At 40.5% G+C, this 72,089-nt stretch overlaps 2 protein-coding genes, 1 non-coding gene and 1 pseudogene across 3 annotated transcripts; 2 read left to right on the top strand and 2 right to left on the bottom strand.

Annotated features, from left to right (window-relative positions):
* Positions 1-3,105: 3,105 nt before the first annotated feature.
* Positions 3,106-5,615, bottom strand: LOC130247902 (uncharacterized). Its single transcript, XM_056481406.1, has 6 exons — positions 5,433-5,615; positions 5,217-5,352; positions 4,829-5,147; positions 4,562-4,688; positions 4,334-4,390; positions 3,106-3,170 (listed from the first exon to the last, which is right to left on the bottom strand). Exons 1-6 carry the CDS (start codon positions 5,593-5,595, stop codon positions 3,106-3,108), a joined length of 867 nt encoding a protein of 288 aa, XP_056337381.1. The 5' UTR covers positions 5,596-5,615.
* Positions 5,616-31,705: 26,090 nt separating this feature from the next.
* On the top strand, positions 31,706-31,869 carry LOC130213883 (U1 spliceosomal RNA). The gene has a single exon (XR_008835535.1). It is a non-coding gene; the product is annotated as a U1 spliceosomal RNA (small nuclear RNA).
* An 818-nt stretch (positions 31,870-32,687) lies between these two features.
* On the top strand, positions 32,688-32,838 carry LOC130213895 (U1 spliceosomal RNA; annotated as a pseudogene).
* A 6,657-nt stretch (positions 32,839-39,495) lies between these two features.
* Positions 39,496-42,861, bottom strand: LOC130247900 (uncharacterized). Its single transcript, XM_056481403.1, has 6 exons — positions 42,680-42,861; positions 42,464-42,599; positions 42,032-42,395; positions 41,810-41,936; positions 41,582-41,638; positions 39,496-39,605 (listed from the first exon to the last, which is right to left on the bottom strand). The coding sequence occupies exons 1-6, from the start codon at positions 42,840-42,842 to the stop codon at positions 39,496-39,498; spliced, it is 957 nt and encodes a 318-aa protein (XP_056337378.1). The 5' UTR covers positions 42,843-42,861.
* Between the last annotated feature and the right edge of the window lie 29,228 nt (positions 42,862-72,089).

Genomic DNA, 72,089 nt, shown 5'->3' with positions numbered 1-72,089 from the left:
GCAGCACAGTGGGGTCCCGGGATCATGTCAGGCAGAAAGGAATGAAAGCCCTCCAGACTGTTGCTTCCTCTCACCGTACTGTACCGCGCAAGACGAACACCGTTACGGGTCACATACTTGGTGATGGTGTACATGTTCCTCCCTGGTGGATCCTGGATGCATTCAAGGTGCTTCTGCTGGTTCTCCCAGACGTGGTCGATGGCTGCAGAGTCCTTAAACAGATGCACCTGGTTCTCATCCATCCCTGCGGCTCCCTTCAGGAGATCAATGGCGCACTGCACGCGCGCACATGTTTCCTGGGCACCAACTGTGATCCTCCTGACATAATGGCTGAGGTCATATTTACTGACACGCAGCTCGATGATCTGGCTGTCAGCCAGGGAGGCATAGTTGGTTGGGTGACCGGCACGTATCGCCTGTACCAGAAGAGCCATGTCGTCTTTGTTGTAGGCAAAGACGGCAGCAGAGAGGGCAGACTTGAACAGGGCATACTTTGGATGATGATCTGTCCGAAGAGCTGCATCGAATCGATGGATCCAATGAAAGATGTCCAGCCGTACCAACATACCCCTGTCCGTCCAGTCACTGAAGAGCTGCTCAACTGAGGACACGGCGTGGACGCGACAGCAGCCACGATCCACATACATGAGCTCGGGCGGTGCCTCATCAGCTCTCCTGTACCTCTCCATGAGGCCTTCAGCCATCGGCCTCATCTTCTCCAATGACTCCTCACAGGTGAGAACAGATATAAGGATCTGCCCCTGCTCGTTGGCCACATTGGTACACCACTCTGCAGTGCCTTTTCCATCGCCGGAGAGTTTCTTGCAGATCTGATAACAAATGCAACACAAATAGATTCAAACATTTGTATTTTGTAGTTTTTTTTTTCTGCACCAGATCAAGAAAGTAAGAGTCACTAATATTCAGATATGAATTAATAATGTGTTTTTGCATTACAGCTCATTAGATTTCGGATGCAGAGCATGCAGGAGGAAACCTGAAGTGAAGAAAACGACACACGAAGACGTAGGTAAGTATGAATAATAATCAGGTGCGTGTGATGGTGACAAACACGATTTTAAAGCACCAGTAACCCATATTAGTTATTAATTTATTGATAATTATTTATTATTAAACAATTAATAATACTTTACTCATCAGTTGTCGTTAATAATTAAAATGTCCCATGATGCAAAAGTGGACAATAATATTTTAAGGATAAAATCTCTCTGATAAAGGATTTCCTGAAAGAACAACAGTAAAAAGGTTTTGCAATACGTTTACAAACTGACTTATTTTCCATTGTGTTAAATTTACCTTCTTGGTGGAGTCGTACTTCAGGACTTTGCCAAATGTGGACATAATCTGAGTACGGTAGTCCTCGATGTTATCTGCCTCTGAAATAAGAAACGCCTTTCTCATCAGTCTGGCAGATGGCGGCTCTCTCCGTGCTGGTGGTCGCTGGAACTGCTGGCACAAACTCCCTAAAAGCAGAGAAAACGGACACTTTGCTACTTAATCTTTGAATAAATGCTCAAAAGGTTAGGAATTTAAAATGTCAGAAACCTGTAACCATTGACTTCCATAGTATCTGTCTGTTTTTTTACAATGGATTACAATGGTTACAGGATTTCGGCTTTCTTCAGAATATCTTCTTTTGTGTTTAACAAGTTTAAAACTACTCACTTCTGGGTGAACTATCCCTTTAAGAAAACAATTAACTCTGACTTACGAGTGATCTTCCCAGGTTTGTTGTACTGGCTGAGAAGAGTGGTGTACATGTCCTTTCTCTGCAGATAGTCCTCGCAGTGGCTCTCCTGCACCTGTCTCCAAACCTTTACCATGGTGTTTCCCTCAGTGCGATCCCTCATCAGGCGGATCACCTGCTTGTCCACGCCACGCCTAGAATCATAGGAGCAACACAATCATTAGATGATGGTAAATCTTAACTTTTTTTAAGACTCTGCATAATTTCACAATGATTTGTATTCTGCTAGAGACTCACCGTAGCGTCAAGACAGCAGGAAACACCGCTCTGTGAGCTGAACTGAGCTGGTTAAGGATGCACTGATCCCATGACAGGAAACGACCAATAGTATGCTCTTCCGACTCCTTTGCAGCCTTTCTACAGGCGTTGCATGCCAGGACCTCAGTCAGCATGGAGTACCAGCCAGACATGTGGCAGATCTGTCTTACCGTGGATGAATACCCACAACGGTAGAGAAAAGCCTTCTGATTGGTGCGTGCTGGGCAGTCAGACCTTGGGCACCGAAGACTGTAACGCCACACACCGACTGGTCTCCAGAAAAAAAACGAGCTGCGAAAAAAGGAGTCTGCTGAGGGGACTTTTCCTTCCACCACTCCAGGAGATTCTAGAGGGTGAAACCACATCCGGTCATTCTTCAGGACTTTCCTCCACTTTCTGTTTCCATGTTTGTCTTTATAAGACATGGCCCTCTGAAAGAGTCCCCTTTCAGCATCCTCCTTAAGCCACAGTATGTCTCCACTGGGCAGCCCATGAAGACCAAACTCCCACATCTTGTGCCAACCCTCAAATGACACCTGGTAATTAGAATAACCGAGACAAAACTGTGTTAAAATCAATTAAAGTTTTAGTATTAAAGTATACATTTTTCTTATCTTCACAACCACAGAGTTCTTTGACAGTTACCTCAGAATGTGCTGGGTCACTGTGTGTTGACCCACCAGATGACCTTCTAGGTTGAACGTCAGAAGCTGACACAGAAGCTGATGCAGGAGCCGATGAAGAAGCCGAGGCAGGAACTGACAAGGCTGATGCAGGAGCCGATGAAGAAGCCGAGGCAGGAACTGACAAGGCTGATGCAGGAGCCGATGAAGAAGCCGAGGCAGGAACTGATGAGGCTGATACAGGAGCCGATGAAGAAGCCAAGGCAGGAACTGACGAGGCTGATGCAGGAGCCGATGAAGAAGAAAAGAGAGGAACTGATGAGGCTAATACAGGAGCCGATGAAGAAGCCAAGGCAGGAACTGATGAGGCTGATGCAGGAGCCTCCAATAAAGAAGTTGACACAGGAGCCTTCAACAAAGTAAGTATAATAGGTAAAACCTTTTTCATTGACATAATCATACGTTTTGCACAGCCTCCCCATCTTTGCTCACAAAACTGTATTCAGGAGTATATGCACCACCTAATTGTGATGTACAAACGATGAACTTACAGCAGACAGTGGAGAGTCTGAGTGGGGCTTCTGTGAAAGATCTTCACAGGAACGTTTTCTTCTCTTTGCTTCCCCGGCTCCTAAATGAGCACAGTTGTGATTATCAGAACACAGTGTCTTAGTGTGACGACTTTTATTTATTAATGCATACAGTGCAAGCCGGAATTATAAGCCCCCCTGTTAAATTTGAGTTTATTTTTCACAATTTATGTGTAATGGAGAGAGGACTTGTTCAGGCACATTTCTAAACATAATAGTTCTAATAACTAATTTCTCATAATTTATCTTTGCCATGATGACAGTATATAATATTGGGTCACACTTTACAATAAGGTTTCATTAGATAATGTATTTACTAACATGTACTAATTATGAACAATGCTTGTACATTTTTCAATCATAGTTAAACATGTACTAATGCTTTTTTAATATAATATTTAATGCTTAGTTGCTGGACTGTGAGTTGGGATGGATGACTGTAACACGAACAAATACTGTATTAAGTGTATTGTTCATTGCTTGTTTATGGTGGTAAATGCTTTGACATTAACTAATACAAACTTATTGTAAAGTGTCACCCTTTAGGGTAACACTTTAGAGTAATAGCTCATTAGTTAATATTAGTTAATGCATTTACTAACATGAACAAGAAATTTAATACATTAATTACAGTATTAATTTATCTTTGTTAACGATTTCATGTTATTTAAGTTAAATAACGTTAGTTCATTAATACACTGTGCATTAAGTAATGTCAACATTAATGTTGCATTAATGCAAATAATAATGCATTAATGTTGAACTGTAATTAATAAATGCTGCACAAGATTGGCGACACTTAGTGTTAGTAAACTGATTAACTAAAGGACTATTATACTGAAGTGTTACCATATTCAGCCTGAGAAAGTAAAGGCTTAACTAGGTTAACACTGTTTGTTCTGTAGCCAATAGAAAAACATAAATAATAAAACAAATAAAACTTTCTTCAGAAGATAATATACTATCCTAAGTACTGTGAACATGTCCTTGCTCCATTACCTTAAATAAATATTTCACAGGAGGGCCCTCAACTGTACTTCATGCTACAACAGTATGAATAAATGTTAATAAGTGACATTCATTATGTGATATACCTTGTCTTTCAGAGGAGCTGAGTGGTTTCTTCGGCAGACCGCCTTTGTCCTCCACTGCTAAAGAAAGAAAAAAACACACAAGATGGGCAAAAGTCAGTGTCAAAGCAGCAAGAAGACAATCTCATCAGCTCAGTGTTTTGATTTTGTGTGTCATTGATTTATTTATTAATAAAAGATTTATGCTATGCTACATGAACAGTTAGAGACAATAATTAAAGGGATATACACCTTGTGCTTCAAAAGCACTGAGGGCTTCCACCAGTAGCGCATCATCCGCCCATCCACCATCACCTCTAGATCCCGACGAGCTGGAGCTGGCCGCCGCTGCAGGAAGAGGCCTGTCTTCTGGGGGTTTCTGTGAGTTACAGGTTGTAGTTTGCATGAAATGTTGCCAGCATGATAGATATTTTTTTTAATAAAGTCACATTTAAAAGAAATAAATAAAGCCTACCTCTTTGTTGAGAATGTACTGCCGGAACCGCTTCAGTGTCTGACGCTGATGTCCTCCTCCTTCATCGTCAGCCACTGCCGCACAGAGCAGAACGCCTCCTGTGCCATCTTCTTTTCTTGGGCACTGCCAGCTTGTGGATCAGCCTGCAGGGTCTTGTGCAGGCTGTACCACTGCCACATCTCCAGGAACGTGAAAGATCTGAAGCGGCCCTGACCGTAGATGGCCCTGTCGACGTTGACCTCGAGGTGGCAGGAAACCTGTGGAAACAGTTGCACATACTGTAACAGAAGATCCTTTATATACTCACCTGGGCCCTCTTTTCTTCCTTGATGGCGACGCTCCTTGATGTGTATATCCAGCACACTGAAATTTCAAAAAGATAAATTAATTTGTGTAAAAACAGCTTATGCAAATGTATAGCAACATACTTACTATTTAATGTAGCCAACGTCGTTCTCCACCAGCCATTTAAAACTTTGGCCATTGTATTTGCCAAAGTTTAAAATGAGCTGGCCGAGATACTGGACCTCCGATGGCGCACAAGTAATGTGCTGGCATCTTTTTTTAGCTAAGACATAAAAATAACATTAATACAAACAACACTCTGCAGTGTACGCATATGACAGAAACACACAAATAAGATATTACCTTCCTCACAAGCAGTTTTTTTGTCCTGGCTAGTGTTCCGCTCGAAGCACCTGTTGCGAGAGGCCAGGGTCTTGGCGTCCTTCGATGCTTTAAGAAAGCACTGTTGTCTGTCCTGTGGCACACTGGTGTCAACGATGCTCAGGGTGGGCAACAGTGGATCCATGTCTAATTCACCTGTAAGAAGTATTCTTATAATCATCACAAATATAGAGAGGGAATATGGTCTTAGCTCTGAGCTCATGATAAAAGTATTAAAAAGACATTTTGTGTGTTAAGTCTTTTTTTCCATTTTTACATGTTTGATAATTAACAAATCAATCAAATATCATCAAAAGAAGTTATCTGACAATGGTTAACAATGCTGACAGAGATGATGCATTTGACAGTGGCAATGAAAACATGAATTTTCATATCAATTGCTCTTACACATTATTTTCAAATGCTTACAGTTGTATATTGTGTTTCTTAGGGGGCAGCTATCAAAATCAACCTCCATATGGCTGATATAAGGTAAGGTAAAATGCATTCTAAGCATGTTAAATACATACTATCATTAATATGATATCATTTACACATATAATACTTGAAATAACATAACAAATCATATTTAATGTATGCACATTTTCATTTTAAAGCTTATAGCAGTAATTGCTGAATATGTTTTTGTCCCAGGCCTTAAGAATCAGTGATATATTATTCAGTCTATGGCAATAACGATTTTACTATATTCTTATGATCACAAATACAGGTATTGATCATATGTTTTGTCCCAGTTAAGATCTTAAGATGTTCTTAGATGTTACAACTAATGATAATAATCGCCATGGTAACATATATTGCTATATATAAAGGGATATTTATTTATTAGCATGTTTGTTGCTATATTTTAATGAAACAACTGTTTACTATGTATACGGAGCTATCAAACCGACGCGAGCGCCGAAAATAATACAAAAGCTAAACTTTTTCAGATTTTGTGCAGCCAAATATGCATTTAAGTAATATCACAGTATAAAAACAACTTACCTCACGAAATATCTAGGACAGGTGAACTTTCTGACGGCACAGCGTCACCAGCACAGACCAAACACTGCACAAAGAGTGAGAGATTTCAAACATGATGTGATCTTAGCATTATTATAACAATAAAAATAGCTTACCACACAAAATCTCTGAAATGGGTGAACGTCTGACGGCGCAGCGTCACACACACAGACAAAATACTGCACACACAGTAAAATATATCAAACGTGATGTGAGCAAAACATACAGTTTATCAGAACAGGATAAAAATAACCTACCTCTATAAATCACCACGACAGGTGTACTTTCTGACGGCGCAGCCTCACGAACAGACAAAATGCTGCATGGAGTGAAATATTTTAAACGTGATGTGTCCAAAACATACTGTGCATCAATATAACCATTTAAAAATAACTTATCACACAAAATCTCTACGACAGGTGTACTTTTTGAAGGCGCAGCCTCACGAATACTGCACGAAGAGTGAGATATTTCAAACGTGCCGTGACCAAAACATACTGTGCATCAATATAACAGTATAAAAATAACTTACCACACGAAATCACTTCAGCATATGAATTTATCTGGACAGCAGATGAACTCTCTGACCCGATAAACTGTGAGCATCCAGAGTGAGAGAAACTTTAGAAAATTCTCAGCGCTGATTGGCCGTGATTTTAAACTTAAGACAATGCAGCCCTCCGATTGGCCCAGGGCCTAATCAAACTTTACACAATCGCGGCTTTTCATTGGACGAGAGTCTAAAGTCTATAGTTGACATTGCACGTTCCTTGGGCAGACGTCTGCGAATTCCCCAAATGTGGGAATCTCGACTGCATAATTTCTGGTAGCGGGGGACTGCGTTCGCGCTCTCCCCTGAGCACAGAGGTTCAAGATAGAGTTCATGCGGTAGTTCCAGACATGGCAGGGGCAGCGCTGCTCTTTTCTCGTTCAGTTTTCCAGTCAAGGAACACGCGTTAAGAGAGCCCCCGGTGGCTATTGTCCGGCAACCAGAGACATCTTCACAGTCAGCCACCTGTGGTTTCCTGTCTCAGGGATGTAAGCTGGTTGCAGCGGGAGGTTGTTTAGTCAACGCTTCCGCTTTTGTTCGTGAAGTTCTCTTCCGGAACGTTTGTAGATCCCGCGTTGTTCTTCAAGCCATGTCATTTGAGCGCTGTGCTGACAGTCTGACGTAAGAAAATGGAACAGAACATATAATAGGCAAGAGTGCAAAGCACGGAGCTCTAGGCAAAGACGGCCCGAACCGCAGCAAAGCAGGAGGCCGACCTGTCAAAATCGACCAACTCAACAACTAACCAGAGAAAAGGAAGGCATCTGTAGAGAAAGAAAGCAGGCAGCGGAAAAGAAAGAACGAACCGAAAACACACTCCCCTCCCCTTATAGTGTCTGCTATTCCCAAATCGAGTGCGTCCCACGGAAACCATGCATTGGCAGTCCCAACTGATGACAAAACACAAAGCCAACATTTGGTGGAAGCTCACGTTCTTTATCGGTTGCCACAGTTACTAGCAAGTGGTTTGCAGGCACAGGCACAGGCACGTCTGCTGCAAGTACAGCGCCGTCAGGAGACTGGGGTTGCTGGCCCATTCCCCATGCTCGGTGGCTGGGCATCACCGTCAGGAAAGATGGCCGATAGAAAACGGCTGCGCCATTTGCTCCATCCAGCAACTCATGGATGACGTGTCAAGAAGGAGCGGTAGGTGGGCGGCGGGCTGGTGTGTACTGTGCGAGTTGCCGTAGGACGTAGATTGCGTGTCAAAGTTGAGGAAGGCGGGTTGTTTGAAGAGCAGGTAATATTTAGTGTTGGATTATGGAAGAAGACTCGGGAGGGTCAATGATGGATGAAAATTCACAGTTTTGGGATATATGTCACAGAGAAAGTTTAACAAAACGAAAAAATTCAGGATCTGCCAAAGAATTGGAGGATAGCGAGGATACGATGATGGCGGCTCAAACTGTGAGTAAAAAGAAAAAGAAAAAGAAAAGAGAAAACTTGAATATCACAGGGGAAGGAAATTATACAAAGGAAGAAATAAACAAAACATTATATAAAGTAATCATGACGTTCGAAAAGTCCTCAGGCAAACATATGAATCCGATAGGATTAACCAAGGAAATAAACAAAATGATTGGTGCTGTAAACATGGCTCAGTGTTTAGGACAGGGAAGAGTCTTAATAACAGTGAAAGATGTAGCACAGCGGAACAAATTGATGAGAGTCAAAGAGCTAAATGGAGAAAGGGTTTCAGTCAAGGAGATTGGCATATCTAGTACAACTAAAGGTGTTATATATGGAATCCCGACTGAGATATCAATGGAAGAGGTTTTAGAAAATATAAAAGGAGGAAAAGTAGTGAATGCAAAAAGATTGATGGCAAACAAGGAGGGTCAGAGACAAGTTAGCATGTCAGTATTACTTACTTTTGAAGGGAGACTTCCAGATAAAGTGCAAATGGGATTTATAAGCTATACAGTACGAGAGTTTGTCCCGAAACCATTAAGATGTTATAAATGCCAACGTATGGGACACGTTGCTGCGATATGTAGGGGTAAGTTGAGATGCCCAAAATGTGGAGAGGAACATGAATATGAAAAATGTCCAGGCAACACTGTAATGAAATGTTGCAATTGTGGAGGCCCGCACAGTGCAGCGTATGGAGGATGCGAAGTGCAAATAAAAGCACGAGAAGTACAAAAATATAAAGTTGAAAATAAAGTAACATATGCAGAAGCAGTAAAGGCCTGTGGAAATAGTGATAACAAACATAAAGAGATAATGAACAAATATAGACAAGAAAGCAATAAGATGACAGACCAGAACAAATCAAACTCTTGGGAAAGACCAGATGAAAGAGAACAGGGAATAGAAACAAGCAGAGATAAACATCAATGCTGCAATAATGAAAACACACTAGTAATGACAAAGGAAAACTTCTTGGTCTTTATTATCAAGATAGTTAATGTCACTGCTATGATGTCAAGCAGGACAGCTAAGATTAAAGTAATTCTGGAAGCAGCGTCAGAATTCCTAGGGATATCTGGACTGTCAGTAGAAAAGGTGTATGATATCTTGACCAAATCATCAAATGATGCTACTCAGATATCTGATTAGTTTGATGGTGATATGTGTTCTGCAATGGAATGCAAGAAGTCTCACAGCAAATGGACAAGAGTTAAAGAAATTCATTTCAAAATTAAAACACAAACCTAGTATAATATGTATTCAGGAGTCATGGCTTAAACCAAATTTGCAATTTAATATAAATGGTTATAGTTCTGTCAGGAAAGACAGGAAGGAAACGCAAGGTGGAGGAGTAGTAACATTTATAGAAGAAGGGATAACATATAGAATAATTTCAGATGTAACAGAATTGGAATGGGTTGGTATAGAGTGAAGGATAGCATTTTTTTTTTATTGTTAGATTTTGCTAAACATTTACTAATAAATGCAGACATAAAGGATTTCTTCCTTTAAAGGTTAGCTGCTTTATTAGGTGCACAAAGTATAGAGAAATGTTAACGGATGCTAGCACATCCTGTTGTTGGGTGGAGAGTGACAAGATGTATGAGCTGTGTGTACGTGCTCTGAAACATCTGCCTTAAAAGGTGAACTGTTAAGAGAAGATACATAGATACTAGGAAGAGGAATATCTGGTTGCTGAATGGTCAAACTCCATATAAGGTTAGAGAGTGTGTGAGAGACAGTATAAAAGCCTGAATACAGGAAGCTCATTTGCCATTATATCCCTTCTGCGCAGAACATGTATTCTCTAACTTCTTGCATTCAAAATAAAACTTCTTAATTTTCAACTCAGATCTCCGTCAATTTTTGAACATGCAATGGACCATTTGAGTCCTACAATTGGTGACCCGACGACGTGATTGACTGGAGATTGTCAAATAGATGGACGTTTGTTTCTGAAGCCAAAACCAGAGAGGCCTCTCTATACAAAGGTAAGCAGAAACCTTTTACTTAAATTCTGCTATTGAATAATCTAAACGAACGGTTTTTGGCATCAGTAAATACAGTGTTCATGTATTTGATGACATTTTGACATGCAAGAAATTATAAAATACGTAAATTAAACTAATTTGAAATTGTGAATGAATATAGATGAATGAGTTGTGAGAGAAAGAATATAGAGAATTAGAGTAGATCACTAGGATCTAGGGGAAGTCCTTTTCTCTAAGGAGGCACTTAGGGTAGACTTTTAGAGTCTAAAGAGAAGTCCTTTTCCCTAAAAAGGCAAAACTAGTTGAAGAAATTTTGTCTTGACGAAGACAATTGACTCTTCAACAATCAGGATGGATAGTGTATGTAAAAGGCCTACATCTATCTAACGGAGAAGTCCTTTTTCCTGAGAAGGCAAAAAACTTGAAGATCCCTCTGGTCTTGACGAGGACTTGATATCTTCAAGACATTTCTCAAGGATAGCAGGTTTAGTGAATTGAGAAATAGGGAGAGTGTAGGGATTAAATAACATTAAAAAAAATGGAACGAGAATTTGATAGAGAACGTGAGGAATATGATTGTCCTCCTTTAAGACAACAATGGGATAAAATGGTAGATATCTTATTGGCACAAACTGATCAAAAAGATAGGAAAAACGGATAAAAGAACTGGGAGAATGTACGCGCGAAATGATTAAACATTATAGTACTGATTGTATGGACAAAAAGGGGTCTCTGTTTCAGAAAGTGGGAATAAAAGAGAAAAGAGCACAAGAAGCTGTTTTCAGACACAGAAAAGAGGAAGTAAGGCTGTTACACAAGCGACCCCATGCAAAGAAAGAAGATGTTCTAGAGTTACACTTGCAGCAACTGTGTTGAAATCAAAGAAAAGGGAAGTGAACAGCAAAGAAGCTGAAGCTAAACTGAGTAAAAAACAGGAAGCTGAGGCTGAGACTAAGACTGATCAGATAGCAACGCCCACTGCCCCACCATACAGAGATTATACCAAGATCACTCCAAAACCTAACTAAAACCCAACTATAAGACAGCAGTTGAAGCAGTTAGTGGTCAATAGAGAACATGAAATTTAAACATTGGGATGGTAAAAATGGAGCAGCATACATAAATAGATACTTTCAAAGACTGAGAAGAAGCATGCGATGAAAACCAAATGTCTAACTCTGTTACTAATAGAATTTTCAGGGCAGCAGTGTTACAAGGAGCTCCTGCTGGTGTGACCCAGCCCATGGAACAGTCTCCTGAGGTACCAGGCAGTGATGATACTAAATGCAAAGGTATGCAGTAGATTTCATAGACAAAGCAGTAGAGAGAGCGGACAAAGAAGGAAGTGAGTTGTTAAAGCTGAAAAAAAAAGAATTTTGAAACTGTAGCTTGAGAAAAGGAAGTTAGCTAAAAACAGACGCTTAAGCAACAGATTAGCAGTTGCTAGAGAGGGCCTAAATGCCTCCCCACTTCCTGAAACAGACAACCTAATCACACTGTCTACAGATTGTAGCTGCCACAGAGCAGATGATAGAACTCTGAAAGCAGGCTTTGCTGTGGTTAAATTACAGAATGATCAATTGGTCACCATACAATCTGGAGTCCCTAATTGGCAAACAATCTGCACAAAAAAGCAGAACTATTGGCCCTAATCAATGCATTGAGACACTCAAAAGGACAGTCTGTCAACTACTCTGATTCTGCATATGCAGTGTCCACAGCCCACGTGGAGCTGCCTGTGTGGATCAGATGTGGATTCACAACTTCTTCTGGCCGGCCTATTACTCATGAGAAAGAAGCAAGAGAGCTCTCTGAAGCCATAATGTTGTTAAACAAAGTGGCTATTATTAAGTGCACTGGTCATTCTCAAGGAACTGACCTAATATCAAAAGGGAATGAAGCAGCAGACTTGGCGGCAAAACGTGCCACAGACTACCTACAGGGTCAGTTTGTGGTGACTTCTGAGCCAGACGTGACATCCCTCCTACCAGAATTCTCGAGAGAATTCATATCTGAGCAGCAAGACATGGCTGCTCCTGAAGAAAAGTCTGTGTGGAAAAACAAAGGGGCAATCAGACACGAGGATGGGCTTTGAACAGTACCTGATGGTAGAGCTTTGCTCCCAGCGTCACTAGTCCCAAGCGTGTTGAAAGAAGCCCACACACATGCACACTGTAGTGATAAGCAAATGACACGAGCATTGCAATCATGGTGGCATCCTTTTATGCCACACCTAATTTCTGGGTACATAAAGACATGTGACATCTGTCAGATGCACAATGTCAAACCAACTATGAAACCATCTCAGGGATCGTTCCCATTGGCAAATGGCCCTGGAGATGAAGTTATAATTGATTTCACTGACATGATTGAAAAGGTAAATGGTAAACGATACTTGCTTGTTAAGATTGATGCATATACTGGATGGCCAGAGGCCTTCCCGGTGGGCAAGGAAGACAGCACTGCTGTCATTAAATGTCTGATAAACCATTACATCCAACGTCATGGTTTTCCAAGCTGAGTAAGATCTGACAACGGCTCACACTTTAAAAATGAACATTTGGCTGATGTGGAAAAGGCATTGGGTTTAGTACACCATTTCGGGGCAGTCTATCACCCACAGTCACAAGGTAAGGTTGAGCGGTTGCATCTAACATTGAAAAACAAATTGGCTAAAATCTGTGCACAGACTAAATTGACATGGTTGGCTGCTCTTCCACTGGCTTTGATGTCAGTAAGGAGCTCTGTGAGTAGGGCAACAGGATACACGCCCTTTGAACTGTTGACTGCTCGCCAATTTCCTGGCCCACTGACCCCACTACAATTGGAACCAGTACAACCGTTATCACACAAAATTTACTATGACAAATTGACTGCTCTAATTGAATCTTTTGACAAAATGTTACCAACTGATTTTAGGGGACACGAATATCCAGCACCCCTACCTGACCAAACTTGGGACTGAGTGATATTGAGAATCTACAGGTGTAAATGGAAAGAGCCTCGCTGGTCTGCTCCAATTAAGTAATGTCCAGCGGACCCACAGTCCAGATAATTAAATGACACCAGAGTGGACCTTGCTTCGCAGGTCCAAGAGAGGGAGGATACCACAGGAGATGCAGGAGGGAGTGAGGGTACCACAAAAGGAGGTGACACACAAACACGTACACACAATAACAATTTTCATCCATCACAAAGTAACCTACAAACTTTGCAGGTGGTCCACAAAACTGGGGATTTATTCACAGCCATAAAGGAGAAGCTATAGCCCATTGTGTCAGTGCAGACTGTGTATTTGGAGCGGGGATAGCGAAAAATTCTGAGAAAGATATGGGGTTGACAAGGTAAAGGCCCAGAGAAAAACGAAAGGTGACTGTGCTATAACTCACGAGGCAGACATAATAGTTTGCCACCTGATCACAAAAACACATGCTAGAGACCTATCCACATATGAGGACTTTGAGAGCAGTCTAATCTGCATGAGAACGTGGTGTGACAAATTACACATCACCAGATTGTCAATACCCCGACTGGGGTGTGGTTTGGACAAGTTGGAATTCTATAGAGTTCTCCACATTATTGAAAAGACGTTTAAAGGCCAGAATATAACTATTTCAGTTTATACGTTAGAATAAGTTTACTGTGCTTGCTATTTTTATTGTAGCTTTGATATTGATTATATATTATTTGCTGTTAACACAATAACACTGTGAAAAATAAGATAAAGGGAGGATCAGAATTGAATAATAAGGAAAACCAGCATCAATAAAACATGAGGGTCAAGCTGTGGGAAAACTGGAAACTACTGGGGATAGTGGGGATATTAACAATGATAATAGTGGGGACAATTCTAGGAGTAGGAAAAAGTCAGAACAGGAATGAAACCTCAACTGTAAAACCAACGAGAGTAAAAGATCCCTAGGGGAAGAAAACAGGTGTTCCAAGTATTATGGAGGGCTGTCCATTGAATATGTAAAGGGAGAGACAACATCTTACACATTTGATCTATGTCAGGTAATTGACTGTGGGGGACACAATAGTTTGTGGCGAGGATATGACATATATGTTTGTTTTGATCAGACTATGAATGCATGGTGTAACACGATGGGTAAGGCAGATCATAAGTGGTGTAGAGGGTGGGATCAAGTAGTGGGGTACACAGGGAAATGGACGCCAAACCCAACATGGTTAGGGAATTTTAAAAACGAGTGGAGAAAACTGAAAATACAAAGGGATTACAGTCCTACCCAGAACCCTATAACTATGTCCATAAGGGAGTGGACAGGATACCCCTTAGATGAGACAAGGGAAACTAGGCTGTTCGTGGAAATTTTTGAATGGAAATAAGTTGCCAGATGACGCATAGTTGGTTCGAGGGATCGTACTCATTATTTGGACGCCACGAACCACTTAAGTGAATGACTACTTGTCACTTTTACTAAAACGGAGGTAAGGCCACCAAATCGGCCCTAGGCTCCGAACGGACGCCTTCGGGGGTGTCCAAGCTCTTCGTGGGTCACTCCCGAAGCCCCCCCCATCCCCCCAAATGCCTAGTCGTCCCCCTGACCACCTTTTTGTCCACAAAGTGCCTAAATGTCCCCCTGAGCTCCTATCGACACCCCTTCACCCTCTTCGTCGCCCGCAGACTGCCTATTGATCCCCCTGACCACCTATTCACCACCCTCCTCTTCCTCACTGTCCGCTGAGAGCCTATTGATCCCCCTGACTGCCTATTCTTCACCTTCCTCTTCCTCACTGCCCGCAGAGTGCCTATTGGTCCCCCTGACTGCCTATTGTCCAAAAAGTGCCTATTGGTCCCCCTGACTGCCTATTGTCCAAAAAGTGCCTATTGGTCCCCCTGACTGCCTATTGTGCAAAAACTGACCTTTGACCCCCAAAATGCCCGCCGATCCCCCGACTGTCTGTTTTTTTTACCCTCTTCTCCCTCATTCTCCGTAGAGTGCCTTTAATGACCCTAAACACCTATTTTTCATCATCGTGCACAAAGAGACCGTCGTGCCCGGGAACCGCCTGGACATGCCCGCCAGGTGCCCTCTGTGCTAACGAGCACTCGTTTTTGGTCACTGGAAAAAAATTGTTTCCAAGATGCCATAGAAAGGCCGCAGTAGTCTTCTCGACCCCCAGAGAGTACCGAAACTTCAAGTCTGGGGCCGAACGGTCCCTTAGGGGCCAAACGGCTGGACGTCCCACGTGCAACTTATCCCATTCATTTTCATAGGTGTTTCGTGGACGGCGCCCGATTGGCCCCAAACTGACATATATGTTGCGTCACGGGGCCCCAGGGCCGCCACCAAAGTTCCACGGTCGCAGGGGCCAATTTGCTCAAAAAAGCCCCCCATGACCGCGAACCACCTACGGAGTTTACATTGAATAAGTTGCACGTGGGACGATGGCTTCCGAGAGGTCAAAAGGTCGCAGGACCCCCAAATTTGGCACAGAGTACCGCCGCCAGCCCCCCAGCCAGGCCCCCAAGTTCCGTGGCCCTAGCTGCTTTCTGAACATTTTAGGCCTGGCCAACAAAACCACCCTTTCAGGCCTCATCCCATAGAGCTCTATGTGAGACAGAGGGACATACGAAAAATCCATAAAAATTTTCAGGGTGTCCCTCGAGCTAGCCCTCTCGGTATGCGCCAGAGGGCTTTGTGACGCAACTTTGTGCGAAATTTGGGGCCCCTCGGGTCCCCGGTGGCCGAACGGCGGCCGCTGACACGTGTAACTTATTCCATTCATTTGGTAGGTGTTTCGTGGACGCCCCCCAAATTGGCCCCCGTGGTCCGAAACGACTCCGAATTAATATGGTCTGACCCTCAGGGGCCCATCAAACGATCCGCAAAGTTTGGGGCCCGCAGGACCTTTGCAAGTGCTTAATTGGCTGGGCGGGGGATGGGCGGATTAGATAATTTTCTCTGAATATTTTTTCAGATTTTTTTTCAAGTGCTTTCCCTGCACCGAGGCGAATGAAATTTGAATAGGTGGTGCAGGGGGCCTTGACGAAACTGTAGTCGAAGCCCCCAACGTTTTGCGCCAAAACAAAGGTCCCTTTGACCACTCAAAGAAAAAGGTCCCACGGGCAACTTATTTTTAGGCTGTCCGCGGACAGGGCTTTTTTAGGCCACAGAAGCCGTTTGGTGAGCTCTGACTTGACACACACTGTCGGATGAGGTCCCTGACCCCTCCTAACTACCCAAATAACCCCTAAACTTTGAGGGTGCAAAGTTCACCTCAAACATGCAAAGTCATTCCTGAGACAGACTTGCAGTGCATAGGTGAAAGAGGCATGTGTGAGAGATTTGCTCTGCCTTGCCAATTAAGAGTTGCGTTTGAGCGAGGCACTTGTGCTCTTAGTATGGTGTGTGGGGGCCCCTAGGCTGCCAGCAGGCCAAACTTGGAGTCCCTCGGACCCTCGGGGGCCGATCCGGGGCCCGTGACACGTGCAACTTATTCCATTCATTTTGTAGGTGTTTCGTGGAAAGTGCCCGATCGGCCCCAAATTGACATATATGTTACGTCACGGGCCCCTGAATCAGGCCCCCAAGTTCCGCGGTCGCACTGGCAAATTTGCTCAAAAAAACCCCCAATGACCGCGAACCACCTATGGACTTTACATTGAAATAAGTTGCACGTGGGACGTTGGCTCCCGAGGGGTCGAAAGGTCAGAGGGCCCCGAAAATCGGCACGGGGGTCGTGTTGGGGCCCCCGACACGAGTCCCAGAGTGTCGAGCCGCAGATGGCTTCCGTGTACATGCAAGTGCCGACGTTGCCCGATCGGCCTTGAACTGACATATATGTTACGTCACGGGCCCCTGAATCAGGCCCCCAAGTTCCACGGTCACACGATCTAATTTGCTCAAAAAAGCCCCCCATGACCGCGAACCACCTATGGAGTTTACATTGAATAAGTTGCACGTGGGACGTTGGCTCCCAAGAGGTCAAAAGGTCAGAGGGCCCCCAAATTCGACGTGGTGGTCGCGCAGGGGCCCCCGACACGGCACCTCGAATTTCAGGGCCCCAGTAGGTCTCATGAACGTTTTATAGCGTGCCAAAAAAAAAATCCCCTAAATACACACAAAGTGACTCAAGACAGTCTTGGGGTCTAAAGGCTAAAGAGGCCTTTATGTGAAAGTTGGGCTGAGGAGCCAATTAAGAGTTGTGTTCGAGCGAGGCACTTGTGCTCTCAGTATGTTGTTCGGGGGCCCCTAGGCTGCCAGCAGGCCAAATTTGGAGTCCCTCGGACCCTCGGGGGCCCATCCGGGGCCCGTGACACGTGCAACTTATTCCATTCATTTTGTAGGTGTTTCGTGGAAAGTGCCCGATCGGCCCCAAATTGACATATATGTTACGTCACGTGCCCCTGAATCAGGCCCCCAAGTTCCGCGGTCGCACTGGCAAATTTGCTCAAAAAAAACCCCCAATGACCGCGAACCACCTATGGAGTTTACATTGAAATAAGTTGCACGTGGGACGTTGGCTCCCGAGGGGTCGAAAGGTCAGAGGGCCCCGAAAATCGGCACGGGGGTCGTGTTGGGGCCCCCGACACGAGACCCAGAGTGTCAGGCCGCAGATGGCTTCCGTGTACATGGGAGCGCTGACGTTGCCCGATCGGCCCCAAACTGACATATATGTTACGTCACAGGCCCCTGAATCAGGCCCCCAAGTTCCGCGGTCACACGGTCTAATTTGCTCAAAAAAGCCCCCCTTGACCGCAAACCACCTATGGAGTTTACATTGAAATAAGTTGCACGTGGGACGTTGGCTCCCGAGAGGTCAAAAGGTCAGAGGGCCCCGAAATTTGGCGTGGTGGTCGTGTAGGGGCCCCCGACGCGGCACCCCGAATTTCAGGGCCCCAGAAGGTTTCATGTATTGTTTATAGCGTGCCAAAAAAATTCCCCTCAAACACACAAAGTGCCTCAAGACAGTCTTGGAGTCCAAAGGCTAAAGAGGCCTTTGTGTGAAAGTTGGGCTGAGGAGCCAATTAAGAGTTGTGTTTGAGCGAGGCACTTGTGCTTTCAGTATGGTGTTCGGGGGCCCCTACGCTGCAGGCAGGCCAAGTTTGGAACCCCTCGGGCCCCCGGGGGCCAAACCGGGGCCCATGACACGTGCAACTTATTCCATTCATTTTGTAGGTGTTTCGTGGAAAGTGCCCGATCGACCCCAAATTGACATATATGTTACGTCACGGGCCCCTGAATCAGGCCCCCAAGTTCCACGGTCGCACTGGCAAATTTGCTCAAAAAAAACCCCAATGACCGCGAACCACCTATGGACTTTACATTGAAATAAGTTACACGTGGGACGTTGGCTCCCGAGGGGTCGAAAGGTCAGAGGGCCCCAAAAATCGGCATGGGGGTCGTGTTGGGGCCCCCGACACGAGTCCCAGAGTGTCGGGCCGCAGATGGCTTCTGTGTACATGGAAGCGCCAACGTTGCCCGATCGGCCCCGAACTGACATATATGTTACGTCACGGGCCCCTGAGTCGGGCCCCCGAGTTCCGCGGTCGCATGCGCTAATTTGCTCAAAAAAGCCCCCCATGACCACGAACCACCTATGAAATTCCATTGAATAAGTTGCAGGTGGGACAAGGCCATACAGGGGGGTCAAAAGGTCGCAGGACCCCCAAATTCGGCACAGAGTACCGCCACCGTCCCCCCAGCCAGGTCCCTAAGTTCCGTGGCCCTAGCTGCTTTCTGAGCGTTTTAGGCCTGGCCGACAAAAACACCCTCTTAGGCCTCATCGTATAGAGCTGTATGAGAGACAGAGGGATGTATGAAGAGCTCAGAAAATTTTGGGGGGCGCCCCTCGAGCTAGCCCTTTCGGTAGGTGACCGAGGGCCTTGTGACGCAACTCTGTGCCAAATCTGGGGTCTCTCGGACCCTCGGTGGCCGAAGGGGGGCCGCTGACACGTGTAACTTATCCCATTCATTTTAATAGGTGGTTAGTGGACGCCCCGCGGAATGGCCCCCGTGGCCCGAAATGGCTCCGAATTGATATGGTCTGACCCTCAGGGGCCCCTTAAAAGATCCTCAAAGTTTAGGGCCCGCACGTCTTTTGAAAATGCTTAATTGGCTGGGCGGGGGATGGGCAGATTGAATAATTTTCACTGAATATTTCTTTCTGATTTTTTTTCAAGTGCTTCCCCTGCACCGAGGGGTACGAAATTTGAATAGGTGGTGCAGGGGGCCTTGACAAAACTGTAGTCGAAGCCCCCACCGTTTTGCGCCAAAATAAAGGTCCCTTTGACCGCTCAAACAACAAGTGCCACGTGTAACTTATTTGAATGGGCCCAGATAGGCTGTTCGCGGACAGTGCTTTTTTAGGCCACAGAAGCCGTTTGGTGAGCTCTGACTTGACAGGCACTGTTGGAGGGGGTCCCTGATCCCCCTTAACTACCAAAATAACCCCTGACCTTTGAGGATGCAAAGTTCACCTCAAACATGCAAAGTCATTCATGAGACAGACTTAGAGTGCATAGGTGAAAGAGGCCTGAGTGAGAGATTTGCTCTGCCTTGCCAATTAAGAGTTGCGTTCGAGCGAGGCACTTGTGGTCTTAGTATGGTGTTTGGGGGCCCTTAGGCTGCCAGCAGACCAAGTTTGGAGCCCCTCGGACCCTCGGGGGCCGATCCAGGGCCCATGACACGTGTAACTTATCCCATTCATTTTTATAGGTGGTTCGTGGACGCCCTGCGGAATGGCCCCCGTGGCCCGAAACGGCTTCGAATTGATATGGTCTGACCCTCAGGGGTCCCTTAAAAGATCCTCAAAGTTTGGGGCCCGCAGGTCCTTTGCAAATGCTTAATTGGCTGGGCGGGGGATGGGCGGATTGAATAATTTTCACTGAATATTTCTTTCTGATTTTTTTTCAAGTGCTTCCCCTGCACCGAGGGGTACGAAATTTGAATAGGTGGTGCAGGGGGCCTTGACGAAACTGTAGTCGAAGCCCCCACCGTTTTGCGCCAAAATAAAGGTCCCTTTGACCGTTTAAACAAGAAGGTCCCACGTGTAACTTATTTGAAAGGGCCCAAATAGGCTGTTCGTGGACAGTGCTTTTTTAGGCCACAGAAGCCTTTTGGTGAGCTCTAATGTGGAAAAAACTGCTGGGTGGGGCTTCCTGACCCCTCTACTTCCCCTAATGAACCCCAAAACTGTTCCTGCTGTGAATAGTGACCTTTTACAGGGGTGTCCACGGACAGCCTACCTCGCTCTGTTCAAATAAGTCACAGGTGGGATGTTTTTTTTTTTATCCATCTGTGAGCTGGAAAACCTCAAAAAGTGCCAAAAAAACCTATTGAGGTGAAAGGGCAAGCCCCCCTGGGCCACCTACAGGTTTCGAAACCTTGAAATTCCACTGTCCACGAACAGCCTATTTCATACAATGGGATAGATTGTACGTGGGATGTCCAGATCTCAGCTTCTGGACACTGTAGAAAGCCCAAACCTGCGTTTCTGTGCTAGTCTGGACATGCCCTGTCCAGGGGGTGAATTTGGGGAAGTTTGGAGAAACTTGAAAATTTGACCAAAAAAAACTCAAAGGGGTACCCCTTTGAGTTTTTTTTGGTCAGATTTTCAACATTCTTCAAACTTCTCCAAATTCACACCCTGGACAGGGCATGTCCAGTTTAGAGCAGGAGGCCAGGTTTCAGCTTGCTAGCCCTTGTAGAAGCTGAGATCTGGACATCCCACGTACAATCTATTCCATTCATAAAAATAGGTGGTTGCTGGACAGTGGAATTTTGAGGTTTTAAAAGCAGGGGGCAACTCAGGGGGAGCTGGGGATCCCCCTTCAAAGGTTTTTTTGGGGATCTGTTGAAGTTTGACCACTTGGGTGGGTGGACCATGTAAAACATCCCACGTGTAACTTATTTGAGTGGGCCCAGATAGGCTGTTCGTGGACAGTGCTTTTTTAGGCCACAGAAGCCTTTTGGTGAGCTCTGATGTGGAAAAAACTGCTGAGTGGGGCTTCCTGACCCCTCTACTCCCCCTAATGAACCCCAAAACTGTTCCTGCTGTGAATAGTGACCTTTTACAGGGGTGTCCACGGACAGCCTACCTCGCTCTGTTCAAATAAGTCACAGGTGGGATGTTTTTTTTTTTATCCATCTGTGAGCTGGAAAACCTCAAAAAGTGCCAAAAAAACCTATTGAGGTGAAAGGGCAAGCCCCCCTGGGCCACCTACAGGTTTCGAAACCTTGAAATTCCACTGTCCACGAACAGCCTATTTCATACAATGGGATAGATTGTACGTGGGATGTCCAGATCTCAGCTTCTGGACACAGCAGAGAGCCCAAACCTGCATTTCTGTGCTAGTCTGGACACATCCTGTCCAGGGGGTGAATTTGGTGAAGTTTGGAGAAACTTGAAAATTTGACCAAAAAAAACTCAAAGGGGTACGTACCCCTTACAGATTTTTTTGGTCAGATTTTCAAGTTTCTCCAATCTTCTTCAAATTCACAGCATGGACAGGACATGCCTAGACTAGCACAGGAATGCAGGTTTGGGCTCTCTGTTGTGTCCAGAAGCAGAGATCTGGACATCCCACCTACAATCTATTCCATTCATAAAAATAGGTGGTTGCTGGACAGTGGAATTTTAAGGTTTTGACAGCAGGGGGCAACTCAGGGGGATGTGGGGATCCACCTCCAAAGGTTTTTTTTTGTGGATCTGTTGAAGTTTGACCACTTGGGTGGGTGGATCATGTAAAACATCCCACGTGTAACTTATTTGAGTGAGCCCAGATAGGCTGTTCGTGGACAGAGCTTTTTTAGGTCACAGAAGTCTTTTGGTGAGCTCTGACATGGAAAAAACTGCTGAGTGGGGCCTCCTGACCCCTCTGCTCCCCCTAATGAACCCCCAAATTGTTCCTGCTGGGAATTATGACCTTTTACTGGGGTGTCCACGGACAGCCTACCTCGGCCTGTTCAAATAAGCTACAGGTGGGATGTCCACAGACAGCCTAGTGGGATGTCCACAGACAGCCTAATAAGCTACAGGTGGGATGTCCACAGACAGCCTAGTGGGATGTCCGTAGACAGCTTAATAAGCTACAGATGGGATGTCCACAGACAACCTAGTGGGATGTCCGTAGACAGCTTAATAAGCTACAGATGGGATGTCCACAGACAACCTAGTGGGATGTCCACAGACAGCCTAATAAGCTACAGGTGGGATGTCCACAGACAGCCTAGTGGGATGTCCGTAGACAGCTTAATAAGCTACAGATGGGATGTCCACAGACAACCTAGTGGGATGTCCGTAGACAGCTTAATAAGGTACAGATGGGATGTCCACAGACAACCTAGTGGGATGTCCACAGACAGCCTAATAAGCTACAGGTGGGATGTCCACAGACAGCCTAGTGGGATGTCCACAGACAGCCTAATAAGCTACAGGTGGGATGTCCACAGACAGCCTAGTGGGATGTCCGTAGACAGCTTAATAAGCTACAGATGGGATGTCCACAGACAACCTAGTGGGATGTCCACAGACAGCCTAATAAGCTACAGGTGGGATGTCCACAGACAGCCTAGTGGGATGTCCGTAGACAGCTTAATAAGCTACAGATGGGATGTCCACAGACAACCTAGTGGGATGTCCGTAGACAGCTTAATAAGCTACAGATGGGATGTCCACAGACAACCTAGTGGGATGTCCACAGACAGCCTAATAAGCTACAGGTGGGATGTCCACAGACGTGGATCATGTAAAACATCCCACATGTAACTTATTTGAGTGAGCCCAGATAGGCTGTTCGTGGACAGAGCTTTTTTAGGTCCCAGAAGTTATTTGGTGAGCTCTGACATGGAAAAAACTGCTGAGTGGGGCCTCCTGACCCCTCTGCTCCCCCAATGAACCCCCAAATTGTTCCTGCTGGGAATTATGACCTTTTACTGGGGTGTCCACGGACAGCCTACCTCGGCCTGTTCAAATAAGCTACAGGTGGGATGTCCACAGACAGCCTAGTGGGATGTCCACAGACAGCCTAATAAGCTACAGATGGGATGTCCACAGACAGCCTAGTGGGATGTCCGTAGACAGCTTAATAAGCTACAGATGGGATGTCCACAGACAACCTAGTGGGATGTCCACAGACAGCCTAAAAAGCTACAGATGGGATGTCCACAGACAGCCTAATAAGCTACAGATGGGCTGTCCACAGACAGCCTAGTGGGATGTCCACAGCCTAGTGGGATGACAGACAGCTTATTTAGCTACAGATGGGATGTCCACAGACAACCTAGTGGGATGTCCACAGACAGCCTAATAAGCTACAGATGGGATGTCCGCAGAGAGCCTAACAAGCTACAGGTGGGATGTCCACAAACAGCCTAGTGGGATGTCCAAAGACAGCCTAATAAGATATTGTTTTATTGAATAATCTACGACTGCATTGTTCCTGGCAACTTTGGCATTCCGAGGGCTTGAGTGGTTGATCGTGGCCACGTTGGCATCCAGGGGGACTTGTAGATCGTTACTTGGCATTTAGGTGTTCATGGGGACAGATAAGTCGTTCCTGGCAACTTAGGTGTTCAGGGGAATAGATAGGCTGTTCGTGGCCACATAAGTGTTCAGGGGGACAGATAGGCTGTTCGTGGCCACATTGGTGTTCAGAGAGATGTATGGGTTGTTCCCACAATTTAGGTGTTCAGGGGGACTGATAGGCTGTTTGTGGCCACATAAGTGTTCAAGGGGACAGATAGGCTGTTCGTGGCCACATTGGTGTTCAGAGAGATGTATGGGTTGTTCCCACAATTTAGGTGTTCAGGGGGACTGATAGGCTGTTTGTGGCCACATAAGTGTTCAGGGGGACAGATAGGCTGTTCGTGGCCACATTGGTGTTCAGAGAGATGTATGGGTTGTTCCCACAATTTAGGTGTTCAGGGGGACTGATAGGCTGTTCGTGGCCACATAAGTGTTCAGGGGGACAGATAGGCTGTTCGTGGCCACATTGGTGTTCAGAGAGATGTATGGGTTGTTCCCAGAATTTAGGTGTTCAGGGGGACTGATAGGCCGTTTGTGGCCACATAAGTGTTCAGGGGGACAGATAGGCTGTTCGTGGCCACATTGGTGTTCAGAGAGATGTATGGGTTGTTCCCAGAATTTAGGTGTTCAGGGGGACTGATAGGCTGTTTGTGGCCACATAAGTGTTCAGGGGGACAGATAGGCTGTTCGTGGCCACATTGGTATTCAGAGAGATGTATGGGTTGTGCCCACAATTTAGGTGTTCAGGGGGACTGATAGGCTGTTCGTGGCCACATAAGTGTTCAGGGGGACAGATAGGCTGTTCGTGGCCACATTGGTGTTCAGAGAGATGTATGGGTTGTTCCCACAATTTAGGTGTTCAGGGGGACTGATAGGCTGTTCGTGGCCACATAAGTGTTCAGGGGGACAGATAGGCTGTTCGTGGCCACATTGGTGTTCAGAGAGATGTATGGGTTGTTCCCACAATTTAGGTGTTCAGGGGGACTGATAGGCTGTTTGTGGCCACATAAGTGTTCAGGGGGACAGATAGGCTGTTCGTGGCCACATTGGTGTTCAGAGAGATGTATGGGTTGTTCCCACAATTTAGGTGTTCAGGGGGACTGATAGGCTGTTTGTGGCCACATAAGTGTTCAGGGGGACAAATAGGCTGTTCCCGGCCACTTAGGTGTTCAGGGGGACGGATAGGCTGTTCGTGGGAGGTGGGAGGGGTCCCGGCAGGGTGGGCGAGCGCTCTTCTGACATATAGGCTGTAAGGGGGAGGTTTAGGCTTTCCCCGGACTCCCAGCCCTCACCTATTCGGCACTCCCACGTAGGGGGTCTCTGTCAGTCCGCTGCCACCCCGTGGCGAACCCCAGATTGCAACAGTATGGGTCGAAAAAGATGACTTGTTCAACGGCGTTCCGCGCTGCCACCGGGGGAGCTAGGGGGGAGGCGTTGCCTCGGAGCGGGTCGGGGGGCCCTCCCCTAGGGGCCTGCGCGGTCGTAGGGGCCGGGAAAAATCATCTAGGGGCCGGCGCGCAGCGTCCGGGAACAGCCGTCCGGAAAGCCCCTATTAAGCGCCCCGTGGGACCCAGTCCTCGGTCGGCGCCCTAAGGCAGACCCATTATGCTGGGAAAAGTAATCCGCCTAAGTTTCTCCATATACTATTAGGAGTCGAGATATCAGGAACTGACCCCCTGGGAATCATAGAAGTTGAGTTTTTAGACAGGGTCAATGTAATAGATAGAAACAAGACAACGACTATATGACCCCAATCAGAGATCATAGTAGAGAAATTAGAGGTCGAAGGGTTGTAATAGAAATGGACTACACCAAATTAACTCCTGAAGATATTTTAGAGAAAGCCACGGGATACGGGGAAAAATAATTTGTGGTTAGAATGGATGATTTACACAGCTAAACAAACAGGAATGACAGATTGTGTTGCATGTGGAAAAGCTAGACCAACCCTTAGAATAGAACCAGCCCCATTGATAATAAATGACCCAGTATAGACCAAATGTGTCACGCTAGCGGAAATATTTCTACCAATAAATAACCAGACAAAAACAGGCCCATTTTCTGCAGACCCGGGAAATTTCACCTGTTTTAATTTTACACCCACCAGAACAGTGCTAATCAGGGTAGGGCATATTAACCCTTTGTGGTGCAAACAGATTATCAACATTGCAGGGGATATAATAGGATCCTGGGCGCGGGGAGGACTATATTATTACTGTGGGGGGAAAAGATAGTTTGTAAGAATAAATAGGAAAACTACGGAAGGTATATGTGCAATGGTTAGTTTGGCAGCACCAGTAACACTGATTGGCAAGAGACAAGAGGGAAGGGGTGAAAGTATAGCTGGGAGAAGAAAAAGGGACGCAACGTTTGACTTAACCACAAATTCCCCAACCTATATAGATTCAATAGGAGTCCAAAGAGGAGTCCCTGATGAATACAAAACTAGTAGACCAAATTGCTGCCAGGTTCGAGAATATCCCAATAATTTCAGCCCTATTCCCGGTCACCCCAAGTAAAAATGTGGATAGAATAAATTATGTGCACTATAATATGATGAGATTGGCAAATCTGACACAAAATGCCGTAGAAGGATTATTAGAACAATTGGCTCCAACCTCATTAATGGCAATACAAAATAGAATAGCACTAGACATGCTATTGGCGGAAAAGGGGTGCCATGTTCCAATATTTTTTGCTGCACTTTTATTACAAATAATACTGCCCAGACGGATCAGTAATGAGGGCTTTAGAAGGGTTAAAAACCCTTTCCAAAACAATGGCAGAACACTCTGGTGTAAATAACCCATTTGATGATTGGCTGACCGGTGTGTTTGGAAAATATAAAACCATGTTTACATCAATTTTGATCTCTATAGCTACATTTGTGGCCATAATAGTGACCTGTGGATGCTGTAGCATGCCGTGTATCAGAACATTGTGTAACAGGGTGATAATAGCAGCAATTGAAAAGAAAGATGGAGCTCCACCCCCTTACACAATGCCTCTGCTGATATCTCCTGTAAATAATGATGAGGAGGAAGAGGATGAGGAATATGACTTATAAATATTGTTTTTTCCCAATAACTGTGCTTCTTTGCAGATGCTGATACATCACAAGCTATGTGTTTTTTAGATATTGATGTTTGAGAAATTTGCTGTTTGAAAATGTGTTAAGATTTAAATTTTGATAACTGAAATGTTTGTAGTTTAGATAATTTCAGTGTGATTGACTCAGCTGACATGTTGTGGTTGCCCAAACGTCTATTAGGGGATCGACTGGGTGCCTTTCCCCACAGGGGTTTTCGGCCCAGTCCAGCCTGAGCACACTGGTTTGTAGGGAATGTTATTTTTTTTTATTATTATTACATTTTAAGTACTTTTCTTTCTAGTAGTCTGATATGATGTGTCAGGTGAACATGTGGTGGCTGCCCACAAGCCAACTAGGGGGCCGCTTGGGTGTCTTTCCTCACAGAGGTTTTCGACCCAAGCTCATCTGGACATATTGGACCAAGACTTCTGAGATTTTTTAAGTGTTATTAAAGTGGTGTGGCCTCTTTTCAGAGGCCAAGAGAGGGATTGAAGGATAGCATTTTTTTTTTATTGTTAGATTTTGCTAAACATTTACTAATAAATGCAGACATAAAGGATTTCTTCCTTTAAAGGTTAGCTGCTTTATTAGGTGCACAAAGTATAGAGAAATGTTAACGGATGCTAGCACATCCTGTTGTTGGGTGGAGAGTGACAAGATGTATGAGCTGTGTGTACGTGCTCTGAAACATCTGCCTTAAAAGGTGAACTGTTAAGAGAAGATACATAGATACTAGGAAGAGGAATATCTGGTTGCTGAATGGTCAAACTCCATATAAGGTTAGAGAGTGTGTGAGAGACAGTATAAAAGCCTGAATACAGGAAGCTCATTTGCCATTATATCCCTTCTGCGCAGAACATGTATTCTCTAACTTCTTGCATTCAAAATAAAACTTCTTAATTTTCAACTCAGATCTCCGTCAATTTTTGAACATGCAATGGACCATTTGAGTCCTACAAGAGGTATATTTTAAAGAAGGATCATTGGTGATACACAATATATATAATCCATGTAATAAAATTTCAAAAGAATTGTTAGATAAGATTGGTGGAAGCACAGGGAAAAGGGAAATGTGGTGTGGGGATTTTAATGCGCACAATCCATTATGGGGTAGCATTAAAATAGATTATAATGGAGATATAGTGGAGCAATTTATGGAAGAGAGATCACTAGTATGTCTAAATACAGGGGAAGGTACCAGATATAATATAAAAGAAAATAATACATCATGTATTGATTTAACGATAATTAATAATGAGATGGCAGGAGTATGTGATTGGCTTGTAATCAAAGAAACCAATATTGGAAGTGATCATTTTCCAATAATTTGCACAATAAGAATTAATAAATGCAAATCAGAGGTCTATTTATATAAAAAATGGCTGTATGAAAAAGCTGACTGGGAATCTTTTAATAATCATTGTGAGAGAAATATAAATATGGTAAATGAGGAAACTGTAGAAGTCTTTTATGAATCAGTAACTAATTTGATAATTGGAGCAGCAATGCAATTTATTCCACAAAGGAAAGCAGGTGTTAAAATTAAGAATATACCTTGGTGGACAGAGGAATGCAACAAGGCAATCAAGGAAAGAAATAAATTATTTAAACAGCTAAGAAATAATATGAATGTAAGCAATCTTATGGAATATAAAAAAACAAGAGCAAACACAAGAAGAATAATCAAAAACGCGAAAAAAATAGGATGGAGGAATTTTTGTTCAACTATAGGAAAAGATACACCTATAGGACAAATATGGAACATGGTAAGGAATATGTGTGGAAAAGGCAAAAAATCATTGCAAATACCAGCTTTAATTGATAATAACACAGTTGCTGTAACGGATGTAGAAAAGGCAAATATATTAGGGAAATCATTAGAAAAATGTCATAAAATAGAATTAGGAGAGAATTATGAAAAATGCAGAAGAGATCTGTTAGAAAATAATTTAGAAGTAATGAATAAGAAAAGTGAAAGTGATTGTTATCTAGATTTAGAGTTTTCAATTAAAGAAATTAAAATTGCATTACAAAATTGTGTTAATACAACACCAGGACAAGATAACTTAAGCTATATAATGTTTAAACATTTATCAGATAAAGTAATAACAATAATACTCAAGTTATATAATAAAATATGGAAGGAGGGAATAATTCCAAAAGCATGGAAACAGGCAATAGTTATACCAATACTAAAACCTAATAAAGATCCACAGTTGCCAGGAAGTTACCGTCCAATTGCATTAACATCAAATTTGTGCAAATTAATGGAAAAAATGATAGTTAGAAGATTGTCTTATGAATTAGAAAAAAAGGAAATATATAGTAAGTTTCAATGTGGGTTTAGGAATGGAAGATCAACTATGGATGCTTTAATAAAAGTAAGTAATGATATAGAAAAAGCTATTAGTATGAAAGAGTATATGGCGGTAGTATATTTCGATATTGAAAAAGCATATGATACAGTATGGAGAGAAGGGCTGTTAATTAAAGCTGATAGATTAGGAATAAGAGGTAATATGTATAACTGGTTATTACAATTTTTATTTGAAAGAACATTTGTAGTACAGGTAGGATCAAAACAATCATCTGAATATAATGCAGAAAATGGTATCCCACAGGGAAGTGTAATCAGCCCTGTATTATTTAATATTATGATTAACGATATATTCGACAATGTGGGATTTGGGATAGGATGTGCATTATATGCAGATGATGGTGCAATATGGAAGAGGGGACGTAATATTACGAAGGTTATTTCATGTATGCAGACAGCTATTAAAAAGGTAGAACAGTGGACTATGGATTGGAGTTTTAAAATGTCAACAAGTAAATCATGTTGGATGTTATTTACTCATAAGAGGAAAATTCTGGGAAATCAAGAACTAACATTGTATAATAATGTATTAGATCGAGTGGAGTCATTTAAATATCTAGGTATGTGGTTTGATAAAAGGTATAACTGGAAAAAACATATAGATGAGATAGAAAATAAATGTAGGAAGGCTTTAAATGTGATGAGAGCAATAGCTGGCAAAGAATGGGGAGCAGAAAGAATGGGATTAATTACAATATATCAAGCCATAATTAGATCTGTATTGGATTATGGATGTATGATTTATGGAGCAGCTTCAACAACTTTATTAAGTAGATTAGATAAATTACAATATAGAGCTCTTAGAATTTGTTTAGGTGCAGTAAGAACAACTTCAATTAATGCGTTATTGGTGGAAGCAAATGAAATGCCATTAAATTTACGTAGAATAAAGTTGTCCATGGTATATTGGAAGTATATTAAAAGTTATGAGGGAGCTCATATTGCTAAGGAAACATTAGAAAATTGTTGGGAGTATGTAAATAAAAAAGGACGGGGATTTGGATGGAATGCAAATCAATTGGCAGAAAAGTATCAAGTAGCAAATATAGAGTGTAGTATGTCTTATAAAAGGGGAGAGATTCCATCATGGATACTTCCTGAGGTTGAAGTTGACCTAGAAATAATAGAAAAGTTAAGGGATTGGGAAGAGATGGGCGGGATCATTCCAAAAATTAAAAATCATGTACAAGAAAGGTTTTATGAAAGTTTACAAATATATACTGATGGATCAAAAGACCCAGTCACAGGAATTTCAGGCATAGGTGTATACATTCCAAAATTTAAGATAAACATTTCAAAAAGATTATCAGATAAGTTATCAATTTACTCAATAGAAACAACTGCATTGATAATAGGATTAACATGGGTGGAAGAAATATGCCCTGAGAGGGTAGTTATTTGTTCGGATTCAGCATCAGCATTATCATCTTTAATTACTCACAGATCAACCAGAGAAGATTTAATTTATGAGGTATTCACAATTTTATATCGAATACAAAGGAAAGGAGGGACAGTAGGGTTTTGCTGGATACCTGCGCATAAAGGAATACATGGAAATGAAATGGCTGATAAACTGGCAAAGGAAGCATTGAAAAGTAATAAGTTAGATATCGGGGTTCTCCTTGGAAAAGGTGAAATTAAATCTATTATTAAAGAAAATATTAAGAAAGAATGGCAAGGAATCTGGGATAGAGACAAGAAGGGACGGCATCTATATAAAATTAAAAGAATTGTAGAGACAAAAAGAAATGTATATGGTAGGAACAGAAAGGAAGAAGTTATATTAACAAGATTGAGGCTTGGTCACACTGAACTAAATTCAACTATGTCAATACTGGGAGTTAAAGAAAATGATTTGTGTGATCATTGTGGAGCCAGAGAAACCGTAGAACATGTTATGTTTGATTGCGGGAAATATATACAAGAGAGAAGGGAATTAATAGAATATTTAAATAATAATGGATGTACAGATAGAAATTTAGAATATATATTAGGGATAAATGTTAATAGGGATAGTTTAGGGTATAGGGTATTAATACAATATCTATATAACACAGGATTGAGCGAAAGAATATAAAATATGTATGTATGTGTATAAATATATATATAGGACCCTGAGGGACTAAGTCTGGAAGCAGGAGGAGCTGAACACGCAGTGCCAGCTGACAGCTGAGTCCTGATGGAGAAAATTGGGCAAGCATAATAGTGTATATATATAGATATAGATATATAATTATATGAACTGTAGGTGGCGGCATGTGCATATGACACCAGCCCGCCAGTAAAACAAAAGAAGAAGAAGAACAGCAACTCATACTTACCTGGCAGGGGAGATACCATGATCAGAAAGGTGGTTCACCCAGGGCGAGGCTTGGCCATTGCACTCCGGTCATGCTGACCTCTGCGAATTCCCCAAATGTGGGAATCTCGACTGCATAATTTCTGGTAGTGGGGGACTGCGTTCGCGCTCTCCCCTGAGCACAGAGGTTCAAGATAGAGTTCATGCGGTAGTTCCAGACATGGCAGGGGCAGCGCTGCTCTTTTCTCGTTCAGTTTTCCAGTCAAGGAACACGCGTTAAGAGAGCCTCCGGTGGCTATTGTCCGGCAACCAGAGACATCTTCACAGTCAGCCACCTGTGGTTTCCTGTCTCAGGGATGTAAGCTGGTTGCAGCGGGAGGTTGTTTAGTCAACGCTTCCGCTTTTGTTCGTGAAGTTCTCTTCCGGAACGTTTGTAGATCCCGCGTTGTTCTTCAAGCCATGTCGTTTGAGCGCTGTGCTGACAGTCTGACGTAAGAAAATGGAACAGAACATATAATAGGCAAGAGTGCAAAGCACGGAGCTCTAGGCAAAGACGGCCCGAACCGCAGCAAAGCAGGAGGCCGACCTGTCAAAATCGACCAACTCAACAACTAACCAGAGAAAAAGAAGGCATCTGTAGAGAAAGAAAGCAGGCAGCGGAAAAGAAAGAACGAACCGAAAACACACTCCCCTCCCCTCCCCTTATAGTGTCTGCTATTCCCAAATCGAGTGCGTCCCACGGAAACCATGCATTGGCAGTCCCAACTGATGACAAAACACAAAGCCAACATTTGGTGGAAGCTCATGTTCTTTATCGGTTGCCACAGTTACTAGCAAGTGGTTTGCAGGCACAGACACAGGCACGTCTGCTGCAAGTACAGCGCCGTCAGGAGACTGGGGTTGCTGGCCCATTCCCCATGCTCGGTGGCTGGGCATCACCGTCAGGAAAGATGGCCGATAGAAAACGGCTGCGCCATTTGCTCCGTCCAGCAACTCATACTTACCTGGCAGGGGAGATACCATGATCAGAAAGGTGGTTCACCCAGGCCATTGCACTCCGGTCATGCTGACCCCCGAATTCCCCAAAAGTGGGAATCTCGATTGCATAATTTCTGGTAGTGGGGGGCTGCGTTCGCGCTCTCCTCTGAGCACAGAGGTTCAAGATAGAGTTCATGCGGTAGTTCCAGACATGGCAGGGGCAGCGCTGCTCTTTTCTCGTTCAGTTTTCCAGTCAAGGAACACGCGTTAAGAGAGCCCCCGGTGGCTATTGTCCGGCAACCAGAGACATCTTCACAGTCAGCCACCTGTGGTTTCCTGTCTCAGGGATGTAAGCTGGTTGCAGCGGGAGGTTGTTTAGTCAACGCTTCCGCTTTTGTTCGTGAAGTTCTCTTCCGGAACGTTTGTAGATCCCGCGTTGTTCTTCAAGCCATGACGTTTGAGCGCTGTGCTTTTTAAATTAAATAACTTTTAATGGTTCACTCAAAATCCCCATAAACCTCAACAGATGGAATATATAAATTAATTCATGTAATATCAGTTCTATAAATAAAATATTCATATGTAATATAATTAATAGTAGTAATTAAAGGTCAAACTTTTTTATAAATGCATAATGTTTAGTAGAATTATTCTTAAATTTGTTTGTATAACAAAAAAAATGCAAATATTTAGCTTCTGTTCTATTATATTATATTATACAGATATACAATCATATTTCTAATAGCAGTAATACAATTACATAAAATGAATAATAATCCCTTACTTTGTTACTGGGTAAGTATTTTAATTATAGTAACTAACTACTTTGTAACAAATTACAACAGTGTAATGTCATAGGATATTTGAATAATGTACAGTTTTTGTATTTGTGTGTTGCAGGTGGAGCTTGATGTTGGAGTGTGGTTTAAGGATGACTCCACTGGCATCCCATCTGACGGCAACAGGATAAGCTGTCATCGACTCCAGAACTGGACTTGGAAAAACACAGAGGAGCAATAGACTTTTCAAAGCGCCTGTACCAGAGGTTACTATTAAAATGGACTGCATATTATTGTCATAGACTCAGATAATGATTCTAAATTAAATTCAAAATCAGAAGATTTAGGCTATTTTTAAAAACCAATGAAGTCCATCCAACACATACAAAAAGAAACACGAGATTGTATTTTATTATCCAAATTTATTAAAAGTGAAAAAGAAAAGTTCTAAACATATTGTTAAATCTGCCTGACATAAAAATGTATACAATAGATATACTTAGTACATAATAAAAAACACATTACTATTAGAATCATTAGTTTTAATATTACTGATAGCAGTTATAGATCTAAGAATATATTTGTATACATAAAAAAATACTGCCAGGTCAAGCATTTAGATATAAAAAAATAAATAAATAAATAAATCCTCTTAAAAAAAAACAAAGCTAACAATTAAAGTATATAAAGCAACATTAGTTATCACAAAATAATAATTAAAGTACTTTAAATAACATAATTATATATATATATATTTTTTTTTATTACAAAAATTTTATAATGAATAAATAATTAAATAAAATAATTATATTAAAGTACTTTAAATAACATTATGATAATATATACTTAATAAACATAAATAAATAAATAAAAACAAGAAAACAATTAAAGAAATACTGTAAACTGTAAAACAATAAACTGTTAACATAACATACATTTCTGGAACAAAACAGTGTTACAACAATCAACAAATTAGTGTAAAACACTGTAAACTTAAACAGTCAAATGTTAATATAACATTTGTTTCTACAACAATCAACAAATTAGTGTAAAACACTGTAAACTTAAACAGTCAAATGTTAATATAACATTTGTTTCTACAACAATCAACAAATTAGTGTAAAACACTGTAAACTTAAACAATCAAATGTTAATATAACATTTGTTTCTACAACAATCAACAAATTAGTGTAAAACACTGTAAACTTAAACAATCAAATGTTAATATAACATTTGTTTCTACAACAATCAACAAATTAGTGTAAAACACTGTAAACTTTCAAACAACCAACTGTTATTATAACATATACATTTTTGCAACAATAACACTGTTACAAGTCAAAAACTATGAGCCGCAATATGGATAGAGGTCCAGTTAGACAGACTCGGAGGCCTGAGACTGAGAGCCCAAGAGAACGTCCACAGCCCTTTTAAAGTCTTCAAAACAGTCAAACGTCTGCCCAGCAAGGTTTGTGGACGTGGAGGCTTTGGAGCTCTCACAGTAGCTCTTCTTTCTGTATTTCTTGTGACCTTGAGTTGGTTGGCCACACAGAGCACAGATGTAAACCTTCACTGAGGTTGGATGTCCAGAGCCACTGAGTCCTGCCTTTTTCCTCTTGTAGATTGTTGATCTTGAGGGCAACAGTGGCAGAGTGGATGCCTGCGGCAAGGAAACAGCAGGAGGTGCAGTCAGCGGAGTGTGTGTGTGCCAGAGTACTGCGGACATCGAATGGGCCGGCGCAGGAACTGGTTGAGCAAGAGCAGAGGGAGGGACAGGTAAGATTTGCCTTTGCTTTAACTTTCGGGTGCCGGCCAGAGAAGTGGTGATCTGATACTGCACTGCAGGCCGGCTGGTATGGGGTCTTTCCTCTGGAAGCTCCTCAGCAGGGGGCTGGCTGGTGCTGGAGACGCTCTGGTGACGACGGAGGACAGACAGACCCTGGTCAGTGACGTTTGTGGCTGACAGCGCCTCCTGCCTCCTGATGAACTCGCTCACGCACTTTGAATTTATTTTCAGGATGGGAATCCCGAGTTTGCTGAGCTGATCATCGTCCACCGTCACTCTCTGCTGCACACGCTGGTACAGTTTAGTGATATGCTGCTTCAGCGGTGACCCTTTAGCTTTTCCTCCAACACCAGGATGAAGCCACAGCTGTTTGACCAGGCAGTACATCAGCCGGTTCTTTCTGGAGTCCACCAAGTGTGCGGCTGAGTAACGCTTGCTGAACTTGAGCTTCTGCACCAGGGACGCCTCAGTCGGATCTCCACTGGTGCGGCCAAACAGAGCATTGCCCCAGCGTGCAGAGTAGAGGCTGTCGAATTGTTGGATGCTGCGGTCATGGAGGTCAAGCTTGTTCCAGGCGCTGATGACCTTTTGCCTGGTCGACTCATTTAAGGCAAGTTTTCCTTCCTCCAGGGCGATCTCAACAAGGACTTTACACAGATCCTCTACGTGCTGGTACCCAGGCAGATGATTGGGACCGCACACGTCCTCCACACAGGGGTCAAATTCAGCAGCCACTGCCTGATCGGTGAGGCACAGACGGTTCCTCAGAGGAGTCAGGCTGTCCCTCTCGTGGTCTGAGGAGTAGCCCACATCATCCTCTTCCTCTTCCTCTGCCACCCCAGCAGGAACATCTTCATCCTCATCCTCATCTGCCTGAAGTGTCTCTCTAGTCTGAGCGTAATGATCAGGGGCACTGAAGGGCTCTGAGGACTGGGAAAACAGGTACTCCAGACCAATGCGCTCATCACCAGCAGGAACTGGAGGCCTGTAGTTTGCCTCCTCCACCTCCCCAAACAGCTCCTGGCACCTTTGGTTTAGGCGATGGACCAGAGGAGACATGTACACCATATGTTTCCTCCCTTTCCGCCCTTGGACGCTGGCTGACTCCCTGTTAAAGTTCCAGCTTGCGATGCCAGCCAGCAGATAGACTTGAAACGGGACGGCAGCACAGTGGGGTCCCGGGATCATGTCAGGCAGAAAGGAATGAAAGCCCTCCAGACTGTTGCTTCCTCTCACCGTACTGTACCGCGCAAGACGAACACCGTTACGGGTCACATACTTGGTGATGGTGTACATGTTCCTCCCTGGTGGATCCTGGATGCATTCAAGGTGCTTCTGCTGGTTCTCCCAGACGTGGTCGATGGCTGCAGAGTCCTTAAACAGATGCACCTGGTTCTCATCCATCCCTGCGGCTCCCTTCAGGAGATCAATGGCGCACTGCACGCGCGCACATGTTTCCTGGGCACCAACTGTGATCCTCCTGACATAATGGCTGAGGTCATATTTACTGACACGCAGCTCGATGATCTGGCTGTCAGCCAGGGAGGCATAGTTGGTTGGGTGACCGGCACGTATCGCCTGTACCAGAAGAGCCATGTCGTCTTTGTTGTAGGCAAAGACGGCAGCAGAGAGGGCAGACTTGAACAGGGCATACTTTGGATGATGATCTGTCCGAAGAGCTGCATCGAATCGATGGATCCAATGAAAGATGTCCAGCCGTACCAGCATACCCCTGTCCGTCCAGTCACTGAAGAGCTGCTCAACCGAGGACACGGCGTGGATGCGACAGCAGCCATGATCCACATACATGAGCTCGGGCGGTGCCTCATCAGCTCTCCTGTACCTCTCCATGAGGCCTTCAGCCATCGGCCTCATCTTCTCCAATGACTCCTCACAGGTGAGAACAGATATAAGGATCTGCCCCTGCTCGTTGGCCACATTGGTACACCACTCTGCAGTGCCTTTTCCATCGCCGGAGAGTTTCTTGCAGATCTGATAACAAATGCAACACAAATAGATTCAAACATTTGTATTTTGTAGTTTTTTTTTTTTCTGCACCAGATCAAGAAAGTAAGAGTCACTAATATTCAGATATGAATTAATAATGTGTTTTTGCAATACAGCTCATTAGATTTCGGATGCAGAGCATGCAAGAGGAAACCCGAAGTGAAGAAAACGACACACGAAGACGTAGGTAAGTATGAATAATAATTAGGTGCGTGTGATGGTGACAAACACGATTTTAAAGCACTAGTAACCCATATTAGATATTAATTTATTGATAATTATTTATTATTAAACAATTAATAATACTTTACTCATCAATTGTCGTTAATAATTAAAATGTCCCATGATGCAAATGTGGACAATAATATTTTAAGGATAAAATCTCTCTGATAAAGGATTTCCTGAAAGAACAACAGTAAAAAGGTTTTGCAATACGTTTACAAACTGACTTATTTTCCATTGTGTTAAATTTACCTTCTTGGTGGAGTCGTACTTTAGGACTTTGCCAAATGTGGACATAATCTGAGTACGGTAGTCCTCGATGTTATCTGCCTCTGAAATAAGAAACGCCTTTCTCATCAGTCTGGCAGATGGCGGCTCTCTCCGTGCTGGTGGTCGCTGGAACTGCTGACACAAACTCCCTAAAAGCAGAGAAAACGGACACTTTGCTACTTAATCTTTGATTAAATGCTCAAAAGGTTAGGAATTTAAAAATAATAATAATAATATTTCTTTAATCATTTGCTGATCCTTTTAATGATTTCAAACCATTATGGGTTTCTTTTAAACACTAAACAAGATATTTAGAAAAATGTCAGAAACCTGTAACCATTGACTTCTATAGTATCTGTTTGTTTTCCCTCATCAGGCGGATCACCTGCTTGTCCACGCCATGCCTAGAATCATAGGAGCAACACAATCATTAGATGATGGTAAAGCTTAACTTTTTTTAGGACTCTGCATAATTTCACAATGATTTGTATTCTGCTAGAGACTCACCGTAGCGTCAAGACAGCAGGAAACACCGCTCTGTGAGCTGGACTGAGCTGGTTAAGGATGCACTGATCCCATGACAGGAAACGACCAATAGTATGCTCTTCCGACTCCTTTGCAGCCTTTCTACAGGCGTTGCATGCCAGGACCTCAGTCAGCATGGAGTACCAGCCAGACATGTGGTAGATCTGTCTTACCGTGGATGAATACCCACAACGGTAGAGGAAAGCCTTCTGATTGGTGCGTGCTGGGCAGTCAGACCTTGGGCACCGAAGACTGTAACGCCACACACCGACTGGTCTCCAGAAAAAAAACGAGCTGCGAAAAAAGGAGTCTGCTGAGGGGACTTTTCCTTCCACCACTACAGGAAATTCTGGAGGGTGAAACCACATCCGGTCATTCTTCAGGACTTTCCTCCACTTTCTGTTTCCATGTTTGTCTTTATAAGACATGGCCCTCTGAAAGAGTCCCCTTTCAGCATCCTCCTTAAGCCACAGTATGTCTCCACTGGGCAGCCCATGAAGACCAAACTCCCACATCTTGTGCCAACCCTCAAATGACACCTGGTAATTAGAATAACCGAGACAAAACTGTGTTAAAATCAATTAAAGTTTTAGTATTAAAGTATACATTTTTCTTATCTTCACAACCACAGAGTTCTTTGACAGTTACCTCAGAATGTGCTGGGTCACTGTGTGTTGACCCACCAGATGACCTTCTAGGTTGAACGTCAGAAGCTGACACAGAAGCTGATGCAGGAGCCGATGAAGAAGCCGAGGCAGGAACTGACAAGGCTGATGCAGGAGCCGATGAAGAAGCCAAGGCAGGAACTGACGAGGCTGATGCAGGAGCCGATGAACAAGCCGAGGCAGGAACTGACAAGGCTGATGCAGGAGCCGATGAAGAAGCCGAGGCAGGAACTGATGAGGCTGATACAGGAGCAGATGAAGAAGCCAAGGCAGGAACTGACGAGGCTGATGCAGGAGCCGATGAAGAAGAAAAGAGAGGAACTGATGAGGCTAATACAGGAGCCGATGAAGAAGCCGAGGCAGGAACTGATGAGGCTGATGCAGGAGCCGATGAAGAAGAAAAGACAGGAACTGATGAGGCTGATGCAGGAGCCTCCAATAAAGAAGTTGACACAGGAGCCTTCAACAAAGTAAGTATAATAGGTAAAACCTTTTTCATTGACATAATCATACGTTTTGCACAGCCTCCCCATCTTTGCTCACAAAACTGTATTCAGGAGTATATGCACCACCTAATTGTGATGTACAAACGATGAACTTACAGCAGACAGTGGAGAGTCTGAGTGGAGCTTCTGTGAAAGATCTTCACAGGAACGTTTTCTTCTCTTTGCTTCCCCGGCTCCTAAATGAGCACAGTTGTGATTATCAGAACACAGTGTCTTAGTGTGACGACTTTTATTTATTAATGCATACAGTGCAAGCCGGAATTATAAGCCCCCCTGTTAAATTTGAGTTTATTTTTCACAATTTATGTGTAATGGAGAGAGGACTTGTTCAGGCACATTTCTAAACATAATAGTTCTAATAACTGATTTCTCATAATTTATCTTTGCCATGATGACAGTATATAATATTGGGTCACACTTTACAATAAGGTTTCATTAGATAATGTATTTACTAACATGTACTAATTATGAACAATGCTTGTACATTTTTTAATCATAGTTAAACATGTACTAATGCTTTTTTAATATAATATTTAATGCTTAGTTGCTGGACTGTGAGTTGGGATGGATGACTGTAACACGAACAAATACTGTATTAAGTGTATTGTTCATTGCTTGTTTATGGTGGTAAATGCTTTGACATTAACTAATACAAACTTATTGTAAAGTGTCACCCTTTAGGGTAACACTTTAGAGTAATAGCTCATTAGTTAATATTAGTTAATGCATTTACTAACATGAACAAGAAATTTAATACATTAATTACAGTATTAATTTATCTTTGTTAACGATTTCATGTTATTTAAGTTAAATAACGTTAGTTCATTAATACACTGTGCATTAAGTAATGTCAACATTAATGTTGCATTAATGCAAATAATAATGCATTAATGTTGAACTGTAATTAATAAATGCTGCACAAGATTGGCGACACTTAGTGTTAGTAAATTGATTAACTAAAGGACTATTATACTGAAGTGTTACCATATTTTAAGATCTCAAAACTCAGGACTTCTGGTAGTACCTAGAATAGCAAAGTCGAGTAAAGGAGGTCGAGCCTTCTCATTTATAGCTCCTAAACTCTGGAATAGCCTTCCTGATAATGTCCGAGGCTCAGACACACTCTCCCAATTCAAAACTAGATTAAAGACCTATCTGTTCAGTAAAGCATACACTTAGTGCACCACTTAGGGGGCTTCCACACAGGTTATGCATCTTGCTGATATACACTGTGAACATCAGCTACGCTAATTATTTTCTTTATTCTCCATTTCCACCTGGGGATACTCTTCCTGAGGCCCTTAGACTATGCAGAGTCACTGATTCGATCCAAGACCAACGACGAGATGATCCCAAGGTTTCCATATCCTGGACCTGGCCGAATCCTGAACAACTACTGCGATGGTCATGGAAGAGTGGAGAACATGAGACTGTTTCCTATGACGCTCCAGAGACAGACGAGTCTTCGCTGAGGCCAGCTTCCAGCCTCCGCCACTGAGACTGCAGCTCTGCACAAGACGTTTGGCCAGCGGAGAAATTAAAATGGTCGTGCCCAACTGAGCCTGGTTTCTCTCAAGGTTTTTTTTCTTCACTTCCGCCTTTAGTGAAGTTTTTTTTCCCTCTCCGCTGTCGCCACTGGCTTGCATGGTTCAGGATCTGTAGAGCTGCGCATCGTTGGATTTGCTCTTCAATATTTGGACTCTCAGTAGTGATTATTAAACCACACTGAACTGAGCTAAACTGAACTGAACTTAAACACTACAAACTTAACTACACTGTTCCTATTTACTGTGACCTTTTATGTGAAGCTGCTTTGACACAATCTACATTGTATAAGCGCTATACAAATAAAGGTGAATTGAATTGAATTGAAAGGTGAATTGAATTGAATTGAATTGAATTGAATTGAAATTCAGCCTGAGAAAGTAAAGGCTTAACTAGGTTAACACTGTTTGTTCTGTAGCCAATAGAAAAACATAAATAATAAAACAAATAAAACTTTCTTCAGAAGATAATATACTATCTTAAGTACTGTGAACATGTCCTTGCTCCATTACCTTAAATAAATATTTCACAGGAGGGCCCTCAACTGTAGTTCATGCTATAACAGTATGAATAAATGTTAATAAGTGACATTCATTATGTGATATACCTTGTCTTTCAGAGGAGCTGAATGGTTTCTTCAGCAGACCGCCTTTGTCCTCCACTGCTAAAGAAAGACAAAAAAACACAAGATGGGCAAAAGTCAGTGTCAAATCAGCAAGAAGACAATCTCATCAGCTCAGTGTTTTGATTTTGTGTGTCATTGATTTATTTATTAATAAAAGATTTATGCTATTGTACATGAACAATTAAAGACAATAATTAAAGGGATATACACCTTGTGCTTCAAAAGCACTGAGGGCTTCCACCAGTAGCGCATCATCCGCCCATCCACCATCACCTCTAGATCCCGACGAGCTGGAGCTGGCCGCCACTGCAGGAAGAGGCCTGTCTTCTGGGGGTTTCTGTGAGTTACAGGTTGTAGTTTGCATGAAATGTTGCCAGCATGATATATATTTTTTTGATAAAGTCACATTTAAAAGAAATAAATAAAGCCTACCTCTTTGTTGAGAATGTACTGCCGGAACCGCTTCAGTGTCTTGACGCTGATGTCCTCCTCCTTCATCGTCAGCCACTGCCGCACAGAGCAGAACGCCTCCTGTGCCATCTTCTTTTCTTGGGCGCTGCCAGCTTGTGGATCAGCCTGCAGGGTCTTGTGCAGGCTGTACCACTGCCACATCTCCAGGAACGTGAAGGATCTGAAGCGGCCCTGACCGTAGATGGCCCTGTCGACGTTGACCTCGAGGTGGCAGGAAACCTGTGGAAACAGTTGCACATACTGTAACAGAAGATCCTTTATATACTCACCTGGGCCCTCTTTTCTTCCTTGATGGCGACGCTCCTTGATGTGTATATCCAGCACACTGAAATTTCAAAAAGATAATTAATTTGTGTAAAAACAGCTTATGCAAATGTGTAGCAACATACTTACTATTTAATGTAGCCAACGTCGTTCTCCACCAGCCATTTAAAACTTTGGCCATTGTATTTGCCAAAGTTTAGAATGAGCTGGCCGAGATACTGGACCTCAGATGGCGCACAAGTAATGTGCTGGCATCTTTTTTTAGCTAAGACATAAAAATAACATTAATGCAAACAACAGTCTGCAGTGTACGCATATGACAGAAACACACAAATAAGATATTACCTTCCTCACAAGCAGTTTTTTTGTCCTGGCTAGTGTTCCGCTCGAAGCACCTGTTGCGAGAGGCCAAGGTCTTGGCGTCCTTCGATGCTTTAAGAAAGCACTGTTGTCTGTCCTGTGGCACACTGGTGTCAACGATGCTCAGGGTGGGCAACAGTGGATCCATGTCTAATTCACCTGTAAGAAGTATTCTTATAATCATCACAAATATAGAGAGGGGATATGGTCTTAGCTCTGAGCTCATGATAAAAGTATTAAAAAGACATTTTGTGTGTTAAGTCTTTTTTTCCATTTTTACATGTTTGATAATTAACAAATAAATGAAATATCATCAAAAGAAGTTATCTGACAATGGTTAAGAATGCTGACAGAGATGATGCATTTGACAGTGGCAATGAAAACATGAATTTTCATATCAATTGCTCTTACACATTATTTTCAAATGCTTATAGTTATATTTTGTGTTTTTTAAGGGGCAGCTATCAATATCAACCTCCATATGGCTGATATAAGCTAAGGTAAAATGCATTCTAAGCATGTTAAATACATACTATCATTAATATGATATCATTTACACATATAATACTTGTAATAACATAACAAATCATATTTAATGTATGCACATTTTCATTTTAAAGCTTATAGCAGTAATTGCTGAATATGTTTTTGTCCCAGGCCTTAAGAATCAGTGATATATTATTCAGTCTATGGCAATAACGATTTTACTATATTCTTATGATCACAAATACAGGTATTGATCATACGTTTTGTCCCAGTTAAGATCTTAAGATGTTCTTAGATATTACAACTAATGATAATAATCGCCATGGTAACATATATTGCTATATATCAAGGGATATTTATGTGGATGATTTCCCAAAAGTAACACTCTAAGAGAATCTAAATTTTAAGCTAAAGTGGATTGGAATTATGCCTTTCCTAATGATGTGTAAGATAAACAGCAACTCCCCAAAGTTAAAAGTCAACAAATGCATGCTAATTCTAATGAAGGGTGATTCTTAAATATTAGGCTTTCTGTCTAGGTCATAATTTCCTCTGCTCGTAATAAAACCAAACACAAAGTTACCCAGGGTCCCTGCTAATCTATTTGAATGTGCCTTTGGCAGGATTGCATAGAGGCATGAGGACTACATATGTGCTATGCATAATGCGAGACTCTTAAAACAGTAGTCTGGCAAAGAGCTAGGAAGGGCACTTGTACAGTACATGCACAGTACATCTGAATAGCATAGCTGCAAGACATGTTCAAATAGACAACAACAGCCACCAGAAGCACATAATCAATCAATGCTATTCAAAAACAGGCTGAGAAAGGCTGGATTGAGAACTTGTAGGCCTGTTGTGTGGCAGGTCTTTAAAAAGCATCATCTTTGGGCAAAATCTCAGACCAGAGCGGACTGGTTGTTTTGACTGAGTAGGGGTGATTGTCAGATGGTGGAAAGAATGGTGCTTCACTATGGCCTGTAAGCTGGGATTGATTTGAAGGATGGAAGGTTCATCATGGTCATGGTCTTGTCATAATATAACTGAACTGAGCTTGTTGTGAGGGAAGATATTGCATAGTTCCAGGATCTCAAATTCCCCAGATCCTATAGATCCCATGTTTATAAGGTTATGTGTGTCCAGGGTTGCCTCTCCCCAGATGTTTCTGGCAGATGATGAACACATACAGTATTGTAAAAAACTGTGCTCCAAGGGTTCAGCATTTCGAAAGCATGTGGAGCAGACAGCAATCTACAGTGCCTCTAGAAAATATTCATAGCACTTCAATTTTTTTGTAGCCTTATTGCAAAATGGATAAAATTATAAATTTTTTTCTGAAACATCAACTAACAAAACCCCAAAATGACAACTGATTGAAGTCTTGGAACATTTCTTTTAAAAATCACATGTACATAATTATTAACTTCTGCTCAAAACTTTGTTGAAACTCCTTTAGCACTAATTGTAGCCTCATTAACAGTAAGCTTGGCATGCCTATTTTGGGCATTTTCCCCTATTTCTCTTTGCAGTAATTCTTAATCTCTGTCGGGTTGGATGAGGGCCGTCATTGCACAGCTATTTTTAACAAAGAGGCATCCGTCTGGCCCCTCTACCATATATTGGTAGAGAGCTGTAGAGATGGTTGTTCATCGAGAACAGGGTGAAGGTGTTCCTCTCTCTACAGAGAAATGCTGGAGCTCTTTCAGACTTACCCTCAGGTTCTTGGACCTCTCTCTCACTGGCTCCCTCTCGGTAGGCAGCTGTATGGATGGATCCTCTAGCTACACATCCATGCTCTACCAGTGCTTCTCTGGATTGATGGCATTGTCAATTTCCCCAACACTGAAAAAAAAATTATTTCTGCAAAATTTAAACAAACAACATTTATTTTCTTTCGGCTTAGTCCTTATTTTTCAGGGGTCGCCACAGAGGAATGAATTGCGAACTATTGCAGCATATGTTTTAGACAGTAGAGGCCCTTTCAGCTGCAACCCAATACTAGGAGAAACCAATGCACTCTTACATTCACACACTCATACAATACAGACAATTTAGTTCATTCAATTCACCTATACCACATGTCTTTGGACTGTGGGGTAACCGGAACACCTGGAGAACATGCAAACTCCACACAGAAATGCCAACTGGCTTAGTTGGGACTCGAACCAGTGACCTTTTTGCTGTGAGGAGACAGTGCTAACCACTGAGCCACCATGCCACCTAAACAAATCAGATCAAATCAGTTTATAACGAACATGGTTTTGTAATTTGTCTGGAACAATTATGAGGTACAGTTTGACCTCTTTTTTTAAATGGATTCCTGCCATTCAAACGCAAATCACATGACAGTAACTACGCCCACAAACTTGTAAACAAAGGAACCGCTGTAATTTTTCAAGGAGATTTGTCATCAGTAATAAATTAATAATTACCTTAAATGAAAAGTGTGAATGGACAGGCCTTATTCAGAGAATAATATTGTGTTGTAGGAACTCAACCATGTTTCTGGTGGAGTTAACAAGCAGCAGTTCTGAAGCATCATGGCGCCTCATCCTCTCCTTCTTAAGTAAGTATTGCCCAAAAGCTTAATTCAAATACACATTCTTCTCTCCCTTGACAAAAAGGGATGTGTTGTCACCCCAGTTAATAACTGGTCAGTCATTCAATTTCTCTGAACTTTGACTTCCTAAATTTCGTAATTCTGCTGAGCAGCAGTCACAGTAGGATTCCTGTTCAACAAACTTCCCGCGTTGCTGACGTCAAATTCTCTGTACACGGGACAACAAGCCTCTCGTTTCACTGGATGAAGCAAAACCCTTTCCGCAACAAAGGACATCCCAATCACATTAAGGCACCACAACCAATCGGCTTCGCCGGAGTTTCCCTCAACCAGCTGACGAGTGAGACTGGTCATCAAATCGCAAGTGGACACAAACCAATTTTCCATTTCTTGCTGAAGCTGGTGTTAATTAAGTTTAAACAGTAAACCTTAGTCAGATTCACTGCTGAGTGGTTTAATCAGGTTGAAATGCTAAGAACTTAGCAAGTGTGAGACTTTTGGGGACTCTTAGTTGCTCGTTTTCATTCATTTAGTCAACCCAGAATTTTTTTGTTTGTATCTGTATGTTTCTCTGTTTTACGTAGAGTAGCTTGCTGTGTGTGTAGCTTAATAAACTTGTGTTTCATTTTAAGATCTTTGTTGGTGTTTTATGTGTTTCTAAGTTACAGCTTAAGCTATATGGTTTTGCTACCTCGCTCGTGTAAATAGTGAAATCCTGTTTTATATTAATATTGTTGGCCACGTAATAATATAACATAGATTTACTATTGTAACACGAGGAGTGACAGAGACAACTGAGGTTAGGATCCACGTGCAGGTTTATTCGTTGTCGGAGAAGCAATGGTCAACACAGGTGCAAACAGATGTATATAGGCAGTCCAGAATCGTAAACAGTCACAGGCGAGAGGTCGGAAGGCAGGTGGCAGACAAGGATAAATCAGTAGACAAGGCTAGGGTAAATACACGGTGAGACAAGACAAAGGAAACGCGTTGTAAAGTCACTATACAGTAAACAAGACTCGGCCAAGGCAGGGAGTGAGTGTGATGTATAAATAGTGTGTGTAATCAGTCCAGAAGTTGCAACAGCTGTGGGAGTCTAATCAATGGAAATGGGGAAGCGTGTGTGTGAACAGAGTGCATGTGTGAATATGTAGTCCATGAATGGCGGATTTGTAGTCCATGTGTGAGAGAACCAGCGACCTGGGAGTATGATCGCTGGTGATCGTGACAACTATATAGATAGAAGATATAGTTACGCTGCTTACTTCTATTAGGGTGCACCAATAGATGATATAGTTAACCTATTCCTAACTGTGAGCCAGTCGTTCGAATCTTCTGATTCGAATTCCCAAAGTTTAATTTGAATTAACTTATGAGGTAATTCTTACAGTACCGCACATATTAGATGGTCCAGGCACTGCAGTGTAAAATAAGTTATTGGTTCTCATGGTAGTTAAAAAGTTTGATTGACAGAGTGACATTTGAACATGTCCTTCAGAAACAACCATTTTTTAACCACAATTTATTCCCGTGGGGTGTGCACGTTCATTATAATGGGCATCCTTTAAAAATGCAGTTTTCTGTTTGATTCAAACAAAACAAAATTTAACTGACAGTTGTCAAGTTTTAATTGGTGATTCCAAATATGAAATGTAATCTTAAGCCTGGCAAACAATTTGAGATAATTCCCACAGCTCTTCCCCATGAACACATACATGGTAGCATTTTTCCAAGTTACAATGTGTTTAACAACATAGGAAACAAAGGATCATGAGACCTTATTTAAATTTATTATGTTGCATATGGGGCAGCTCAGTGGTTAGCACTGTTGCCTTACAGCAAGAAGGTCAGAGGTTCAAGTCCCGGTTGGGCCAGTTGGCATTTCCCCCACAACCCAAAGACGTGGTATAAGTGAATTGGATGAACTAAATTGGCCATAGTGAATGAGTGTGTAGGGGTGTTCCCCAGTACTGGGTTGTGGCTGGAAGGGCATCCGCTGTGTAAAACATATGCTGGAATAGTTGGCAGTTCATTCTGCTGTGGCAACCCCTGATAAGTAAGCAATAAATAAATGTTGCATATGGGGAACATAGGGCCCAGAGAACTTAGAACACTTTTTATTGAACCCAACATGAAAAAACTGTCTTTTATTCTGTCCTGTCGATAAAATATAAAGTAATTTTATCAACAGGACAGAATAAAAGACAATTATTCATGTTGGGTTCAGTAAAAAGTGTTCTAAGTTGTCTGGGCCCTATGTTCCCCATAGTTTTATTAACATAATTTTGTACATTAACAGATATATAATGATGATACTTATGGCCAGTTTCCACTGACTGGTACAGTAAGGGGCGGTATGGGTCACCTTTATCAGACTTGCATTTCCACTACCAAGGGTACCCTTTTGGTGGGCGTGGTGTACGACAGAAAGTTTCTGTCGACGTCATTCTCGCTCGAATAAATGTCTACAGTAAAGCTATACTGTATATACTGAGTCGTTCACATATCATATGAGAAGCACTTCTCACCAAACAGATGCTTTATACATATAAATACTTGTTTAAATGTTCATTACTAACTTTTCTATGAACATAATTTGATTATAACTGCAGATAAATGACAGTGCAAAATAGCCTACTGTAACGTCTGCAATTATATAAAATAAATATAATAAATGCAACAAATATGAACACATACAGACCCTTACAGTCTCTGTTATGTTACCAATTAAAGGAAAACTACACACAACATACATTTAGTTCTTATTTGAGTTCAAAAACTTGCAACATATAGCCCACAGTCAGTGCAAAGCTCTCATCTGTGTCTGTAATCTTCACCTGTACATGTAAGCTCTGTTGGAGAGTAATTCTGTCATTCTGTGTTCATAATAGTCAAAAAGTCAGTGATAAACCTGGCAGTTTGTTCATAATTCAGGTTGCTGAAACAATTTGCTCCTGTGTTTTGTCGGGCTTCTCCTTTGTTTATTCGTGCTTCACTCTCGCGCTTGTACTTTTCTTTTCTGAAAGGATCAAATGTTGGAGACACTTCAATAATCACACACACGTTATTATAATCAGCTCAAGAAGTTCGCTATATCAAATATAGACGCGATTGCGAGCTCCCTGGAACAACAGGACATGGCAGATTTAGTTTTTCTTGGCTTTGTGGCTGTTCATCAAGCAACAACAAGGTTTGTTTGAGCTCGGGTTGACAATGGCTCATTATTATATGCATATAGTATTATGATGTAATGTCTCAGCTGTGGCAACGCAGTGGCACAGTAGGTAGTGCTGTCGCCTCACAGCAAGAAGGTCGCTGGTTCGAGCATCGGCTGGGTCAGTTGGCGTTTCTGTGTGGAGTTTGCATGTTCTGCCTGCGTTCGCGTGGGTTTCCTCTGGGTGCTCCGGTTTTCCCCACAGTCCAAACACATGAGGTACAGGTGAATTGGGTAGGCTAAATTGTCCGTAGTGTATGAGTGTGAATGAGTGTGTACGGATGTTTCCCAGAGATGGGTTGCAGCTGGAAGGGCATCCGCTATGTAGAACATATACTGGATAAGTTGGCGGTTCATCAACCCCAAATTAATAAAGGGACTAAGCCGAAAAGAAAATGAATGAATGAATGAATGTCTCGGCTGTGTATTTAAAACATGGCGGTTCCTTTGTTTTCATTCTGGCTAGCTCCACGAGCTTGTGATGTATCTCTGTAACCAATCAGCGTTTAGCTGCGTGTGTAGCTCCACCTTTTGGTACCCTTTCGAAAGGATGCCAAAAAAGTGGTACGGTATGGTTTGGTACGCCTTTTGACAGTGGAAACGGCCATAAGAGCGTACAGAACCGTACCGTACCACTCAGAGAAAACGGTTAAATAGTGTCAAAACTTTTCTACTGTGTGTGGTGGATATTTCCAGTGTGAGTAACACTGGTTACTGTACTAATGGATCTCATGTCTTGAGGTGTGTAGAACTCAAGCGTACAAGCTGAGCTGAACACTTCTCTTCAGCCTTGTTCTACATGCAAAGCAATTATTGTACAAATCTATAAGGGTCTGGCACAACCTCTTGTGTGCTAAGTGCTTTCTGATGTTTCTGACATCCTGACTGTAAACATTAGTGTCTGGATTGTGGCTCCGTCAGTCTGATGAAAATGTGTCGCCTCATGCAACTGTCGTCACCGCTGACAGAACTCTCGCCCTGGGTTATTGACATCTGCTTCTGCGGGTTGATGGGGATTTTAGCCACATTTTAAAAGTGGTAATGGGGGCCTTTTCCAGCTGTCATTGTCACTTAGCTAACAGTTGGGCCTCCTAACAAGCCCCATCCATCAGAGCTGCCATGAGCTGCTCCTCTCGCTGCCCTCTTTCTGCTGTCCGCCATTTCTCTCCTGTCACTGACACCAATGCTCATGTCTGTTACTCTGTGGGTATTATAATACATACAGATTTAGCAGCAAGATGTTTGCGAAGCATTTTTCAACTTTCTAAAATTGAGAAAGGATTATTTTAGGCTTTGACTGTTACCTTTACTGCACATTTGTTTTTGACTTTTTTTTTTTACTTTATCAATTGCTTCCAAACTCAATTTTGATTGACTGATTAATTTATTTATTACTTCATAATTAATGGATGAATTTTTTATTTTATTAACTAACTAACTGACTGGTTGATTTGTTGGTTGGTTAGTGCACTGATTGATTGATTGATTGATTGATTGGGTGTTTGGTGGATTGGTTGGTTTGATTAATTGATTGATTGATACATTCATTAATTTATTCATTCATTCATTTATTCATTCATTCATTTATTCAGTCATTCATTGCAATTGACATTTGACATTGATTGTCTTAGTAAAATGAAGGCTTGGATGGCTTTTAATTTTTTAAGTTTAATTTAAAACAAAACAGAAGTAATGGTTTTTATGGTTTTTAATGGTTGAAGGTACCGATGGGACTCGTTATCTCAGCATATTAAGCCTACAGTCACAAATGAAAAAACGATAGATTTAACTACCGCTGTAATCTGATTGTCAAATTTAAAATCTGAGTCAAATTTCACCCCAAGCAAAAATATCATTAGCAATATATACTTCAAAAACAGTATGAGACAATAATCCAGACTTTTATGACCACACGGTTAGATTACTGTAATGCACTGTATGTGGGAATTGGCAGGTCAGATATTGCCTGTTTGCAAATGGTGCAAAATGCTGCAACACGCCTGTTAACTGGTACTCGCAAATATGATCACATTTCCCTCTTGTTAGCTTATATTTCTTGATTAGTTGTTTTATTCATTAATGCATTCAATTACTGATTCGCTAACTGACAGATTTATTCACAGTTTTAATTTTTGATTGATTGATTGCAAATAAACATTTTATAACTTACCTCTTTATTGAAAAAAAAAATTAAAACAGTTTCCTAAAACGGTAAAATTGACTGGCTATACTGAAATATATTGAACCTAAAAATATGATATAATATTGCTGAGTTTAAATACATAAATATATGTTAAAAATTAAAAATAGGGTTGAAAAAATGCCTTTAACCTTATACATCTTAATATGGAAAATAGTCAGAAAAACTTTTTTTGAAATTTGTACAATTTACAAATTTTTGAACATCAAATCCACATTTAAAGTAGGGACTTTGCCTACAGAAAAACTACTGGTTCTGCACCCCTTTTTCTGAATTCACTATTTCCAGACATATTATTAAAATTATATATTGTTTGTCAGTGCCAATGGCCTCGTGGGCAGGGTGAAGACATATAGCTCACCTGCACTTCAGACGTCCCGACTTCAAATCCCAGCTCATTGATCTTTCCTGGCCCCATCCCTTTTCTTTGCTTCCTGTCATTACTCTACTATCAAAATAAAGACAAAAACATCCAAAATATAAATAATTAAAAATCAATTTATTATTTTTTTGCTATAATATTTTAGAGCAGCAGTAGATACAACGGGCAAATAAGTATGAAACATGTCACCATTTTTCTCAGAAAACATATTTTGAAAGGTTGCTGTTAATGTGAAATTTTCCACGGATGTTGGTAACAACCGAAGAAATCCATATGCAAAGAAAACAAATCTAATTATTATTCAGCAACCTTCTGCCCTGTGTCATTGTAAATGAATATTAGTTGCTTCAGTCCAACATCCACATTAGTAGCATGATGAAGATAAAACCAGGGTGGACATTTCAACAAGACAATGATCCACAGCTAAGAAAACTCTCGAAAATCAAGCTGTAGAATGGCCCAGCCAATTACCTGACTTGAATCCAATAGAGAATACAAAATAAAGATCAAATTTTATAGACGAAAGCCACAGAACCATCAAGATTTTTACACACTGTTGAAGTCTGTGAAAATTCTGAGCAAAGCATGTGACTTCATTCTCCATATGAGAGGCATCTATAAGCTACTATCACCAAAAAAAAAACACCTTTTATATAAAGTATTAAATATGTTTCAGTAGTTCAGCACTTTCTCTGTGTCATTTCATTCTTATTACATATAACTCATTTTTCAGATTATTTTTGTTTAGTTTTACTCTTATGTTTGTATTGTTTGGGTTTTTACCTAAATCTGGTTCAATTCCATGTCAAAGGCTCTTTAGAAGTATTATTCCCAGAAAAAAAGATGACATGTTCAATACTTATTTTCCCCTCTGAACCTAGGATGGCCTGAATCATTTTTCTTTTTTGATAAATAATTCCTGCAAGAATTGATATTGACTAATAATAATTAAAAATTGAGAAAATCAGTATTTTAAACCCAGCATACTGGTACCATCTTGTATTATAATTCTGTGGTATAATGGCAATTATGTAAGCATTAAAAATAAATGCACAGTGTTTGCTGTATTTCTAGCAGATAAACAGTGATACACATTGACCGCTCATTGATTAAAGCTCTTTAGTTCTCAGACATTTATAGCATACACAGAAGATTAAAGATTCGGTCTTCTTCCCACATTGATCAGAATCCACAACTCCAGCATAATTGCAGACACAATGCGTGAAGGTCAGTGAGAATAGAGTGTCCCTGAGGATGAGAAAATGTGCTGTACTCTACACTTTTCTCTGCTTAGCTCAACTAAGAGATTATTATACTGTAGTAAGTGCTCAAATAGTTCTAACGCTTTAGTGGGTTATTCAGATGGTTCCTCTTTGTTTTACAGTAAACGTACAGGGTCAGGACTTTTTTTGCCTCAATTTCAGCTGTATCATCTGTTTTATGGATAAAAATTATAACGGCAATATCTTATCATTGATGTATATTTATTGTTTATAAATGCATTAAATATGTATAGTATACATATGTATATTATATATGTATAGCTATATAACACAAAAACATTTTGTTCTGCGTACTGCTGTTTGTAGAGACCTCTGTTGGATTTGTGAAAACAAAAACTGAAAAAAATGTAGCTCCTGGGACGCATTTCGCAATCTCCAGAAGTGTATATAGGGGTACATAATCAGAATAAGCCTGGGTTGCATAGATAAAAGATGTTTAGAAATAATCTTCTATCCAGTTTCACTTGGTGACAGAAGTTATACTAATATATATACTTAATATATAGGCTAAAAATAGCTAAATTATTAGTTAATAAAATGCACTATGTTGGTTATACACTTAGTACATAATAGTTTTAATAACTCATCTCTAATAACTGATTTATTTTATCTTTGCCATGATGACAGTAAATAATATTTGACTAGATATTATTCAAGACACTTCTATACAGCTTAAAGTGACATTTAGTTAATGTATAACGATTTGGGAAAAATAAAAAATAAAAATTTAAAAAATTGAAATGGGGGACTAATTATTCTGACTTCAACTGAGTGTGTGTGTGTGTGTGTGTGTGTGTGTGTGTGTGCGTGTGTGTGTGTGTGTGTATATATATATATATATATATATATATATATATATATATATATATATATATATATATATATATATATATATATATATATGACTTTTTTTATCTCTAGACAGACATAAATAAGACATGTGAGATAAAATTTTAACAGAGTAACACTGGGCCATCTACATGATCCTCTTATTTTATGAGCCCTGCTCCAGTTTAAAAAGGCTCATTTTCTCCTCCGTTTAAGAGTTGTAACAGTGTCACGAGTCTGTCAGTAGCAGAACTGCTGTGTTTAACAGAAAGCGGTGGAGCAATTTCAGCCTCCTATAAAAGAAGACGGATGAAGCTCCACATGTCCTCTATTAAAAACCAGATTTGTTTCAACAAACCTCGCTGTGCCTCATAAAATCAGAGCTTTCCAAAAAAGATTCCGAAAGCTACCTAATGTTTAGGATAAATCATGGATAAAGAGCAAATAACAGGTCTGGGATAATATCTGACTTCCCATTGGTAGCATTAGTGAAACGTTGAACTAATTCATCTTTAATGACCTGGAGGCAGTGCTGCCGATCTGTTTAACTGTAGTTTTTTATCCGGATGGGACAAGGAAGGGGGAAATACCCTTTTAATTAAACTATGAGTGAATTAATAAATGCTTTCAGTGGGAGGAAGGCCCATAAAGCATTGGTTGTTTCCTCCCACCACCTCCAGTGATTTATGCTTTCATCAGGGAGCTGCTTATTGCTTTGCACTCCAATGTGAAGAACGTTTTGACGAGTATTGAGAAAACACTTTTGCACTCATGGCTAAAAAAAAAACTTTGTCAACATGTGAAAATCCTCATTAGCAACTAATCAAATGTTGTCGCAATTTGTTCTGATTAAAAAAGGTGGTAAAACAGGGTCGGAAATTATGCAAAAATATTGAAGATGCTTCTTGTTTCTTTCTTCTTTTTTTGGTTGTGAACCGTGATTATGGTCCCATTATGTGATTGAACACTGTAACTAATTGGAAAACCCATGTGACTACAGGCGACTGTTAATTCTTGTATAATTGCTGGATTATTGGATTATGCTGTGTCTTGTTTGTGTTCCCAAAAATGACATTAGCGATGATAATAATGCATATTTTGTCAAATTTTGTCACAAAATAATAAGACACAAGGTGTGTTCAGCTTAATGTGAAACAGAGTATGAAAATGAATCTTGTATTATTTTATTACATATAATAAATAAGGCGTTGGCATGAAAAAAATGGAATTATATATATATATATATATATATATATATATATATATATATATATATATATATATATATATAAGCAATATCACATGAGTAGCAGTGCGATGTGGCTGTATTTCGGCACCGGTGGGAGGTGTGCATTGCCACGAGGCCGCAGGCTGAGTGCCTTAGTGTCAAACCAGTGACGATATACAGCCACATAGCACTGCTACAATTATGTTTATACAACAGTTCAACTGCATGTATATAAAAAAGACAATCAAACACGAAGAGTCTCAAAATCCTTTTGTATGAAGAACTACTTTCTTCCACCATTCATTCACATCTGCAGCTGATGTCAGAACAGCAGAAACTGGTGGTACTTCACACACGTCCCTTTAGAGCTAGTATTTCAATGATTCTCTACCGTAATGTCTAAAGTGATGACAAAACAGGTGATTTTACTGACATTTTAAGACTGAACACTGAACGGCATGAAATGCCATCAGTCTACAGAGCTTTCCCTGTATTTTTTTTTTTTTTTGTGGATCACAATAATTATCCCCGAAAAAGCTAAAGCAGCACAAACAATACCAGATTACTGTTGTGTTTGCTATGTGAAAAAATGCTAAACACATGTGGGCATTTCCTCTTTTTTCTTTTAACTAGACTAGTCTGCAGTAACATAAATAGGAGACGCATTAGAAACAAACAGATGGCCATCAAAGAGTGGCCAACACAAAATATATACATTCCTGATATTCGAGTCCCATTTCACAATCAATACACTACAATTATATGGTATAAATACAGCACTACAACATACAAAAGAGAGAGATCAACTTAGAATATCACTTACCTGTTTAATAATGATTTGATCAGTTGTAGTTAGAAACTACTCTGTTTTTATCCTCTTAGGGCTTATTATTCAGCCACTGTTGCCATCTTGTGGATGAACAACATCAACCGTCTTTGCTCTGCTCAAAGACAGGCTAATGGCTATCGACACGCTGTATCCAAAATTATAAATATTATAAATATAAATATAGCACTATCCTTATAAATAAACTGCATAGTTGCAATCCGAACAACTACATTCTTGACTATATGCCTTAAAAGTACATTATGTTGCCCAACAGCTGCAATATTTGTCAAACTGTAGAGTCTCATCTGGGCGGAGTAATGGGCGGAGTAATACACTATATATATATATAATGAACATCATTGCATCTTAAAAAATATATTTCATTTTTGTACATTCATTAAATGTTCCCAAATCCAAAGAATTAAGCCATTTTGTTAATGTATTTATGTCCGGAGTGTTTCCTGTGTCTTCATTGTAATAATGTCACACACTCTCCATTCCTGGTTGGTTTTCATAGAAAAAAAAGGTGCTAATGTTGTACAGTGGTCCCTCGTTATTGGCAGGAGTTTCGTTCTAAAAATAACCCGAAATAGGCAAAATCTGTAGTATGAAGTAGTCATCTTTATTTTTTACTATCATTATAGCTGTTTTAAGGCAGTAAAACCCCTCACTATACACTTTTACACTTTTCTCAGACAGGTTTTAACATTTTTACACTTTTCTTTTGTTTAAACACTCTCAAAGTTCAAACTGCCGTAGAAAAATAAGTCCAATATTATAGAATAAAACCAAGGTTCAAAATAATTTGATCTTCTTTTACTGTATTTATTCCATAATGGCGCCCTACAGCCGCTTAACTTCTACTTTTATTTAGCATGTCCAGAAGTTCAACTTTTTGTGCGATGGTTAGCATCTTCCTCTGCATTTTGGGTGCTAGAGCAGGTGACTTTAATGGTGCAGAAAGTTTTGTTGACATTGTGGGAAGAAAACTTGCAAACATACAGTACAGCATTTCAGAATCACACTCCTAGTGATTGAAGATTTATGTAAGTTTGGCAAGCTGAACGCATTCTGTACTGTACAGGAGACACGGCATGGAGGAGATTGATTGACAATGGTCTACAGCCAGTCAGGATGCAAAACACAATGTGCTAATCAGGCTTATGTCAGCATGTGAAATTACACAAAAAAATCCACAAAACTGCTAGGCAGCGAAAAGTGAACTACGTTATAACAAGGGGCCACTGCATTTTATTATGGATCAGAATGCTCTTATGAAGATGACAACTCCCATAATTTCACATTCAGTCACAGTGTCATCAAACTATGCCTTTGTTGGTTGTGAATATATGCCCTCTAGGGGAGAAAATTACATACTGTGCCTTTAAACAGCGGTTTGTGAATGTATCTACACTCTCAGAAATAAAGGTACAGGAGATGTCATTGGGGCAGTACCTTTTTTAAAACATGCATATTTGTACCCACAGTCCACAGTGGTATCTACAAGGTGTATATTAGTTCTGAAATGTACCTAAAAAGTACCTGTGGAATACCATTAGGTACCCTTCAGGCACAAATATGTACCTTTTGAAAAGATACTGCCCTAGTGACAGCTCCGGTACCTTTATTTCTGAGAGTGTAAATGCCACTACAAATGAAACTTCCAGAAGTGTATTGTTGATTTTTTTTATACTAATTTAATTTGATTGACATCTTCATAGAGTCTAATTATTGTAACATAATTTATTGTCTTTTTAATTGCCACATTCAGCTTACTATACTGGAAAATCTAGTTAAAACTGATGCACAGTGGATCAATTTTTCAAAACAAAGAAATACACTCTCACCTTTTTTGTTGTTACATCATCCACAACCTCTGAATTGGTGGAGTCTGCTGTTGTTGATTTTATTCTGGTAGACATACTGGTGTCATCCGAATTCAAGAGCAAAAGGATGATTCATTGTTTAAAGCACTGTCAAAGCACATACAGTATGGACAGGATGCACTTTCCATTTTTGACCTGCTGTTGTTATCAGTTGTTCTCCTGTAAGCAAGCTTTAAATATTTGAATTTTTTTCATGCTGCTGCCATGGTCGGCTATTTCCACTTTTTGACAGTTTTTTGAAAGGTCTACAAGTTTTACTTAGACTTCCTGTTCAACTCACACCAAGATAAGACATCAGGTCCCACTGGATGTCCAAAAACTAGGATGCACTACTTCTGTTTTTTTGCTTCAGTCTAGCAAAGTATAAATCACTTTTTGTGTGTGTGTGTATTTTGTAGTGTTTGTTTTGACATATTTTTCTTTATTTTCATTTGGTTTGTCTTATCTTTTGTATTTTTCTTATTTGTTTTGTATTGCTTTGTTTTTGAGTAAGTGTTTTTATATATTATGTTTGTTTGTTTGCTTGCTTTTTTAGTGTTTTGCTTGTTTCTATTCTTTTACTTTTATTTTTGTTTTCCTGATGTTGTTATAAGTTCAGTTGTTGGAATACATTTAGGACAGGACTATTTGTGTGCCTGAACAAGTGAAAGTGTAGAAACAAACTTGTTTAAAAACTTCTGTTTCCCCTTTTACTATTGTTGTCCTTTGGCCTCCCATAAAGTGAGGAAAAATGGATTTAGAGTTTAGATTCTCTGCCCAAGCCCAGACTTGACCGGGCCAACATTTCCTGCCACTATCTTCGTCATTATAGTCATTATTTAATTAGACTGTTTGGGTGGAAAGCTATGCCATAATTAGAAATATTATACCAAGGGTGTCCAAACTCTGTCCTACAGGGCTGGTGTCCTGCATATTTTAGTTCCAACCCCAGTTAAACACGCCTATAACCGGCTAATCAAGCTCTGGCTGTTTCTCAATTCCAAGAACACAGAGAATGGGCTTGCGTTCTTGTGAAGAGCGGTCTTGCTAGGTCACCTTGGAAGAACTAACTCGGGCGACCACAAGAAAAGAGAACGCGTCCTGTTAGAAATGAGATGCTGCGTTCTTCCCGATGGTCACATGACCCTCAAGCATCTTTAACCAAAATTTATTTAAACATTACAGCAATCATACAATGATTTATTGTTTCCCCTCTTTTCACAGTAGATACTATGCATAAAGACTTTACAAATATACGTTGCACAATACAAATAAAACAGATTTTAATACGAATTTCAACAAATAAACACCCTTAATGTGTTTATGCCTTTATTAAGATTTTCATGTTTATTGTCACCGTCTCACTTCTCACTATATAAATTGCTGCGCTTCCCACCTCCAGTCACAATGACTTCTGGGACTTCTAGACCGAGCTCATTGCTCAAGTCTGCATCGGTGCATCCTCGATACCAAGAACACATCTGGGAACTTTCACGCATCCTCCGTTCTTGCGGTCTTGAGTCTTGGAACTGAACTTTGGCAGTTAACTTTACGACAGTGACCCTACAGAATTCCAGAGAGACTGCTAAAACCTTTGAAGGAGGAGATAGAAACAACTGGAAGTGATTAAACCATCTATTAGCGAGTGAAGTAGTCTGCTGGTCATCGTTCCAAAGAAGGATAGGTTCTTACGTGTCTGTGTAGACTTCCATAGTCTAAATGCTCAATCAAGATTTGACGCCTACCCTGTTCCAAGAATTGATGACTTGTTGGAGCGGATCGGACAGGCCCGCTATATTACCACATTGGACCTGTGTAAGGGGTATTGGCAGGTGCACCTTGATCCCAAATCCAAGCCATACACCACATTCAGGACACCAGTGGGGATGTATCAGTTTATAGTACTTCGCTTCGGACTGCACGGAGCGCATGCAACATTCCAATGAGTCATGGACCACATTCTCCTGGGGTGTGAAGGGTGGTGTGCAGCATATCTAGATGATGTAGTAATCTACAGCAATACCTGGGCAGAATCAGAAACATCTACAACAGACCCTGGAGAAGGGTTGTCCTTGAATGTGGCAAAGTGCAAGTGGGCTAGACAGGAGACGAGCTACCTGGGATATCACCTGGGCAATGGTGAGTTACAACCACAAGTGTGCAAAGTAGAAGCAATCCGGCACAGTCCTCGACCCCAAACAAAAAAATAGGTGAGTTCCTTTATAGGACTAGTGGGCTGGTACCGCAGATTTACTCTGGAATTTTGCAATACCAATAACAGATTTGCTAACCAAGGCTGGAAAGAACCCAGTGGCTTTGACTGGTGCCTGTGAAATGGACTTCAACACTTTGAAGGAAAAATTGTTCTCCGACCCAGTCCTACAAAGCCCCAACTTTTAAGAATGGTTCCTGGTGCAAGTTGATGCTTCAGAGAAGGGAATTGGAGTAGTACTGGCCCAGGGACTTGTGGGATTGGAGAAGCCAGTTGTGTTCCTGAGCAAAAAGCTGCTGCCCAGAGTGTCTAGGTATTCCACAATCAAGAAAGAATGTCTTGCCATGAAGTGGGCCCTGGATTCCCTCAGGTATTACCTGCTGGGTAGTGAGTTTGACCTTGAAATGGATTACCGGGCACTGACGTGTAATTATTTGAGTGGGAGCAGCAGCAAAAATAGACCCAGCGCCGAAATGATTGCAACACTGTTGCTTCAGCTCTGCTCACGCTCCACACTGACGCGCTGCTTTGGCGTGCAGTATGAAAGCTCTAATGTGTTAACATGGACGCTGAAAAAAACATGCTCTGCTCATGCGTTGGTGTGAAAGAGGTGATAGTGGAAAAAACGAGTGGACTGAACAGACACATGAAGTAGGCTTGCCATGACAGAAAGGATGATAGTCCACCTTCAATGTCCTTTTTTGCTACAATCCATTCTGGGTAAACAAACATTGCAGATAAAATGCTTCGTCCTCGTTACATTATTCATTAGGATAAATCTAAACTAATGTCTCTAGTTCAAACAACTCAGAATTGCAGAAGAGAATGTCTGTTATAATGGCCCACGTATTAAAAAAATAGTCGGGATTAAATTTGGCTGGGGCCTAGTCAGGCTCGGAAACAAGGTGCTCGGGTAAGGTCTGGTTTAATTTTTTGGGCCCGATCTAAGCTCTAAATGGATTGTTTAGTTTGCAAGATTTAAAAATATATTTTCTGCTTTAACCTGCAATATGTGCTTCCCAAAAACACATTTCACCATTGAGCCACATGAGTGTTTACATTATGAAAGCAATCGAATCAAATGCATTTTGACTACCATGGTTTATATATTAATTTGTTTGATAAGTATTAAGTTTTGCATTATGATTTCATTTTGTTTTATTAAAAAGGAAATACATGAAAGGAAGTTCTGCTGCTTAGTATTTGGTATTAATAAAGTATTTGCTTGAAATCTAATAAAATAAGCAATAATTCAGAACACTTTGTACAAATGTAATATATCAATAACTTCTTATTTCAGTAAATGCAGTTTAACTCTGATGCAGTCCGCTTGCATGTGTGTGTGTATGTGCAGGTTTAGGTATACTTGTGAGGGCTCAATTGTCACATATGTGAAATATCAAAACGACCTACTAGTCAGGACATTTCACTATAGTCCCTACTAAATAAAAAGGTGTACAAATAGGCCATAGTTTATTTAATATTATTATTACTTTCTAATTATTTGTATGTGTTTCAGTGAGTGCTGAGTTTAGGGGTAGGCAGGCCCAGATTAAGAATTCACAGGCCCCTGGGCACAATGTCTTGTAGGCCCCCTACCTAGCCTCACCCCTATAATTGAATTTAAAAATAAGATAAATATAATATATTTAAAATAAAATTAATCTATAATGTATTGCCCGCATTTTTAAAATAAATGATATACAGTACATATATTTATAGTTTACAAAGATTTTACTTATTTTTAAAACATTTAAACTTTTTGAAAAAAAAAAATACTAATAAAACAAGTGAAAATGAATGGATTTTAATATACTTGTTTAAGTTCACTGAAGCATTACTAAAAATGTATATTTAAGGGTATTTTAAATGTATAACTTATAATGCATATGATTTGGACATAACACCTCTCCAATCCAGTTCTATGAATCTCTATGAGTCCTCCATAATACACACACTTATTAATGATTCCTACTTGTCTTCCACGTGATGAAGAGTAGGCAAAATCTGATATGCAGTGGAGGAAAAAAGAAGAGCAAGTTCATCAGACGCTGGAATCGAACCGGGTCAAAAGATGTTGCACTTATCCTAAATAGAAACTCCAAAATCTGCATTTTTCCCCCTCGCAGGGGCCACAAGTGCGCGATTTGGTGGTTTACAAGGACAGTTTATTGTAAACTGACACTGGTATGGCATATTTGTTCTCTCTTACAGTGGTTTATGAGGCTATGTCTGATGTCCTTTGGTAATGGCAGTAGTGGTGAAGTAGGGGTATAGAGCCATATAATAAACGCTTTTACTGTATAAAATACATTCAACCCAGGCTCATTCTGAGAACGTAGTCCCGGGGACGTTTCTGGAGACCGCGAGATACGTAGCCGGGGGTACGTCCGGCTGCATTTCATTTTTTTAAGCGAACGCTGCGGGGCGGTGTGACGCCGTTCCTTTCGGCGCTCGCCGGCCGGCCGGCCGCTCGCCTCCGTGTGGAGGGCTTTCCCGCTGCAACCAGTTTGTCCGGTTAGCTCTTCGTGAACTTTGGCGGACTCGAGGCGCAGGGAGGGGCTGACCACGACGACGACGACCGGGTTCGAGTCCGGGGAAGAGCGGTTCCAGAAATCAGGTAAGAAAACAAAATCCAAAAAATGAAGCGAACAAGTTCGTCACAGGGTGAGGATGTAGTCAAAATCTGAAAACGTGGTAAAAATCAGACGAGGGCTTTTCTTTTTCTGGACGGCTTTTGTGAATCGTCAACGGTTGGGCTTAGGGACGGAGGAGGAGGGTGGGTCAGCCGATTGGCCGGTCGCACGGTCAATCATTCTGTCGTCCAGGCAGACAGGCTGAAGGCCGTTCGACAGCGGCCTCTAGCGGGTTTACGCGAGGACGGCGCGGGAGAAAGCGCGCACAGCGGCCTCTCGCGGATTCGCGAAAACAAAAACTGCAAAAATACGTACCTCCCGGGACGTATCTCGCGGTCTCCAGAAACGTCCCCGGGACTACGTTCTCGGAATGAGCCTGGGTTGAATACATTACGACTATGGAAAGTCACTGTAAACTACCAATATCAATGTGTGTTTGTGTGGGTGTGTTAACATATTGTGTCAAAAGTCACCATGTGTCATCATATTTTCTGATAAAATATTTCAAAGAATAAGATTTTTAGCTATCTCTGAACAAAAGAAGTGTAAAAATTTACAACTTACACACCTTATACCCTATTTATGTTTATATAAGTATTTAACGCCATTCAGTTGAACATTAACAAAAGACAAATTTTAATACCAGCCATAAACAAAGCTACAGACCCCATTTACACCTGTATTTAGGATCGTCTATTTTAATATGAAGTGTAAGCAGGGCATAAAGTGTGTCACAGAGTCACTGTGGACTTATGAAGGACCATCTCTCTCTCTCTCTCTCTCTCTCTGTCTCGTCTTCGGTGTGAAATGGAAAGTGTGTGAATGCTGTCCCTCGTGCTGGAGAGGGACACGCGATTCATTAGCGTTCACGCTGTCGTTTCATGCCTGCTTTTCCCCAGATGCAGCGCTGGCACTATTAGCCCTGGCAGAGCTGTGAATTCAGACTGACTGCTACAGGACTCAAACTGGCTGCTTTCTTTAATTAGTGTTTTTTAGAGGTGAAAATATTTCTCTTTTTTTTTCTTGTCTCTCAAGACCCAAACACTGGGAAGTTAATTATTAACACTCAAACCCAACACCTTCTGTCAAAACAAGAATACAATTCACAATGGAATGTTTCTCTCTCTTTCTGTGCTCTCCTAAAAAACACAAGGTTCACATGGGTGGTTGACGTAACGGATTTTCAATGTCACATAAAACAAAAATGAATATAATTAGCATTGTCATAATTTAAAATTCAGTAAAAGGTTAAGCTTTTCTTTGTCTTCCATGGGCATCTTGTTGCAAAAACTGCTCTTATTACCAACCTAAGCTCATTATTGATACATACCCCCATATACACTTATGGAGAGCGCAAAATACGTCCCAGGAGATACATTTTTTTGCAGTTTTGTTTTCACGAATCCACTAGAGGTCGCTGTGTACGCTTTCTCAGATCTCAAATTTCTCTTTCGAGTGCACCTCATTTGCACTTGCTGTTCTCACGTAAATCGACAAGAGGAGTGACTGACTGACATACTGACCGATTGACTGACCCACCCTCCTTCTTCCCTAAACCCAACCAATAGTGTTTTCGTAAGCACCGATTGAACCAATCACTCCCTTCCCTAAACACAAACGATAGTGTTTTCAAAAGTAAGCCCATTTTCAGATCTTACCCCATTCTCACCTTGTTATTTACTTGTTTATTAAATTTTTTGCCTTTGTTTTTGGCTTACCTGCTTTCTGGAACTGTTCTTCATCGAACTCGAACTCTGTCATTGCAGTCAACTCTTCTCTGCATTGCAAGTATGCCAATGTATACGGCGAGTAACTGAGCAAACTGCTAGAAGCAGAAAAGCCATCCACACGGAGGTAAGAGGTCAGCTGTTTGCGCGGACAGAAACAGAAGTCGTCACAGAATCATACCGCCCCGTAGAGTTTGTTTTAAAGACTACATGCAGCCATACATAGCTCTGGCTACATAATTTGTGCTCTCCAGAATTGTATACGGGGGTATGTTTTCACAATGAGCCTGTGTTGCTTATTACATTTTACTTTTTTGAGCCGAATCTTAAAACTTTAATATGGTCCAACTGCCTCGAAAGAAAATCGTAAAAAACAATACCTTAGGCCTTTAGTAAATGCAATCTTTTTTTTTTTTTCATACATATATTTCTATTAAAATGTACAAATCTGACAATCATGGAGACAAAAAAAACTATTATTTATAATTTCATGTAAAATAAATATTATAAGTGTAATAAGTCTCCAACAATGTAGATAAATTGTTCTTGTGATATTTGTATATTATTAAATTATAAGTTGTATTTTCTTAATCTTTGCTATGTCACACCACAGGATATTTTTGTTGTACAGTTCAGTAAAATAAAATAAAAAAGCAATATTGTTTTTTGCTGTTATATTTTCTCAAACATCAAACAAAAATATCTAAAAATAACTTTTTTAATTAAAGTTTTTACTGCCTATTTGTCTATGTACACTAGTAAAGTACAATTCTTACACTGATGTAACTTTCAATTTTCTGGTTGATGTCAAAGAATTTGTTAAAGTTGACACACTGTAAAAATCGATTAGCTACTTTGAATTCCAGTTGTAAAGGCAACAAATAATAACTTGACTCCTAGTTGATCATTTGAAAAAGTGGTAGAAGGTAGATTTTTCAGATGTATCATCTGTTGACCTGCATCACAATCATCCCAAATACTACCTATTGGATCCTGCATGGACCCAAAATTCTCACAGAAATCAGTCAAGTTTGGTGAGGGAAAAATCATGAATTGGGGATCCATTCAGTATAGGGGCATCACCAACCTGAGGTATCAAGACATTTGTGCTGCTCATTACATTACAAACTACAGGAGAGGGCAAATTCTTCAGCAGGATAGCGCTCCTTCTCCGACTTCAGGTTCCACATCAAAGCAAAGTTCCTGAAAGCAAAGAAGGTCAAGGTGCTTCAAGATTGGCCAGCCCAGTCACCAGACACCAGACATGAACATGAACTTACCCCAGAGCAGATGGAGGAGGCATTGAAGATGAAACCAAAGAATCTTGATGAACTTTGAGAGTCCTGCAAGAACGCTTTCTTTGCCATTGCAGATGACTTTATTATAATATATATATATATATATATATATATATATATATATATATATATATATATATATATATATATATATATACATATGGTTTATTTTTCTTTGCTTTTTTTGTTTATTTTTTCTTTTAATTCACCTAATTTGTTTAGTTTGTTTTATTTGGTTTATGCTTATATTTTTGTTGGATATTTAGTTTATATTTGTTGTAGTATATGTATTTATTTATTTATTATACTTTTTTATCAGCACGGAAATTGAACACATTTGATTAAATAAAAACAAGTGACTGAAACCCAAGCCTCATCCATCTTTTTCCATACATTATTTGTATAGATTTAATTATGTGCCAGCTCATTAAAATGGATGATTTTCAAACTGTCATTTTATTTGGGTGCAAATTGAGAGGCTGTGCGAAAACCACATTGTAGTTCCGTTTTATCAGACGTATACAACAGCTGAGATGCACTGCTGTTGAAATGAATTATTTAGGAGATGTCAGCGTCTTCTGGCTGACTGACTCAGTTTTATTTGTGTCTCTGCTAATCTGATGTTTTCAGCAATCTGAATCTGTAGCCTATTAATTTGCTGCATGAAAAGGCAGTAATGTTTATTATCTTTCTGTATAATTAACTAAAATTATATATTGATGTGAATATCAATATGTCTGTCATTTTTTGCTGGAGATGATTAACCATATCATCCACAAACAGATCCATGCAGAAATATTTATTATCCAATACTGAACAGTCACAGTTCAGTGAGCTGTCAGATTTGACAATTATGCGGGAAGCAGAACTATAATGTTGCAAGATGACATTTCACCACTACTTGCACAGTTTTGCAAGTATAATTTTGAATATTAGGATGAAAAAACTATATATGTTCATAAATAGATCCTTAAGGAAGAACAAAAAATCTAAGATATATATTTATATTTATATATATATATATATATATATATATATATATATATATATATATATATATATATATATATATATATATATATGTATGTGTATGTATGTGTGTATATATATATATATATGTATGTGTATGTATGTGTGTATATATATATGTATGTGTATGTATGTGTATATATATATATATATATGTGTGTGTGTGTGTGTGTGTGTGTGTGTGTGTGTGTGTGTGTGTGTGTGTGTGTGTGTGTGTATATCTCACCAGCCACTTTATTAGGTACACTTGTCCAATTGCTTGTTAATGCAAGTTTCTAATCAGCTAATCACATGGCAACAACTCAATGCATTTAGGCATCTAAACATGGTCAAGACGATTTGCTGCAGCTCAAATGCCTTGTTGATGCCAGAGGTCAGAGGAGAATGGCCAGACTGGTTTGAGCTCATAGAAAGGCAACAGTAACTCAAATAAGCACTCGTTACAACCGAGGTATTCAAAAGAGCATCTCTGAATGCACAACATGTCGAACATGTCGGTCCGTGTGGGTTCTAATAGGTTTTCTACAGTATTTTTGATGATTGGGATGCAGTTGAACAGATGATTCATCAGAAAAATCTACCTTCAGCCACTTTTACAAATGATTAACTAGAAGTCAAGGTATTATTTCTTGTTCTTGGGCTCATAGTCAATACTTTTGTCATGTAATGTACCATTATCACAGTACATGTCACTCACCATGGAGGGATTTGCTCTTGCAAATATGTCTGATATTCTACTAATCCATACCTCTTGAAAATATTTGAGAAATGCAACTCAATTACATCCAGCTGCTTTGTGTTCCTTCTTAACTTGAATTGTTTGGTTGGTTTTGTCTCTTCAGTTTTTATTTTGTGCTCATGCTGAATCTGGCCAACTCACTCTGACATTTACTCAACGAGAGATGACGTGGGGAACATACCTGTTTTTGGTTGCTCATTCTGTCTATCTGACTCAGCTATGGGACTCAGTTCACCAGACAACCTTTGGACAGATTACTTCTTTTTTATGGAGCCAGATCAGTCTTAAAAATAATACATTTACAAAATAAAATTCATACATGTGCAGTACAATGAACATTTACAAAATCCAATTAAATTCAAAACACAAGTATATTCAAACACAATTTAGAAATAGTGCACACAATTTGTCAATTCACAATAAAAAATCATACATATTTTTGCCAAATTAATTGGATTTGTTTAAATTATGAATCGTGTTTTAAATGTACAAATTGGATTTGCGTATATTCGAATGGTATTTTGAATTTGAAAAATTGGATTTGTGTATTTTTGAATGGTGTTTTTAATTTACAAATTGGATTTGCGTGTTTTTGATTATGTTTTGAAAATGATTTGTGTGTTTACGAATCGTGTTTTGAATTTATTAATTGGATTTGTGTATTTTTGAATGGTGTTTTTAATTTACAAATTGGATTTGCTTGTTTTTGAATCGTGTTTTGAAATTACAAGTTGGATTTGTGTATTTTTGAATCGTGCTTTGAATTTATGAATTGACTTTGTGTATTTTTGAATCAGGCTTTGAATTTATGAATTGGATTTGTGTATTTATGAACCGTGCTTTGAAATTCCGAATTGGATTTGTTTATTTTAAATCATGTTTTGAATTCACGAATTGGAGTTGCATATTTTTGATTCCATGTTTTGAATTTGCAAATTAGATTTTGTACTGTGATTTGTGTTAAGGATGTATGAATTACATTTTCTAAATATTTTATTTTTGAGACTGATTTGGCTCTATATTTTAACTCTGCTTTTCTTTTAAATACAAGGTTGTCCCCTTCAGGTGTTCCCTGACTCACTTTGTGTTTACCAATGTCACAGAAGATGCCCTTGCCCCATTACAGGAAGTAGGCATCCATATCCAAAACTGGCTTATCCTAGTCAATCAACTATAAAAAACTTTTTTCACTCTAACAGGAGTTTTCAAAGAATTTGGGCTTGAGTGATCAGATACTGCATTTGCATGTGGATGAATGACAAAAGAAAAGGTAAAGTATAAAAGGCTGCAGTTTTAAAATAACTGTGATTGTGTGGACATGGCCTTAATAAAATGAACTTGCAACTTGCAGCTTTTTTATTTTCTCTGCTATGTCCTGCTATATATTTGTTTATCACAGTTTCTAGAAATATATTAATGGCCAGTCAACTACAAATCCCTTGATATTACTTGATTTAAAATGAAAAGGGGAACATAAAGAATCTCTTTACAGATCTGTGGTTGTGGTTTGATGTCTGACCTTGCAGTCTGAATTGTGAATGTAAACAACATCTTTGGATATTGTGGAGTCTTTACACATTTTCCTCTACGATTTCAGTGTTTGCATAATAAATGAAATGAGAAATCCAATATAACGTTAATCCTGCACTGATTATTAAAATCTCTGAAAAACTGAAGGCTTGTAATATTAAAATAAAACTCCATATAATGCTAACAAATTCATCAAGAGGACAAACACTGAGCTGAATAAGTCCATGTTTTTAATTCACGGCTTCATAACTTGAGCTTCAGAAGGTTTTTCAAGGCTTTCTGAGGGCAGTCCAAGTTCTTCCTGCTGAAGTGTGGAGCAGCAAGATAAACGTGGCTTGTGTATTGATTCCAAACCATTGTATCAAAGCTCTTTCAGTTTGTGAGAGAGAAAAAAAAAACATAACTTCTGTTGCACCGTCGCCTGCGGATGTTTTAAGATTCTCTAAGCTTATGTTATCGATCTCTTTAGACAAGTTTAGCCTTGAGGAGCACTAGTGGGTGACTCAAGAGCATTTGCTTCAGAAGAGCGAGTCTATGAATTCACAAAGGAAACTGAACATTATACTGAAAACTGAGAATAGTGTAAGTTTCTCATGATTATACTTAATATATTTTAATGTTTATAGACTATTCTTCCAACATTGCACAAAAAAATACACTGTAAAAAGTGATTAGTTACGTTACTTTTAAAAAGTGAGTACATCTGTTGTAATCTGCAACTGTTAAACTGACTTAAATATATATATATATATATATATATATATATATATATATATATATATATATATATATATATATATATATATATATATATATATTTTTTTTTTTTTTTTTTTTTTTTTTTAATAAGCACATAGATCATTTACTTCAATTAGGTCAACAGGTTTACTCACTTTTTTATGTCAACTAACCAAGTATTGTGCTCTAAATTTTGCATCAGTTTTGTACAGTAAATTTCAATGTAAAAAAATGCTTTGTCCACAGTGCTCTGCTATATTAGATCTCATTTTCATGTCGTCCTCCTGCCCACAGTTTGGTTTAAATGACATCATAAAGCTTAAAGAGGAGAATCATGCTTGTAACTATTAAAGCTAAGGACATAAACGCCATCTGCAGCTTTCCGAGCTGTTAGCTCTTATGCATTTTAAATGACAGTCTTTTGTAAATTATGGCTTCATGATTTTTTCCCCTTCATTGTTTTAAAAGGAAGTGAAAATAGGAGCATATGTTAGGAATACTAGAGTGGATTTATAGATATGGCAGGTATAACTACATGGAATTTATGATTTCATGTGCTGAACACATCTTTTATTACTATGAGAGACAATGGGGATCAAAGTAAGACTTAACGAAACTGTTCTTACAACATAAAACAAATATTTATATAAATTGAAAATCCACAGAAGGTGATTTTTTTTATATTTTTATATTTTGAAATTAATATTTTTATATTTTGAACCTAATTAACCTAGTTAAGCCTTTTAAAAAATATTATTTACTGTCAACATGGAAAAGACAAAAGAAATAGATTATTAGAAATAAGTTAATTAAAATTAACGTTTAAAAAAATGTGTTCCAACAAATATTAATTGGGGGAAAAATATACAGGGGGCTAATAAATCAAGAGGGCTAATAATATATAAATAAATATGGCAGCAACTCAATGCATTTAGGCATGTAGACATGGTCAAGACGATTTTCTCGCACAATCATCTCTTGGGTTTACAGAGAATGGTCCGAAAAAGAAAAAAAAAACAGTGAGTGGCAGTACCGTTGGCACAAATGCCTTGTTGATGCCAGAGGTCAGAGGAGAATAGCCATACTGGTAACTCAAATAACCATTCATTACAACCAAGGTATGCAGAAGAGCATCTTTGAACACACAACAGGTCGAATCTTGGGGCAGATAGGCTACAGCAGCAGAAGACCACATCGGGTGCAACTCCTGTCAGTTAAGAACAGGAAACTGAGGCTACAATTTACACAGGCTCACCAAATCTGGACAATGCAAGATTGGAAAAATGTTGCCTGGTCTGATGAGCCTCGATTTCTGCTGTGAGATTCGGATGGTAGGGTCAGAATTTGGCATCAACAACATAAAAGCATGGATCCATCCTGCCTTTTATCAACGGTACAAGCTGATGGTGCTGTAATGGTTTGGGCCTATTAGTACCAATTGAGCATTGTGTCAATGCCACAGCCTACCAGTGCACCTTTGGGATGTGGTGGAACAGGAGATTCGCATCATGGATGTGCAGCCAACAAATCTGCCGCAACTGTGTGATGCTATCATGTCAATATTGACCAAAATCTCTGAGGAATAATTCCAGTACCTTGTTGAATCTATGCCACAAAGAATTAAGGCAGTTCTAGGTAAGGTGTACCTAATAAAGTGGCCAGTGAGATATACAATTGAAGTCGAAATTATTAGCCACCCTGTTTATTTTTTCACCCAATTTCTGTTTACTGGAGAGAAAAAAATTTAAAAACACATTTCTATACAGCTTAAAGTGACATTAAGAGGCTTAACTAGGCTAATTAGGTTAACTAGGCAGGTTAGGGTAATTAGGTAAGTTATTGTAAAATGATGGTTTGTTCTGTTCTGACTATCAAAAAAAATAGGGGCTAATAATTTTATTAATTTATTTAATTATATTAATAATTTTATTTTTAAATATTTTTTTTAAAAATTAAAAACTGCTTTTATTTTAGCTGAAATAAAACAAATAAGACTTTCTCCAGATGAAAAAATATTATCAGACATATTGTGAACATTTTCTTGCTGTTAAACATCATCTGGGAAATATTTAAAAAATAAAAATAATGTCAAAGGGGGGCTAATAATTCTGACTTCAACTGTATATATCTTACCTGCCATACTTGTTTTTCCAGGGAGTGTCCCGTATTTCAGACCCATCTTCCACCACCTCCCGTTTTGTCATTTCTCCTGGAAAACTCCCATAATTCCAATCTCCCCGGTCATCAGCTTTTTGGTACAGTCTGTAACAACTTTGCCCCCTTCGGGTCTTAACTTACACAGACAAACAAACCCCATCCCACCACCCCCGGTCTCCTGGAATTTCAGAGACAAATGTTGACAGGTATGAAACATATGTCTTGGAAACAACACTACTTATGAATACAAACACTTATTTTTTATTTACACTATCATTAAAGTACAAATTATTGCACTGCATAATATTATCAACTGTGTGCTCCATGTGACCCATCAAAGAAATGTGTATTATGTATAGTTTGTACTTTGTTGTGTACAATAACTGTGGACTTTATTCATGCGCAAGGCTTCATCATTCTGCCTCAAAGACTCTTCCTGCTGTGCTGCGCTTCA

Source organism: Danio aesculapii, chromosome 20 (genome assembly GCF_903798145.1).
Source record: "Danio aesculapii chromosome 20, fDanAes4.1, whole genome shotgun sequence".
Lineage (NCBI taxonomy): Eukaryota > Metazoa > Chordata > Actinopteri > Cypriniformes > Danionidae > Danio > Danio aesculapii.
The sequence above is the reverse complement of the archived record's forward strand: the minus strand, read 5'-3'. Positions and strand labels throughout refer to the sequence as shown.

Bases quoted from the DNA above. Each gene is read 5' to 3' on its own strand.
- LOC130247902 (XM_056481406.1), bottom strand. From the start codon at position 5,595: ATGGATCCACTGTTGCCCACCCTGAGCATCGTTGACACCAGTGTGCCA. The intron at 5,148-5,216 runs GTAAGTATGTTG...TTGAAATTTCAG, and splicing joins GACGTTGGCTACATTAAATA to TGTGCTGGATATACACATCA. The intron at 4,391-4,561 runs GTGTATATCCCT...TTCTTTCTTTAG, and splicing joins CAGTGCTTTTGAAGCACAAG to CAGTGGAGGACAAAGGCGGT.
- LOC130247900 (XM_056481403.1), bottom strand. From the start codon at position 42,842: ATGGATCCACTGTTGCCCACCCTGAGCATCGTTGACACCAGTGTGCCA. The intron at 41,639-41,809 runs GTGTATATCCCT...GTCTTTCTTTAG, and splicing joins CAGTGCTTTTGAAGCACAAG to CAGTGGAGGACAAAGGCGGT. The intron at 39,606-41,581 runs GTATATCACATA...GTGCTCATTTAG, and splicing joins CAGCTCCTCTGAAAGACAAG to GAGCCGGGGAAGCAAAGAGA.